General features: G+C 31.1%; 6 protein-coding genes and 1 long non-coding RNA gene across 10 annotated transcripts; 3 read left to right on the top strand and 4 right to left on the bottom strand.

Moving 5' to 3' along the window:
* The first annotated feature begins 3,371 nt into the window (after window positions 1–3,371).
* On the top strand, window positions 3,372–4,953 carry LOC114176537. Its single transcript, XR_003603018.1, has 3 exons — window positions 3,372–3,484; window positions 3,586–3,656; window positions 4,783–4,953. It is a non-coding gene; the product is annotated as an uncharacterized LOC114176537 (long non-coding RNA).
* A 358-nt stretch (window positions 4,954–5,311) lies between these two features.
* Window positions 5,312–8,912, top strand: LOC114176474 (protein STRICTOSIDINE SYNTHASE-LIKE 5-like). Its single transcript, XM_028061523.1, has 4 exons — window positions 5,312–5,905; window positions 7,382–7,689; window positions 8,125–8,254; window positions 8,503–8,912. Exons 1-4 carry the CDS (start codon window positions 5,507–5,509, stop codon window positions 8,776–8,778), a joined length of 1,113 nt encoding a protein of 370 aa, XP_027917324.1. The 5' UTR covers window positions 5,312–5,506; the 3' UTR covers window positions 8,779–8,912.
* On the bottom strand, window positions 8,911–11,956 carry LOC114176473 (probable acyl-activating enzyme 2). Its single transcript, XM_028061522.1, has 2 exons — window positions 11,373–11,956; window positions 8,911–10,432 (listed from the first exon to the last, which is right to left on the bottom strand). The coding sequence occupies exons 1-2, from the start codon at window positions 11,688–11,690 to the stop codon at window positions 8,969–8,971; spliced, it is 1,782 nt and encodes a 593-aa protein (XP_027917323.1). The 5' UTR covers window positions 11,691–11,956; the 3' UTR covers window positions 8,911–8,968.
* A 17,142-nt stretch (window positions 11,957–29,098) lies between these two features.
* Window positions 29,099–32,872, bottom strand: LOC114176236 (isocitrate dehydrogenase [NAD] regulatory subunit 1, mitochondrial-like). Of its 2 annotated transcripts, none has more exons than XM_028061201.1 (4): window positions 32,150–32,872; window positions 31,128–31,355; window positions 30,020–30,098; window positions 29,099–29,522 (listed from the first exon to the last, which is right to left on the bottom strand). In XM_028061201.1, exons 1-4 carry the CDS (start codon window positions 32,657–32,659, stop codon window positions 29,248–29,250), a joined length of 1,092 nt encoding a protein of 363 aa, XP_027917002.1. In that variant the 5' UTR covers window positions 32,660–32,872; the 3' UTR covers window positions 29,099–29,247. The 2 variants fall into 2 exon arrangements, with proteins under 2 accessions (XP_027917002.1, XP_027917001.1); XM_028061200.1 differs by having other exon boundaries at window positions 31,128–31,367; window positions 32,150–32,869.
* Window positions 32,873–35,481: 2,609 nt separating this feature from the next.
* On the top strand, window positions 35,482–37,859 carry LOC114175767 (serine acetyltransferase 4-like). Its single transcript, XM_028060560.1, has 8 exons — window positions 35,482–35,765; window positions 36,040–36,237; window positions 36,340–36,399; window positions 36,668–36,763; window positions 36,857–36,881; window positions 37,043–37,137; window positions 37,230–37,396; window positions 37,489–37,859. The coding sequence occupies exons 1-8, from the start codon at window positions 35,529–35,531 to the stop codon at window positions 37,538–37,540; spliced, it is 930 nt and encodes a 309-aa protein (XP_027916361.1). The 5' UTR covers window positions 35,482–35,528; the 3' UTR covers window positions 37,541–37,859.
* Window positions 37,860–38,591: 732 nt separating this feature from the next.
* Window positions 38,592–44,430, bottom strand: LOC114175766 (phosphoserine aminotransferase 2, chloroplastic-like). 2 transcript variants are annotated; one of them, XM_028060558.1, is made up of 2 exons: window positions 43,026–44,430; window positions 38,592–38,824 (listed from the first exon to the last, which is right to left on the bottom strand). In XM_028060558.1, exon 1 carries the CDS (start codon window positions 44,294–44,296, stop codon window positions 43,028–43,030), a length of 1,269 nt encoding a protein of 422 aa, XP_027916359.1. In that variant the 5' UTR covers window positions 44,297–44,430; the 3' UTR covers window positions 38,592–38,824; window positions 43,026–43,027. The 2 variants fall into 2 exon arrangements, with proteins under 2 accessions (XP_027916359.1, XP_027916360.1); XM_028060559.1 differs by lacking the exon at window positions 38,592–38,824 and adding an exon at window positions 42,574–42,788.
* A 7,014-nt stretch (window positions 44,431–51,444) lies between these two features.
* On the bottom strand, window positions 51,445–54,363 carry LOC114176420 (disease resistance-like protein DSC1). Of its 2 annotated transcripts, XM_028061462.1 has the most exons (4): window positions 54,288–54,363; window positions 53,619–54,212; window positions 52,413–53,508; window positions 51,445–52,302 (listed from the first exon to the last, which is right to left on the bottom strand). In XM_028061462.1, exons 2-4 carry the CDS (start codon window positions 54,122–54,124, stop codon window positions 51,472–51,474), a joined length of 2,433 nt encoding a protein of 810 aa, XP_027917263.1. In that variant the 5' UTR covers window positions 54,125–54,212; window positions 54,288–54,363; the 3' UTR covers window positions 51,445–51,471. The 2 variants fall into 2 exon arrangements, with proteins under 2 accessions (XP_027917263.1, XP_027917262.1); XM_028061461.1 differs by lacking the exon at window positions 54,288–54,363 and having other exon boundaries at window positions 53,619–54,255.
* Between the last annotated feature and the right edge of the window lie 17,567 nt (window positions 54,364–71,930).

Raw genomic sequence — 71,930 nt, 5'->3', positions numbered from 1 at the left:
TAAATAAATAACAGTGTTTGGAAGTTTGAAAAGGTGACACAGGATGAACTATAGTGAAAAATAATCCATTTGTTCATTTTCTATATCCATATAAACACAGGGAAGTTTCAACTTTATAGTGGAACGGGTGAGAGAGCATTTGAGAGAGAGGAAATGATGGTACAATGCTATCTTTTTAACTGTGTTGTTCTTTCCTCTTCTTTTCCAAGCATTAGCTCAAGCACTCAACTTTTTATTTGGTAAAAGTTGAGACTTTTTGGTAAAGTTCTTGAGACTCTTAGATGATAAAGTAGGCCACTTAATTTTATTTTGATTTATCTAATTCCTAATTCGAAAATAGTAATTAATGTTCAAGATATTTGTTAAACCTGTCCCATTATTGAACTCACATATCTTCCACAACTATATAGCATAAGGTGAAATATATCGACCATGGAATCTTTGGTCGGAAGTGCACTATGACCTGATCACCACAATTTCAGGGAATGGACTTTTCAAAATCCAAGCTATAAAGATAATTCAAATTTCTTAAACTTTAATATTTTTTTATATAGATAAAATAAAAAACAAAAATTTGCAATTAAAATAACTTAATTGGTGCTGATAAAGAGATAATTTGATGCAAACATTGAACAAAAATAAACAACACAATTCAACCTATAAAAACATACTTTCCAACTAGTCCTTCGTAGCATCAATCACTTTGAAAATAACCTTAATTTTTTAGGCTTCTTGAGAAGCTTAAACAAAGTAGGAGGGAAGAAACTTTCGACATATTGTCAAAGCCATCAGACCACAAGATGTCTTCACAACAATATAAATAACTTCAAGGTGCATGACAGGCATAACCATGTGGTGAGAACTTTGATCTGTTGTAATAGTTGTAGAAACATGTTTATCCTTCATTGATTTAACAGCTCTGACGAACAAGTTATATGAATTTTAAGTGGACCATGATTTGAGGAAGACTTAAACATAGATCATTGCAAATCTTCAAAATCTTTAAGAGAATAGTTGGATTCATCTAAGTTCTATGAAGAAATCTTTTGGTGAGAACTTTGATCTGTTGTAATAGTTGTAGAAACATGTTTATCCTTCATTGATTTAACAGCTCTGACGAACAAGTTATATGAATTTTAAGTGGACCATGATTTGAGGAAGACTTAAACATAGATCATTGCAAATCTTCAAAATCTTTAAGAGAATAGTTGGATTCATCTAAGTTCTATGAAGAAATCTTTTGTTAATAGAAAGAATTAGTTTATTCAACTAAGTTATCCTCTCTTGTTGAGTTTATTCTTACTTCGTTTATATTTAATGTTTTCTACTACAGATTTTGATTAGGGATGACAAAAATTATTTGTGCTTACGAGTATTTGCGAATAAAATTCATGACGGATAGTTCGTACTCTTGCGGGTATTTGTTATCGTGAGTGAGTATTTTAATATCCGCTTATAAACTAGTTGGGTGCGATATCACTATTCGTATTCGTGAGTATCCATTACTCGCAAAAAATTAAAATTAGAATTATGTTTTATTAAGTTAAATTTAATTAAAATTAAAATTATATTTATATTTTATTAAATTAAATTAAATTTATATTTTATTTTACTTTTTTTGTAATTTTAATTAAATTTATTTTAAAAATTTATAAAATATATTTCTTTAAATATTCGCGAGTATCCACAGGTACCCACAAGTTTTAAAATACTTACAGTACTTTTTAAACGGGTACCCGACAAGTAAACAAACAGGTTGCAGGTGAATTTTTTTGTTAGAAGTAACCACTATCCCTACTTAACCCGATCTGTTGTCATCTTAATCTTAATGTGTTGATAGATCTTTGAGAGATTCTCTTCAAGAAACATTTTTTTTTTTACAAAGTAAAATAAACATTTATTTATAATGTTAGAAACGTAGTGCTGAAATATAATTTTATCATTTATCTAAGTAAAAACTTATTAAACAAATATATATATATATATATATATATATATATATATATTGTGAAAACTATATGTATATTAGATAAAGTAGTTATGTCTATCGAAATTTTATAATTAAAAACTCATTTTTATACTTTGTTTTAAAACTCTTGATCAAAATAATTTGAAATTTGATGAGTTTTACTCTATCATAAATGTTTTCGAAATATATTTAGAAGCTAATGGGTATAACGGGAGTGTTTTACAAAAAAATTTGAACACATTTTAAATTTTAAATTTCATTTAATATAAAATTTTTTATCACAAAAAATCCAATATTTTTAAATTGTATCTAAAATGATTGGAAAAGTGAACACAAGACTGGATATAATTTGATATTTTAAGCAAATCTAAAATCTTTATAAATAAAACCAAAAATTAGTTTCCACCTATGGGTTGAATGAAATTCTATACATTAATCAATTAATAAAAGAATAGAAAAAGTTTTATTGTGTCACTTAAATTATATATAAATTATCGAAGTAAAGAGTTAATAATAAGTTCTTGATTACCAAAAATAGAATTACCGCTTAGAATTAAAAAACAAATTATATTTGTGGAGAAGTGTAAAATTGTATTCATATGATCTTCATTAAAATTAGGGATGACAAACAAATTCGTATCTACGAGTATCTGCGGATAAAATTCACTATGGATAGTTGAGTTGGCACTCGTGGATATCATGGAAAGAATAATTTAATACCCACTTATAAATGGATGGGTGCACATACCATACTACTCATACTTGCAGATATCCATTACCCGTAAAAAATTAAAATTAAAATTTAATTTATATTGTATTAGGTTTAATTTAATTAAAATTAAAATTTAATTTATATTTAATTTAATTTATATTATATTTTATATTCTTTTTGCAATTTTATTTAGATTGCATTTTAAAAATTCATAAATTAGTTTTTTTCTAAATATTCACGGGTATTTATTTATTGATATCCTTGAATTTTAAAAAATTCATAAATATTTTTTAAATAAATATTCAATAAATAATAAGACGGATAATAAATTAAATTTTTTATTACGAATCAGATAACGGTAAATAATTTCCGTGCATGACCTAATCCATAACTCGTTGTCACCCTTAGTTACAATGTAATATGTTTAATCTTTATCGACCTATCAACTTTTAATAATTCATCTCATTTAATATATTTGTATACTTATTTCTAAATCAAAACTGACTTTTCAATATTATTAACAATTAAGAGGAATATTATATGTGTGAGATCCCTTTTTATTTTTAATATCTGTCCTAATAGAGGGGTTGGGCTTGGCCTTTTCAAGGGCCCAAGACCAACCCATTATGGACCCTCAAGACCCCATCACAGACCCTTACTCTTCATTCTGTCTCACTTTGCAGAAAATAATTTCTCTCCCCTTCCTCAAATTCTAGAGCAGCAGCTTTGCTAGGGCACAAGTTTTTGTCTCCTCAAGTTAGCGAATCTTCTTTGTTTGGAGTTGCCTGAACTCGTATCTCCAAGTAAGTAGACCCCAACCTTCTTTTTCCAACTGCCTTGTGGTGGCTCTACCTAGGGTTCATCCTAATAACCCTCTTATGTTTTCGTGTGCCAATATTTGCAGCTCCTTAATCTGTTTCTGGAGTTGTGATGCTCTCTTTGGGGTCCTGTTTCGTTTGGCTAAGCTTGAGTAAGGTAAGAGAAACTAGGGTTTCTCGTTATTTCTATTTTATGCGATTAATGTTTTGTGAAATATGAGAAAAGATTGGGGGAAAACGTTAGTTTTTGGTATATTTCTGAGTTAGGGTTCAAATATTCATGAAACTGTGATATTTGACGTTATTTCTCGTATTCTGGATGCGTCGCGCAGTCGTTGGGCGACTGTGTATGTTTCTGATATGCGTAGTTTTAGTAAAATTGACTTTCCGGACTCATTAATCGATTGAGCTCAAATTTGGACATTTGGTTCATAACATGCTATTTTGTGGTTTGATCGGCTGGATCGTCAATTATATGTCTGTAGCTTGAGAAATGTGTCACGCATTATTGCAGTGATTTTGGTTTTGTGATAATAAATTTTCTTAGAAATTTTGGTGTAAGAATTATGGTTGTGTGTTGTGCTTGATTGTATGGAATTGCAGGTACTTAAATGTTGGCACTCATTTATTTGGGAGGGATGAATACTATTTTGTGATATATGTATGTCATAGTATGCATTTATAAAGTATGAGATTAAATGAAATCTTGTTATGTTGAGTATGAAATGGAAAACATGACTTGTTTGATTGGTGGTGGATTGGCATGAGACTTGAATGATTGAGATGGCATGTGGAAATTGTTGGTAAAAGAGTTTCAAGGGAAACTCTTGGTGATGGTGGTTAGTGTATACCTTGATATAGGAGATGTCTAGATAAAGGAAGGTATCCTGAATTCTAAAAATTATTCGCGTTCAGTGACAGGAGGTCCTAGTTTTGGGACATAATGGGCCCAAGACATTAGAAGATTAACTATGTCTGTGGTTGGGTGATAACCCCTTGTGTCTAGACTCTGCAGAGTTTAGAAGCCAGCACAGACGCATACTTCCTTTAGAATTCTATATCAAGAGTATGATCCGGATATTGAGTCATAGAGTCTTGAAATTGTTTGCTTTCACATGATTTGGGTGCCTACTGCTTTGTCTGTGCATAATATGGTCTAACTATTTATTTGCTCTATAACATGATTAAAACAATTTTTTCTCTAGCTTACCCTTTCTTTGGTGTATGTTTCTTTGCTTGGTTTCTCCTTTTTGCAATGATCACCAATTTATTAGTGTGAGCAGATGTGGAAACCCCTGGAGGTACTCAGGGTGGTGGAGATGCTGCTGTGTAGAGTGGTCCCCATGGTTTGGGTTGTGGCTTACATTTGAGACTTTTGAAGAACTCTTAGTTTGTTTTAAATTCCTTGCTCTCTAAACAATACTTTTGCAAAACAATAGTACTCTTGTGTTATGTTTGATGACATTGTGGTGTGCCTAAACTTTCATTCCAAGTATATTATGGATAACTGTAATGTACTCTTTTATATTATAATTATGTAATGCTTAATTTTAGTAGATTACTCTATTAGAAATGGGATGTCACAATATCAAAGTTAATAAAATAATTTATTTAAAATATAGTTCATAATTTCAAAATTACTATCATAAATATAGATTTTAATGATATAAAAATAATCGCTTATCTTCTGCAATGCAAGCTGATGGTACTAAATTTTAAATTAGTGAAATTATAGAATAAAAAGCATTATCTTTGTCATTTTCTTTTTATCTGGTTTGTGATCCATACCTCCCAAGTACACGCCTCACCAAAAACGAACACAGACGTAACTGTCTGCAGTGTATATAGTAATCTCGATTTCGACATTCAACGATCCTATCCTCAGTAACACATTCTCCCAGTTGTACCCAATTTTCTCATCAAGTCACATACAATATTCACAATCAACTCTTTCTCTCTTCCAACCCTAAAACCTTTCTCTTAACCATCGCCACTACCTCCTTTCCCATGTCTGACACAACCACCTCACGCTTTTATACGCCGTTGTTCGCTATCGTTCTCCCTGTGGTTGTGGCTGCGATTCTCTTCCGGCTTGAACCCTTCGAACCGGTTTTGTTGCCGGTTCAGCTGGGCCAGTCCGTCGTGGTGGTTCCCGCACGTAACGACCACGCGCGAGTTGGATCTGAAGCTGTGGGCAAGGGACAACTTCAGGGCCCCGAAGACTTGGCGTACGACGCCGCATCACGTGTTGTCTACACTGGGTGTGATGATGGGTGGATCAAGCGAGTCACGGTGAACGACTCGGTTGCTGACTCGGTAATTGAAGATTGGGTCAACACTGGAGGAAGGCCACTTGGGCTAACTTTGCTACACAACGGTGAACTCATTGTTGCTGACGCGGGAAAGGTATTGAATTGTTAAAGAAAAGAGTTTTGATTATAATTTTATGGGAAAAAAACAAGTATAGTTTCATTTTAATAATCTAGATGGAAAAACGGTTTGATTAAGAAAACATTATCATTTTTAAAATAAACCAATTGTAATTTAACAACAATAAAAAATAGTGTCTAAAATATTGTGTGTGGGTTTTCTACGTAAATAGAAAGATGCTTCTTCGTTTTGATCATTGCTATCATTTATTAACTTTTTTTATATATTTTTTTCATCATATTCGTCAACCAATAACCTGAAAATCGTGTTAAACTTTTAATATTCATTAAAGATTTAGGGTGTACTTTATTTATAATTAATTTTGAAAAGACTTCTAACTAGCAAAAATACCCGTTTATGATTTTGAATAATATATCAGAGACAGATCTGGTTTGATGAATGGGTGAACCACTTTTTAAGAATTTTATACGTATTAAAATGTATGTATACATTGTTCTGGTTTTGAGATCTATCCACAGACACATATGAATAAATAATTTGTTTAAGTTTATTAATTATTAAAGTAATTAAACATGTGTTTTATTTGGTAAGATTTTTATTAAGAAAAATTAATACTAAACGTAATTAACTTTAAATCGAGTTACTGAATATTTTTAATTAAAAAAAGGGTAGAAAATTATGTTTAAATGTATCAATACTTATTGTGCTAAGAAAATAAGAGTATGGAAAGGTATGTTTTCGTTTCTTGAAATACGAACTTTGAGAACAAGAAAAATAACTTCTGGAGAGAAAAAAGAAATATAATTTTTGATACATACTTTATTTTGAAATAAAACATTTCTTAATAAAATCTTATAATGATTTTTGTTCAATTTAAAATTTATTTTAATTCTAATTCATACTTTTAAACATTAATCTTTTATCAAGTTATTTTTTAAATATAGTAATATAAAAAAGAATTTTGTTCCAAAATATTTCGATTTCAATTTTAATTTCAATTTATTTTATTATTTTCTTTTCCTATTCCTACCTAATCATTAGTGAGCAAAAGGCAACCCACCCAATCATAAAAACAAGATAAGAAAAGAATATTTAAAAATTAATGTTTTTGTGATCACTCTTTTCGTTAACTTTTTTAATGAAATATTTCTGTTAACTTTTAGCTTGCTTAAATGAATAACTCAGAGAAACAGTGTGACTTCTTTATAATATAAGAAAGAAAAATTGTTTTTTAACGAATAAATTTTGGATAATTTTCTATTATAATTTATAATTTAGGATTTAATTGTTTAAAAAGTTATCAAAATTTAATTGTCAAAATATTATTATATTATTATATTATTTTATAAGGTCAAAGCAAAGAAAAAAGAAATTATAAATATAACGAAAAAACTTATTGGTAAAAAAAAAACAACGAAAAGCTTAAACTTGTTTTCAATTTGCTGTCGACACAAATATTATTGAAAGAAGGAAATCCAACTAATGATGCAGGGATTGCTGAAAATGACAAGTGAAAAGGAAGTTGAGGTATTGGTAGATGAGTTTGAGGGCCAAAAATTGAAGTTAACAGATGGTGTTGATGTAGCAGAAGATGGTACTATTTATTTCACAGATGCATCACACAAATACCCCGTGCATGATGCTGTTTTCGACATCTTGGAAGGGAAGCCTAATGCCAGATTCTTCAGCTATAATCCAGCAACAAAGAAGACAACCCTGCTTGCCCAAGACCTCTACTTTGCCAATGGTGTTGCAGTTTCACCTGATCAACAATTTGTGGTCTTCTGTGAATCCACCCTGTAAGTTTTCCTCCCTTCAATTTGTGGTCTATTTACAATTTGACGTGGGTTTTTTTGTTGCGCATCATATATAATTTCCCAGTATTGGAATAGTTCATAGAAAAAAATAGTGTGTTTGGGGTTTGTGTTAATTTGTAAATTGAGTAAAAGATGATTGATATAATCAAATTTTGTTGAGATTTAGATGTTACGCCCAATTTGATAACATTTAGGGAATAAAATGACTTAATAAGAAATATGGGGAGTGAAATTATACAAGGATCAAACTGCATTTATTCCAATGTAACATTATTGTGCACTACCATCTCTGTCAAATTATTAATGGCACTTATCTAATCAAACTGGTTTCGTCTGAATTGGATCTGATTAATCTCTAATCAAACTCCTTATATAGTTTGAAAAGTTTGTTTCCTTATTTCAATCGCTGTTGTGCAGGATGAGATGCAATAAATATTACTTACAGGGGCCAAAAAAGGGGACCATAGAGAAGTTTTGTGAAGTACTTGGTATGCCTGATAACATTCATTATGATGGAGAAGGGCATTATTTGATTGCAACGTTCACGGTACTGCATCCTCCGGCTTCGCAACTAATTTTGACAGCAATCACTTGCCCACCAACCCACCGTTCAATTTTTAAGGAAAATGAAACTAATTATATTCAAAATTCTAGTTTTTGAAAGGCATAGACATGGGAAATATGTCTTGTGACGTAACACTACAACAAAACTCATTTTCATAAAAAATACAAAATAGAAAAGATGGATACTTTTTGTCTTGTTTACTCATAAATGCTTTTGTGCTTTACTGGCAGGCCCTTTCTCCTGAACTGGATTTGGCATTTAGATATCCTTTCATTAGGAAGATTGCAGCAATTGTAACAAAGTATGTGTGTAATCTACCTATCTCGAAGAATGGAGGATTTGCAATCGTGGATTTAGAAGGAAAACTAACCGCACATTATTATGATCCCAAACTAGCATTGACCAGTGCGATTAGAATCGGGAATCATATATATGCTGGATCCATTTTCTACCCACATATAACACGTTTTGATATTGAGAAATATCCTGCTCTCCCCACAGTTTGAACAACAGTGAAAACTTTGTTTGTACAAGAAAAAAGTTTTCTGCAGAGACATGTTAGTGCCATAAAATGTGATTCACGTGAAAATTCCATTGATCTGTTATATGTTCTATAATAAAAATGGAATTTCTTGCAGAACCTCTTCCCAATTTATTATTATTGTTATTATTCGCTTCATTATCTTGAACGTTTAACTACAATTTATCACAGCCTTGGGATCTAGAAAGGCTGGCCAAAGCTTCGGCTTTCTTCCTCAGAACATACTTCTGTATCTTCCCAGTTGAAGTTTTTGGAATGTCTTCAAAAAGGACTGTTTTAGGAGCCATGTAATGGGGCAAATGGTCCCTGCAAAAGTTGATTATGGCTTGAGCATTTACATCAGAACCCTCCTTCAACTTCACAAAAGCACAAGGAGTTTGGCCCCAATGATCATCAGGCCTGGCAACAACTGCAGCTTCAAGAATTGCTGGATGGCTATACAAAACTGTCTCTACCTCAACTGAGCTGATATTCTCTCCCCCAGAGATTATTATGTCCTTCAACCTGTCCTTGACTTCTATGTAACCATCAGAGTGTTTCACAGCTAGATCCCCACTACGAAACCACCCATCTCTGAAAGCTTCTTCTGTTGCTTTCAAATCTCTAAAATATCCACTCATCACTGTGTTCCCTCTAAACATTACCTCTCCCATTGTTTTTCCATCAGATGGAACACTTTCCATTGAGGCAGGATCTTTCACATCAATTTCCTCCAAAGCCACATGGGGCACCCCCTGCCTGGCTTTCATCTTTGATCTATCTTCCTGGGGCAACAAGTCCCACTCAGGTCTCCAAGCACAGAAAATGCCTGGACCATACGTTTCTGTGAGGCCATACAGGTGACAGATGCTAAAGCCAATCTCCTCCATCTTGTCAAGGACCTGTGGCGGTGGTGGTGAACCTCCTGTCATCACCACCACCTTCTGATTGAGCGGCTTTCGGTCAGCCAGTGCAGAGTTCACGATCATGTTCAGAACTGTTGGTGCTCCTCCCATGTGTGTCACCTTATGCTGAGCTATATTGTCAAAAATGGATTTTGGAGAAACCTTCCTGACACAAATATTGATCCCAAGTTGTGATGCCACTCCCCAAGGGAGGCACCAGCCATTGCAGTGGAACATTGGAACATTCCAAAGATAAACAGGAAAAAGGTCCATTCTAGAGAGTAGAACAGTTGCTAGAGAATTAAGATAAGCACCCCTGTGACTATAGACAACTCCTTTAGGCCTAGATGTAGTGCCTGAGGTGTAGTTTATGCTTACAGGATCCCATTCACTATGGGGTCTCACTATGTCAAAACTACTATGCCCATCAGCCAGAAGCCTCTCATATTCATAACTCACTGATGTAATGTCAAATGTAGATGGACAATCAGAATCGGTAACTAGAACTAAAGTCGGCAATTCTCTAGCTTTTTTGCCTAGCAAGTTCAAAGCTCCCCTAGCAACTTCAAGAAGTTGGTAGTCTACAAAAAGGACCTTTGCTTGTGAATGCTCCAGAAGAACTGAAACCATGGCTGCGTCTAAGCGTGAGTTAAGGGTGCATAGAATCGCTCCAGCCATTGGAACAGCAAAATGTACCTCGTACATTGCAGGGACATTGGGTAATAAAGTGGCAACCTAGCATCACAAGTTTCATCAATGCAATGCAAATTAGAACTATTAAAAGTGCAGAACATTTTGCAGAAACATGTGAACATTGAAGTGCTGATGAAAGTTCAAGTAGCATTCACAAAGTGGTGATATCTGAACGATGCATATAGTAACTTAAAAAGAAAATTGTTCCATGTTAAATTCTAACAATGAAGCTTCACGTCTCAAGCAAGCCTATTTCTTCAGCTCCCAACACTTCAGTTATCCATTCTTCAAACAAATCCTTCATTTCAACTCAAAATTTTCAGGTGTCAGCTATCAAGTACTCTTCCAAATTTCCACCGTAGTCACTTAAGACGATCACCACCATCCAAATATGGCCTCATTATGTTTTTTATCCTTAAAAACATGACTTTTTGTAAACAAAATTAGTTTTTATTCAAATTTAATTTGTTTCAGCCCTTAATTTTTGACGAGTGACTAAAAATGCATTTATTTTTCCACTTACACAGAATTAAAAAAATCATAGATTTGGTCCCTGGATAATCAACTAAATACAAGTCCTAGCTTTTGAAATCATGAATTGATTTTGCAAAACAAGCACAGCTACATATCATCCTAGAACTAGAATCACATATCACAGCATAACATTCCTTAGTTATATTTGCTATTCATATTTCTAAAACACTTGTTTTGAAACTTTGTAATTAAAAAACTTAAACAGGTTCAAAAAATTCAAAGATCAGAATCCCTGTTCTAAAATAAAAGAACTCATCTTAGAGTTTATAGTTAAGAAAATATTTTTTTTTTTTTCATGAGAAAACAACTATTAATCTTAGCGTGTGTAGAAATCAAATTTATAATAGAATATCAACAGTTAACTTTCTCATGAAGCGATCCATTATCTTGTAAAAACTTCCCACAGTAAAAGCAGAAGAAAAACAGAGTGAGCAAAGACTAAACTAACCACATCCCCTCGAGAAATTCCCAAGTGGGTCAAAGCAGAAGCGAGTTTCAAGCAGCGTTGATGGGTTTCACCCCAGTTATACTCCAGAGATCCATACACCACCGAGGTTCTGTCTCTGCAGACCTTGGCTGCTCGCTCTAGGAAGGTGATGGGAGACAAAGGAGCAAAATTCGCAGGGCAACGAGAAAGACCCTCCATCGATTCCCACGAACCCGGATCATTGTCCTGCGAAAAGCTGCAAAATTTACGCCAATGACAGTGAGATAAGAAGACGCGATGTGGTGATCTGAAAAGTCTGAGAGAACGAACACAGAACATGGTGACTTCGTTTTAATTTAAGCGGTAATGAATGGCATAGTTAGATGCATTATCCGATGGATTATGGATAAGTGTGTCAACTCATTATGTTGGCGAAGAAGAAGAGTTTAGAACAAAATAAACATCACAGACAGTACTTTGTATACAGTTTCTTGTGTTTTGTGTTTTTATTTTTTTTCAGTTTTTCTGGAGATATAGACACCACGTGTAATTGTGATTGCTGCTACGCAATATAGAGTTGTTTATATGGAGGGTACTGAAAGCATTAACAACCATGGGTTAGCCAAAATACATGGCTAACAGGATAATTATCAAAAAGAAAAAAGATCATGTAATCCAAACGACAAATCTCTACTATATATATTGATGTTTGTTTATAAATTCACTTTTTTTTTGTGATAATTTATAACTGAAAAAATTATTTAATTTATTATAATAAAAAGTAATTACTAAATATAAAAGGTAAAATTATAATAAAATATTTATAACAAATATGTATTTATCTTTTTTTTTATTTCTCTGTAAAAGTTATTTATTTTTAAACTGTAATAAAATATGTCTTTTTTATTTATTTGTTTAACAGATACACGTATATAGTACTAGAGAAAATAATAATTTAATTTTCATTACTATTTGTAAAAATGAGTAAATTACTATTATTAATTGTTAGCTTGTATTTGTTGAGAACAGATTTAACGACTTTTTTTGAGAAAAAGTAATATAATTTTAGTTAACTTTGCTCAAATTTTAATTAGATTATTTTATTATCTTTTTTAGAAAGTTGAAGTTGATTGTCCAACACATAAAAATTAACTAAAATTATGTATTCTTTTTTGGGTAAAAAGTCATTGAATTTGTTCTGTATTTTTTTGGGTGCAGGCAGAACATTGATGTGACAGGGGAACTACCGCTCCCAAAAATTTTGAAATTTATTTTTATATATATGTATATATATTTTTAAATTATATTTTATATTATTATATTATTTATATTAAGTTTATATTATGGAAAATTATAATAAAAATAAAATAAAGATAAAATAAAAAATTTAATGAAGACATTAGTTTATAAGAGAGATTAAAGTTTCTTTTTTATTATAATTTTTTTTACCATGTAAGGTATTATGAAAGTATGTGAGAAGAAAGAAATACAAAGAGATCAATTGGAAAACAAAGATTGTAGAACATATAGAATAAAATTGAAGTACACATTCTTACATGATCTCTCAAGCATCAAAGTTAGTATCTTATTATGATCTAGGTATGTTAGATTTATGATTATTCTTAGGATGTTTCTTCCAAATTAAGTTTATCTCAAATTAGTATAAACCCTAAATATGATTTTAAGGATTTTGTTATGAAATTGGTATGTGTGATACCCCCTTTTCCACTACTCTTTTATCAGTTAAGAACACCAGCCACTCCCTCCATTTTCATTTTCTTCACTTCCTTTCATCCTTCTCCACCGCCCAAATTCTCTCCTAATCAATCTACTCTATGCTGCCATCTCACAGTCTTAGTTTTTCCCTGCTCAGATTCTGGAGAAGTGGTCACTGCCAATCCCCCTGCTGCCTCCACTCACAGCTTCTCTTCTCTTAGGTAAGTCTCTCTTGTGGCTCAATGTTCAAATCCGAAATTCAACTCAAATTTCCTGCTTCCGTTCAGATCCTAACCATGTGTTCGTCCTCTCCTTGTGACTGGATCATGAATTCTTCTCTTAGGTTCAGCTGAGGAATTTTGCCCCCTCTCCTAGGTTGCCTCCACTCAAACTTTAACTCAAGAATAGGTAAGGGAAGCTAATTCTGTAACTCATTTTGATGTAGATTGTATTCGTGAATGTTTTAATTTCATGATTGTTTGTGTAATTGATGATTGAAACTGTTGGTGTGTGAAATTGAGTGGTAGATGCCTTTGAGCGAGTTTGCATGTGCAGAATAGGGAGGATTTCTGGTAGTTTCGCCTAGGCGAGTCGATCTCGCCTGAGCGAAAATACTAGAAGCTCACCCCTGTTAATTGTGTGAAATCTCGCCTAGGCGAGCTGGAGTCGCTTGAGCGAGATAACTTCTCGTCTAGGCGAGCCAGTTTCGCCTGAGCGAGAGTTCGCCCAGGATTTGTAATTCGCCACTGTATGATGTCTCGCCCAGGCGAGATCAACTCGCCTAAGCGAGATTGACTCTCTAGCCTAGGCGAGACCATCTAGCCTAAGCGAAATTTCCTGCAGAATATTGGTTTTCCCACTGTTTTGATTTCTTGATGCTTGATTGGTTGCCTTAAGATAATGCTGGTTGATAATGCATGTGATCCCTATGCATGTTGGACTGTATGAAGGAATTGAGTATGAACTTGATGTGAATGGAAGTATGTTAGAGTTAGGATTTCAAGAGAAAATCCTAAGGAATGTGGTTTAGTAAGTGTAAGGGCATGAGGACTCAGATTGGTGATATCCTGACGCTTCCAGTAATCATTAAGACTCAAGTAGAGTACGATGGATTACGTTGGGGGAAGTAGCAGGAGGTCCTGGTCTATGAAACCGATCCATCATAGAGGTGATGGGATTTACCTTGAGAGTGGTTGGGTGAATACCCCTTGTGCCTAAAACTCTGCAGAGTTTAGGAACCATCTCAGGTGCAAGTCACCAAGAGCTCCAATGCCACTTACATAATCCGGATATCGAGTCTAGAGTGGTGTGTGGTATTATAGCTGGAATCAGCTGGATGATTTTGATAGACTGTTTAATGAATCCTGTTTTTCTGCATTAACATAAATTAAATTGCATGGTTACTCCTCATTCAAGTTAGCTTACCCTTCTAGTTTTTGTGGCGTGTTTGTGTTTGTCTTCTACTTTGCAATGATCTCCTCGATTGGATGGCGTGAGCAGATAATCGTGCAGGCGAGGATACACCCTCAGGGACGTGAGATGATTGCACTAGACGTACCAGTAGCATATGTGACCTTTTCTTTCTTTTGCTTAGCTGATCAGATGTTTTGTAACCTCCTAGTAATGTATGCGCGGTAGGCGTTGATCCGTATATGTATGGTTCATTTTGGGGATGACTGTATTATGTTATACGAGCCTATGTCATTATCTGCTTCTGAAATATTAAAATTTGAATGTTTTGTTCAATAGTTTTAAAAACTATCAAAAACGGGATGTTACAGTATGAATCCTAATTATAATTTTTTCCAAATTAATGTAACCCTCAATTATGAAATTTAGGAATTTTGTGTTTTCTTATGCATATGGTAAATTTTTTAAAGTTTTGAATTTATACAATGTTTGCTTATTTAAGTAAAGTGATATGAGTTTTGTTATGTTTTACAATGTGATAATTGTGATTTGTGAAGATAAATTTTATCCTTTTCTAAATAGGTGAAGGGTGATAAATTTATATTAGAAAGATTATGATAAAGAGTTAAATAATTGATTTTTTTTTAAATAGGAAGGTTTCTGATAAAGATGAAAAAAAATGCATCTAGGTTAACTGAACTTAAGAAATTTCATGATAACCAAGAATTCAAGACAATGAAAAATAAATTTCTAAAGTTCCTAAAGTTACATATAATGAATTTAAAAACTAATTACAACGTGATCGAGAAAAAACGTCTTCAAATTTGACAATACTGATCAAATCAAATTGATGAGGTATGGAGGGTTTATCCAAACTGGTATTCGTGGTTTGGTGTCATGATATAATGGTGAATGATAGTCATATCTTTTTGGATTCTACTATTATGTGTGCTTATTTTAAGTAGAATAAATGAAGAGTTTTGTTTTTTAACTAAAAAGAAATTTATATATAAAAAAATCTAATTTGGTATCCCTAAATTTTTTGTCCAATTTCCGCTACTAGGTGCATGTAATGTAGGAGCGAGGAAAGAATTGATTATTGTTTGTCTTTGCTTGGAGCTACCCTCAATTTATTTGCGTGTACATAAATGAGGGAGCGAGTGAATAAAGCTCCATGAAAGGGAGATGTCGAGCAATTATATTGTGTTCTTTTGGATGGATATACTATTCACAAGGAATGGAAAACGATGATTACGAAGTGAGTAGCGTGTTCTTTTGGAAGTGCTACAAGGTGATGGAAGGAGATGATTAGGGGGTTTCACTGAAAATTCAATCACACTTAGGCTTTGTTCACTTGGGTAGATGGGTTTGAGGGAGAGGGAGAGGATGAGTTTGAGTGAATTTGAGAGTGAAAGGTGTGTTTTTTTAAGGGATTTAGAGGTGATTATGAGTGAATTTAGAAGTAAAGTTTGTGAGAGTTAGTGAGTTATTTGATTAATATGATAGATAAAAAATGTTTTAATATATTTGAAAAAGAGATTACCATTTTGCCCTTGTGTAATAAGTCGTATAAATTTGTATTTGCATGAGTTTTAATCAATTTTTAAATTTTTTATTTAATGCTACATTTTAAATAAATAATTTACAAAAATTAATAACATAAATTATTTATCCCACTCGCCAAAACATTGCAGCGAAGTCCACCAAAGAGAGGAGATTTGTTCCAAAGCTTGAGGGGATCAGATCTGCAACTTTGGGATCGGTTCCAAGATTCAATGGATCCATTCTAAGCTTCAAATGCATAACATTTTGGATTGGTTCCAGGCCACCAAAGATCGATCCGCTGCACTGCAATTCACACTCCATTATGACCACTTTCTTCTCCATTACGATACACAGTGGCATGGTTCATGACAAGCACCAAGCACACATATAGATGAGGAGAAAGCAAGAAAACGTGACAAGGGTAAATGGGTCATTTGATGCGGCCATCCTTCAAATCTGACCTCCAGCAGCGGGATGAAAAAAATTCATTTATCCTTCAAATCATTAGTAACACTACACATATCATCGAAAACGAACAACTTCAATCCCTGTTGATCCATTTGTTCATTTACGCTGGAAGATAAAATACTCTAAAGCGAACAAGGCCTTAGGGATGACAAAAATATCCGTGTTCGTGGGTATCCGTAGATAGACTTCGTGACGAATAGTTGGTACTCATAGGTATTTGTTACTTATGGGTAGTGGATAACAGATATTTTAATACCCACTTATAAACGGGTCAGGTGCATGTATCATACTATCTGTACCCACAGGTACATGTTATCCATAAAAAAATTTAAATTTAAATTTAATTTAAATTTAATTTAAATTTATATTTTATTGAACTAAATTAAATTAAATTAAATTTATATTTAATTTATATTTATATTTAATTTTGCATTTTTTTTGTAATTCTATTTAAATTTAATTTTAAATATTTTTTTAAAATATTTGCAAGTATCCACGGGTACCCGCAGGTTTTAAAATACCCGTGAGTATTTTTTTAAATAGGTAGTGGAATGAGTAACATGTGGATTTTTTCGTTGCGGGTCGGTTTTAGGGGTAGGCACTTTCCGTGTCCAACCCGACCCGTTGTCATCCCTAATCCCACCATCCATAATGAGAATAGAGGGTGATATTCCCGAATTTATCAAATTAGCCATTCATTATTTAATTTTTGTTGCATGTGGTTTAGCTATTAAAACCAATCACGTGTCCAATTTACTTTTTTAATTCAATGTTAACTCTACTTTGTTCAAAAATAATATTTTAATGACTATTTCAATAACTTCACTTTTATTCATTCTCCTTGTTATGAAAAAAACAACATAATAAAAATTAGTAACACAAATAATAATTTATTATGGTTATGATAAAAATTTATTACTTCTAAAATTACTACTAAAAACAAAAAAAATTCATGTAAATAAATTATTTTCCACCTTATATATTAAATTTATTTTCATACAAAATATATTGTATTATTCATTTTTTTCATATTTTCAATCATTAAATAAAATTTATAAAAATAATTTTATATTACATATAACAAAAGAAACATTTTGATAATATAACTTTTTTTTTATTAAAAGTTTTTTTTTAATATATTACACCAGTCAATTCAATCACAAACTTCACTCTCTAACATACTTTAAAATCACCTAAGAATCTTTTAAAAAAAGCAACACCAACTCTACCTTCTAATCCTTCTAATTTCTTCCTCTCTTTCTCCCTCTAATCTTTCCTCTCTAAAGATTTTGATTACCAAAAGAATTGATGTCTAAATTAATCTTCAATTAATTAATGATTAATTTGGACATTAATTTATTTAGTGATCAAAACCTTAATAGTTAATATCAAATACTAATTTAAACCTTAATTCACATAGTAATTATAATTTTAAGCGTCACATATGATATGACCGAGATCTTCTCGGATGGCACCACAACCATTACAGCAAGGTTAGCAAAGATCCATTGTAATTAGTAAGAGGTTAAGACATAAATGTAATTATTTAGGTGATCCAATATAAATACGAAGAGTATTCTATTTCTTTTTTAATTTTATTTTTTAAGTGACGGTTTTCTTAATGGTTTTTTTTATTTAAATTTTTTTATACTTAACAATTTTATTATAAAGTAAATAAAACCTATTCATAATGAAGTTATAAAAATTATTTTAATTTTATAATTATAATAATAGTAGTTATTATTATTATTTTTTGTTATATATAATGTATGTGTTTTTTCTAATAATGTAAAAAGTAAGAATAATAATATAAGTAATAATAATAATTTATATTATCAAAAATAATTTAGTCATTTATAATTTTATTTATTTGAATAATGTTTTTACTATAAATTTTTTTAATTAAATTATTTATAATTTTTTTATAAACTTTATTCATATTTTTACTAATTTTCATTTATCTCAATCAATCGCACTCTCATCTCTTTATAAAATTCACTCATTTTCATTTTTCTAGATGGATCTTGCAAATCTTGAGAAAGAAAAAAATTGTCAATACATAGGAAAAAGACTAAAATTGTCCAAAGAGGATTAATCCTGTTTTCCACATGTTACTTAGCTTTGGACAAGGTTATCATTCATGAACCTATTATAAATAAAAAAAATCCAACCGTACATTTTAAAATTAAATTGATTAAAAGATTATACTGGATTAAATATATTGTAATAGAGTGTGTTTATTTTATTTTATTATCTAAATTAAGAGAATAAAATGATTTTTCGAATAATTAAATGACAAACTAGTAAAACAAATGTAGATACTAAACTAGTGTTTTTAACATAAAATTTAAGCAAAATCTTTAGTATTTACTTTTTTCTTTTCTAGAGTAAAATAAATAAATAAGCTACTAACACAACTTTTGAATTTGCTTTCAGAAATTTATGCTCATACGTAACACAATTATTCGGGTTTTTATTTTTGTCTGGTAGACGCAGTTTCAATCAGGTACATGTCCAATCTCTAATACTTGCTAATAATTTTAAAAGGTAAAATATTATATTTAATTTTTTTATATTTTATTAATGTTGTCAATGTAGTCACAATAATATATAATTTAATATAATTATAATTAATATATATATATATATATTTATTTTTGTCTTCATTTTATTTTACAATCTTTTTTCGATAATATTTATTATAAAACATGAATTTTGTCTTCTAGATACACAAACTAAAAGAGTAAAAATAAATTAAATTGAACAATCAATTAAAAAAAATGTATTTGACTTTCTTTTTCTTATTAAAGATCGATACAAACAAGAAGAGTTAAAATAAATTAAATTAAGCAATAAATTAAAAAAAAATGTATTTGATTTTCTTCTTTTTATTAAAGAGATATGTAATTTAATAACAATTCATAAATTCTTCAAATCTCATAAATAAGAACATAAACAATAAAATAATTAAATATATTTGTAATCTTTTAAAATAGATGAAAAATTAAAACTTTCTGTCTTAAACTTTCATATACTTCTAAAAATAAATATATAAATAAATATATAGTAATTTTAATCAATCGACGTAATTTTTTATATGTTAATCAATGTTTCAAATTTATATTTAAGTTAGAACATAATAAATAACTTAAACAACTCAAACATTATTTTAAAATATCGTTTGATAAGTTAAAAGGAAATTAATGGATTAGGAATACCGTATCTATTCATTAACAAAGTTAAAAAATAAAATTGTATTAAAAATATGAAATAAAGATAAATTTTAATTTTATAATAAAATTAAAAAATTAAAAATATATTTAGCCTAAAATAAAATGATAAATTTGAAATTTTAGACTGATATTTTTTAATGATATTGACTATATAAGTTTACAGAAAGGCATTTTATTAGAGTCAAATTTTGTATAGGAAGAATTCTCATAACTATTTAAAGTTTATTATGTTTTTATAATATATAATTGTTCATTTAGTTTCCTTTGTTAGTATCGATCCAACCGATCATTTAATTGTAATCAAACTTATTGATGCTTTCGATTATAATCATTTATTTTTCTAAAGCTCAAGGGCTTCCAAAAGAAAAATGAAATAGGAAAACCGAACTCTCAAAATAGGTTCAATAATGTAGGAAATGGAAGAGTTAGAGAAAGTTCTTGAGGGCTACACTACATAGACTAGACCCTACTAAATGCTTCTACTTTCTTGAATGAGCTTACTGTGTAACATGATGCTGATGCATATCGAAAATGTCGAAAGGACGATAGTATTTTGATTAATATTTCAACTTATTATTTTTATTCATCACTTTCAGAGGTGAATCTTAGTTGATCCAGAGGGATCACCGTCTCCCAAATTTTTTTTTTTTAACTTTAAATTATATGTAATATATTTTATTTATATAAATTAAATTATATATATTTTTTATTTTGATAAATTATAATATTTAATATTAATAAAATATAAAATTAAGAAATAAAGAAATAAAGAATAAAAAATTTTATTAAAAAATTTTATATGTTCTCACTCATTATAATTTGATCATATATTATATTTATTTTCTACTATACTATGTTTTCTTTTGTTTATGAAAGAAAAAAATATAAAATTAGACAGACACAAAATCATACTTCCTATTTTGATTTCTCATATGTTATAATAGAAAAAATAACTATCTTTTGTCTTTTGATAGGAAAATATTAATTTTATAAATAGTATTTTTTATGAGTTTTTTATGTATTTTTTTTATGAATATAGAATAGAAAGTGATATATTATATATTTTTTCATAACTGTTTTGTGACATGATTATCATATATTTTTTTTAATAATTACATCTCTCAATTTTGTATTAATTTTGATAAATAATTTTTTATTTTTTAAAAGTAAGTATATAGATGAACAATAAAATAATATATTATTGTTTATGAATGATAAGAAAATATACCCGTAGAGATGAAAACAAGATAGATTTTACTTCACTTTGAATTCTTCACACATTTTAAAAGATAATACTAAAGATTTTTTAGGATTCAAAGAATTATAGTTGTAAGAGAAGAGTTTTCTAGTAACCTAATAGAAGATATATGAATTTTAATTTTGAATTAGAGACCTTTTCTAGAATTCAAAGAATTATAATTGTAAAATAGTAGTTTTATATTAACTCTTTGAGCAATGTATAAATTTTAAATATATTATTTTTATATTAATTCTTTGAGAGATATGAATTTTAAAATATATTATTTTAGTCACTCCAAATATTAAAATTAAGATCCGGCACTGATTACTTCAATTATTTATTTTAACTTGTTGTTAATGACGTGATATAATGATTTAAGGATGATTAAAATGATAAATTAGAATTAGTAATAAAAAAGTAAATCAAAATATCATTATTTTTATTCAAATTTTGAAAGAAATTTTGAAAGAAGAGGTACGGAGCGGAGTATATAAGTGGACACGTTTTACATTATGTATATTTGTGTTATGCATATTGGCTATCCTCTGTATGTTAGCTTTATATGTAAATGGTTTGTAACCATATCATACAATCCTATGATTTCTAATCATTAAGTATCATTTACTCAACTATTATATCATATATTTTTTAAACATATATCTCGATAATTAATATTAAAAATTAATTTAAATTCTAATTTATAAATTAATTATACCTTTTATTAATAATATTTAGTTTATAAAATTATATTTAAATTAGTTAATTTAATAACTAATTATTTTTATTTCAAAATTTAGTTGTTATTTAATAATTTTTAGTAGCGATACTTTATAAAATGTCTCGAAATACAATAGAGGAAAATTTAAATAAAACTAATGTTTTTAAAAATTTAACTATTCAAATTGAGGATATTTTTGAATTTATAAAAAATTGTAAATTTATTATCCAAAATCAAAGTAAAAATGTGTAAGAATAGTTGGATCACCTATATCTATTTAAAACTTTGCATTTCTCATTTTGTTTTCATCATATAATATTACTTTTTAAATGTTAATATTTTTTTATTAGATATAGTTTTTAGTCTTTCAATTATAACAAAAAAAATTATAATTATTCTTGAAACTTTAATTATATTTGATACTCTTATTTTTAAAAGTAATGAATTTAGTCTTTCATTTTCATGGATATTAAATTTTATCTTACCTAACAAACGACCTTTCGCATACGCTTCACAACGTCTGTCACATAAATGTTATTTTTTTATTGATATTTTTTTTGGTAATGAAAACGAAATGTTTCAATGAAATGGAAGAAGCAGAAAATTGTTACTTTAATTATTTATAGAACCTTTGAAGGCTAAAAACAATAGTTCATTTTCAGGGTCATCACGTGGCCGTTGATTCCTAATTTATTTGCGATATTTGCCAATAGAAAACTTTCAGTGACGTATATTATGTATAGATCAATTTATAATTATCAATTTTTACATATACTTTTTATCTTTATCATTAATTAAATAAATTATTTTTTAATATATTTTGAATAAATATTTCATGAGATTCAACTGGACCAAACTTAAAAAGAGAATAAAGATATAGAAAAATAAATTTAAATTGTGAATACTTGAAAACATAATAAATATAGTTAAAAAATAAAAAGGCTAAAATCATGAATAAAAAAATCAAGAAAAATAACTTTTTCCTCAACTTAACATTTTATACGACAAAGAAAGAAAAAAAAAGAAAGTTTCCTTTTATACGCTGAAAAATAACTTTTAACATTTAAAGACATCTTTTTCCTCAACTTTTAACATCTTTGGTGGAAAGAATGGGTAACTTTGGCATGAAATAAGGAGTAATTGTACCCAACCCAATGTTTATAATGATGACTGCTTTTTGTGGGGGGAATGGATGATGGCTTATGCAAAAAAGTTGTGGAAGAAATGAGAAATGAGAAGATGGAGCCTGATGTTATTACTTATAATATTATTATTGGTTGGTTTTTTATAAAGATATTATATATTTTCTGTTTTTAATTATATTGATAGACATATTATATATTTGATTTTCTATTATTATTATTATTATTATTATTATTATCAATTGTGTTTTATTAGATTTTACTTCTTTCTCTATATGATGAGACATTATACTATATTGAATAAGTTTGTAACAAATCAGAAGATAAGCTCTCTTTGACATTGTACCCATTTTTGTATGCATGTTTCCTTCTCTCATGGCTTGTATATACTAACATGATATCAAATTTAAATCGTCTTTTCGCATTTTTTCCTTTCTTGTTGATTTCCTATCTTGGCAAATCCCATGTTATCCTTTGGTTCTCCTACAAATTCCGTGAACCCTAACCCATGTTCTGATAATCTCACAAACCCCACACATCCCCTATTTCTTAACCCCGGTGAGAATTTGCTCTTGTCTTAGTGTCTCCTTTTCTTTCTGATAACAACTATCCGCAATGGCGACATGACATGCTCGTTGCATTGGAAACCAAACACAAGGATTGTTTTGTTATCGGCACCCTTCCATGTCCACCTTCTAATGATGCTTTGAATGAAGCTTGCAAAAGTTGTAACAAGATGTGATTTTGTGGCTCACTCGCTTAATGACGCCTGACATTAAATAATTTGTTATGTGGAAGGAGTTTGCGTTTGATATATAGACCGATCTTCTTCAACGATTCTCTCATAGGGATAAGTTTCGCATTGCCGATTTATAGGACGAAATTCAGAGTTTTCGACAAGGTGATTCCACCATTTCTCAATATTACACACGACTTAGATCCTCTAGAAAGAACTCCTTTTATATCGCACGATTCTTGTATGTATTTGTGCTTCTCCTTGCACACGTGGCTTGATTTCCAAGATCCAAAAAGAGCGTGATAATGATTGTGTCATCAAATTTTTTCGTAGCTTGAATGATGAATTCTCTCAGGTTCGGTCCCAAATCATGCTTATGGAGCCTATGCCTACTCTGGTGAAAACTTTCTCTTTGATTTTTCAACAAGAATGTGAATTTAAGGCTACTTTTCATTCTAATTCTCAAGATTCTATTGCCAATCTTACATTTCACGAGGGACATGGTAAAAATTTTCGCGGTGATTTCTTTGGCACTTGTGGACGGGCACGCTTTCCTCGGTCTGGTGGCCGCAATCCCAAATATTGTAACTATTGTCACAACTGTTGTTCATCAATGTACTACCAAACACATAAGTTTTGTTTTTCCTTTTCTTTTTGGATTATAGATACTGGTGCTACTGACCATATTTGTCATTTTAAATCTTTATTTCAAAATTTCAAACCTATTTCTCTTATTTCTATACAATTACACAACCAAAACTCTGTCATTGCTAAATTCTCGGGTACCATTGTCATGGAAAATATTATCCTTCATAACATCCTTTTTGTTCTTCAATTTTCTGTTCAACTCATTTGTATTCCTAAATTGCTTAATTCTACTAATTGTTTTATGGTTTTCTCCCAAAATACTTGTTTTACTGTGCAGACAAATACCTTCCAGCCGATTGGAGCAACTAGGAAACGTTAAGGTCTGTTTTATCTCTTAGATAGTTCTCAAGACAAACGTAACTTGAGTATATTTGACACAAATATTTCCTTACCACATTCTACTCTCATTAATAATGTTAGTCCTTTTAACTTGTGGCATATGAAACTTGGTCATTCATCTAATAAAATTTTACAACTTCTTGTTTATGATCATTCTGATATTTTTTCTCCTTCTATTATTGCTTGTGATGCTTGTGCTTTTGCCAAACAAAAACATCTGAAATATTCTTCCAACACTAGTAAGTCTCTTTAATTTTTTTAACTTATTCATGTTGATATTTGAGGCTCGATTTTAGTCTCTCCCATTGATGGATACAAGTTTTTTTTTTTAAACTATAGTTTATGACTATAGCAGATTTACTTGGATTCTTTTTCTAAAATATAAAACCGAAGTAAGACATCTTCTTTAAGACTTTATTAATTTGACAAAAAAAACCAGGTTTCTTGCAAGCTTAAGGAAATATGTTCCGATAATGGTAAAAAGTTTCTTCTTAATAATTTTTATAATAACAAGGGTATTTTTCATGAAACTTCATATGTTGCAACTCCTCAACAAAACGGGATTGTTGAGAGGAAGCATCAACATCTTCTTAATGTGTGTGTGCTCTTCTTTTCCAGTAAAAATACTAAACATTTTCTGGTCCTATTCGCTTAAATTGGTTGTTTATCTCATTAATAGGTTACCTATTCCTTTTCTCAGTAATCAATCTCTTTATGAATTGGTCTATTCTACTAAACCCAAATTTTCTAATCTAATTTTTTTTGCGGTCTGGCTTACACCAGTTCTGCCACTACTGGAAGAACTAAATTAGATTTCCGAAGTTTAAAATGTGTTTTCCTTGGTTATAAATATGGAACAAAAGGGTATGTTTTGTATGATCTTTACTTCAAGTTTATTTTTGTGACTATGGATGTTATCTTTTTTGAAAATATTTTTCCTTACTCATCCTCTTTGCCATTTGATAACTCTATTGCTTTAATTGATGATTCTCATTACTGTGATATTAGCATGTATGATTTTTCAACTTTACCTATTTCACATGCCATTGACTTTACTATGGACCCTGCTACTAGTCTTGTGTTTGATAATGCTAAAGTTATTGATCCTGATCTTAAAACTTCTCATAGAGTGAAAAACAGGCCTCGATACTTATATCAATATTATTGTGGTGTTGCTTCCATTGCATGCTCTACTTTTTCCACACCTTATCCAATGCATTTATTTGTTTCTTATGATAATTGTTCTTCTAACCATACTGCTTTTTGTCATAATATTTCTGCCCAAGATGAACCTTTCTCATTCAAAAAAGCTGCTCAACATGACTGCTGGAAACAAGCTATGGATGTTAAGTTACATGATCTTGACAAAAACCAGACTTGGACTTTAGTTCCTCCTCCTTCTAGCATCAAGCCAATTGGTTGTCATTGGGTTTACAAACTCAAACATAAACCAGATGGCACAATTGATAGGTTTAAAACATGGTTGGTGGCTAGGGGTTTTACTCAAACCAAGGGGCTTGATTATTTCGAAACCTTCTCTCTTGTTGTCAAACTTACTACTGTTCGCATCCTTTTAGCCTTGGTCACTACTAGTGACTGGTTTATTCACCAGTTGGATGTTGACAATGTTTTCCTCCATGGAGACTTACATGAAGAGATCTATATGAAGCCTCCACCTGGTCTTTCTCTTCCCCAGCCAAATCTTTTTTGTAAGCTTAACAAGTCTTTATATGGTTTAAAACAAGCTAGTCATAATTGGAATAAAAAATTAACTTCAGAGCTACTTCTTATTGGTTACACACAAAGCTCTGTTGACCACTCTCTCTTTGTTATTACTGTTTTATAGGTTTATGTTGATGATGTGGTTCTCACTGATAATAACATTGTTCAAATTAATGTTGTGAAATGCTATCTTCATTCTAGATTTTATATTAAGGATCTTGGCCCTATCAAATGTTACTTGTTCTCTTGATGGATTAGTTTTGAATCAAAGGAAATATGGTTTGGACCTCGTGCATGGATGCTTTGATGTAAACCTGCACCAACGCCATTTGATCCTTCTATCAAACTTCATGTTGACCAGGGAACTCTTCTACCAGATCCTTCTTCCTTTCAGCGTCTGATTGGATGATTACTTCACTTGACTATCACCAGGCCTGATATTAGTTTTGTTGTCCAACAACTTAGCCAATTTGTTTCTTCTCCACGTGAACCACATATGCAGTAGGCTTTATAGATCATTCGGTACTTAAAACATGTTCCTAGATATGGCCTTTTGTATAAATCCAACACCTCTCTTAAAATCAGCCATTTTTTGATTCTGATTGGGCAACAAGTGCCACTTACTCGATGCTCTGTTTCTGGATATTGTGTTTTCTTAGGCACCTCTTTGGTTGCTTGAAAGTATAAGAAACAAACCATTGTTTCATGGTCTTCTTTTGAGGCTGAGTATCGTGCCTTGACATCCCTAACATGTGAACTACAATTTCGCTATTCACATTACCAAGAATCTAACTTTTCATGAGAGCACTAGGCATATAGAACTTGATTGTCACATTATTCGACAAAAGCTTGTTGATAGCGTTATCCACCTTCTCCATGTTCCTTCTACAAGTCAACTTGCTGGTATGTTTACTAAGTCATTGCATCCCTCTACTTTCCAGGTTGTTATTTCCAAGTTCGGACTTTACAATCTTCATGTCCACTTTGAGAAGAGGTAATAAAGATATAATATATCTTTTGCTTTTAATTATATTGATAGAGATATCAAATATTCTATTTTATTAGGTTTTACTTTTCCCCTTATATGATGAGACACTCTATATATTGAACAAGTTTCTAATAAATCATAAGGCAAACTCTCTTTGAGTTATTTACCAAATATTTCTTGTGTGTATTTGTACGCATTTTTGTAAGCATGTTTCCTTCTCCCATGGCTTGTACATACTAACAAGATTGGAGATGTTATTAGCGTTTAAGAGTTTTTCATGGAATGACATTGGCAAGTGTTGAGGCCACTGGTTCAACTTGTGAAGAGATATTTCAGTGTTGGGATGTTGATTCAATTGTTCTAGTTTTTGTAAGTCTAGGAGGGATTTAAGGCCTGATGCTTCAACCCTTGAGATGATGGTTAGGTTGCTTTGTGAGCAGGGTAGGCTTCAGGAAACTCTTGAGTTTGTGAGGTGCACAGTTAATAAATTTGATTTAATTCCAAGGGAAAAGAGTTATGACGAAGAAGGAGTAACGCTGACAGCTCCAGGTGGCGCGGACAAGAGCTCTAATCGGCTGGAGGCACGCAACGACGCGAATTGGGTGCCCTTCTTGGAGCTTTGTGTGATGAAGATGGAGAAACCGTTGGGGGTTTTCTATTTGAAGAAGAGACCAGGAATGACAATTTGTGTGTTTGGATTACCCCATTTGAAGGTCCAAATCATGTTTGTTACTTTTCCGGTGGATGAAGATTTATTTTAATTCAACTAAATTTATCTTTTTCAACGGTAATCCACACACACCTTCCATTTCATTGAGACATTTGATTTTCATTAAAAAAATCAATAAAAAATAAAATTTGCGTGGCAGAAATGTGTCAATATACATGTGATGTTTTGATGGAATGTCATTTGCCATTTGCGATAAAATTTAATGTCATTGGGAAGGATAACTAAATTCAATGTTTTTGAAAGTAAGAGAATTAAATAGAATCAAAAGGGACAAATTTTTATTATAATTGAAAGATAAAAATATATTTAATCCTTTTTCTTTATTTATATATGTGAGTTAGTTGAAGATATCTACGCTTATTTATCCTAAACTCTAAGCATGTTTGGGTTGAGTTAAATAAAATTTGAGTAAATTTATTGTCTAACTTAAAAAAATCATGTTGGGTTAAGTTTTTACATTTTCTATGTAAAGTTTAGTTCAACTTAATTTACTATTAAGTAGGTTAGATTGGGTTTGGTCTATTGGATCAATATTTTGAAATTTTTTTCTTTAAAGTTGTAGCCAAAATCAAAGGAAATAATTTTAAGATAAAGTTGAGCTTATTGCACAAACTTGCTTAAACTTTTCTTTTTCATCGGATCTAAAAGGAAGTTTATAAATCATTATCATTCTAGTAAATGTAAAAAAGAGTTTTCTATTGGTTGTAATCAACAAGTTTCAAATTCATGATATTGTGGTCATTGTCACATACTTTTCCAATACCTATTGCCCTTTGTTTCTTATTAACATCCTTATTAAGCTTCCTATTAATACAACTTGTCTAATGAATCTAAAACTTTGAAGGAGTCGTTTGGAGGCTTTATCGAGTCATTGGCATGGTTTGGATGACTTTGTGATAGAGGTACTCAGAATCAGGTTTAAACTTTTCAAATATTACACCAGTAAGATTGAGAGATTCACAGAACTAGACTGTACATGAAACAAAGACAACAATCATGAGAAACAATTTATGTTCTTCCCAAGCAGAGCTATAAAATAATTGCTAGGTCGTAAAATAGCGCCAAATCACGGCCTTTAAATAGGAGGGAAACAATTATCACTCTACAAATTCTTCAGGTAGAAAAAGAATTACATCGTTTTCTGTATGGCATAAACTTTATTGAGGACAAAAATTTGCTATTTCCCAGTTGATGGGAGCAAAACAATGATGGGAAAATTTGTCAGAAAAGAATATACGAGGCTGATTTCATTTTGGAAATCTCAATCTAAAGCATCTATGACTGCATCCACAACCTCTTGGGTGGTGCTTGAGCCTCCAAGATCCTTTGTTCGGTATTTTCCCTCCAGAATGACACGTGCCACTGCAGTCTCCAAACGGTCAGCAAAGGCAGGAAATTGAAGATGCCTAAGCATCATAGCTGACGAGAGAAGAAGTGCCACTGGATTCGCAATCTTTTGCTCTAATACTTTTTCACTACCAACATTTCCTGCTGAAGCACCTTGCTCAAACACAGCGTGCTCCGCTCCAACATTACCTGCAAAAAACACATCCATGGTTTGCTGTGTGATTGCCAAGCAAAAGTCATATTTGAGGACAGGAGAATGATTTTTCCCAGTAACTATTTACTCACTACAAAACTCAAAAGTGCAATCATCTCGACCTTACCTACCATCACACACACTAAATTCACCATTACCAAGTGTGTCTACCAAAGCTGTCATCTCTAATATTATTCCTTAAAAATCTACTTCCACATTGACACAAGTCCTATATGATCAAAGAATCTAATGCTTTAAGATGCACATTTATTTGCAAAGTTTTACAATGAGTAAAATCGCCCCCCAGATGCAGAATAATGATCTTGACACACACATATACACAAATAGACTCGGCCTAGTCTTTTCAAGTTCTAAGCATTATTCGAACAATTGATAATAACAGGTAGCAACAACAAGCAGGAGGAGGTATTTTAAAAGGAGAAAATCAGGCGAGAGCACTGAAGCTAAATGCAGTAGTAACTAACAACCGTACCTCCTGGCATAACTCCAGTACCTCCAGCAATGCCTGCTGCAGTATTTGCAATTAGATTTCCATAAAGATTTGGGGTCACCTATCAAGGAAATAGAACAAGAGAACTTCAGAAACACTTCTATTAAATATCAGAAACAAATTAAGATCAGTGTTCTGTAAGACAGAACCATCAAAACCTGAGGTTATTGAGCAACCGTTTGCAATTGTTCATTCTCACTTACACTAACACATCTACCCAGATATATGTTTGGATGGAGGTGTTTGGGAGAATGGGATTGGAGGATGGACACTTACACCCCTCATTTTCCTTAAAATTGTTACTATATATGTTTAACTTTTATTTTTCACACCAAAACTTATATATTGACTCCACTGTCAAGTTATATATTAATATAAAAAGTGTATAAATCTATATACTATATGATAATAATATTTATTATGTATTATTTTTTAAACTGTCCTGCCCCCTTTCCTGCAAAACTCATCATCTATCACATCACAGATTGTGAAACCATTTCTTATCCCCAATCCTTGCTTTTATGATGGCTAGTTTATCATACTAATCTTCTGACATAAACATGTTACCAAAGATGCTGTCTATATTTCCAAGATAATGTGGTGAGCAATAATGTTTCTCTCTTTTTTAACACTGCTAGCAATCTTGAAAGAAAACAACAGTACAATTTGGAAACGTCACAATCCTTGTTTTATTCCTTAATTGTTTATCCTTAAAATATTATTTTACTTGACCAACACCGAGAAGCCTGTAGCAAAAATGAAACATGATTTGTCTTCAACTATACTTTTGTTACAAAATTTCACCCTCTTTTGTGCAAATACTCATTTCTCAGCTAATTTCTCTTGTGCATTTAATTTATGCACACATAAACAAGGAAAACCCAACCAAATTACTAAAGAATATCTAAAGAGCCCAATGAGCTCAAAAACAAATAATTGGTTTTTCACCAATAATGTGATGACAGTAAAGTTTCAACAAACTTGCAAAACAAAACTGTACATATCTGCTTTCACTCCACAAATACATTAGACAAAAATTACAGAAGGGCATAATTAGCTGCAAAGCAGGATTTATTATAAATAGACATACCATGACATCAAACTGTTCAGGCTTTGAAACAAGCTGCATGCAGCAGTTATCCACAATAATTTCGTTATACTTGATTCCAGGGTAATTTGTGGCAACCTCTCGACAAGATTCCAAAAATAAACCATCTGCAAGCTTCATAATATTTGCTTTGTGTACAGCAGTCACCGTCTTTCTGTTGTTCAGATAAGCATACTCGAATGCATACTTAGCAATACGCTCTGAACAGAACTTCGTAATTACCTAGCAAAATATTAGGATTGGGTGAACCACAAACAAACCCACCATGCATCACAGGTCATAAGTTCAGAATTTGGTAAACTAATTCCAGAAAACAATATATATTTTTCTTTCTTTCCAAAGTTCACTAAATAAAAGTGATTATTGGTCTAAAACAAACAAACTGATTCATACGCACTAACTTTTATAGAATAATAGTTTCACATTAAAATAATATCTCAATAAACGGTATTAATAACAACTATTTCTCAAAAACAATAACAATCGTCCTAAAGCTAATCACTTAAATTTATCAATGACCTTTCCCTCAAAAGAAGTTAAAAGAAAATAATTTCCACATGATAAACACCTACTTAACTAATCATATCACAAGATATAATCCAGTACAGAGAATATGTCTCAGCTTAGATAGAAAAAAGGGGACAAAATTCTACCACAGAAAATTCTCTATATTTTTAGAAGAGCAATTCTCAAAAGCACTTCTAGCTTGTACCCCAATAGATTCTTAGTACTGCTTGAAAAAGTTTCTGCAAAAATTCTTATAGAAGACATGTCAAAAAATATATATTTTAGTTTATGTGTCAAATCTCTCCCGGCCTCCTCATTTTTTACTCTTGAGCAACAAACATCCAATTTTTCTTTAAAAAATATTACACCCATCTCTGTTTAAAAGACATTATAAAGAGTTCTCTATACAATAAAAAAACAGGATTGTCATGTCGTGTCGTGTAATTCATCCCAAAGAAATTACTGGATAACCCATGCAAAAGTGAGATGAGGCGAACCTTTAGGCTTTCGACGACGCCGGGAATGACCTCGTGTTCGAGGCCGGAGTACTCGCCTTCGGTGTTCTCCCTGATGACGACGATGTCGACGTTATTGTGGCGCATGGTCAAGCCTGGGAGGTTGAAGCAGTTGACGAGGGAGGCGTAGAGATCGAGCTCCTTCCTGAGCTGCACGTTGAGGGAACTGACGCCGCCACCCATGGGGGTGATCAGGCCTCCCTTGAGACACACCTGGTTCTTCCGAATCGACTCCAGCACCTCCTGCGGCACCGCCTTCATGTTCCCGTGGACCTCGAACTTCTCAAAGTAAACCGGCGCGTGCATCGCCTCCATCACCTGCTCCACCGCGCCCGTCACCATGGGCCCAATTCCGTCGCCCGGAATGAGCGTCACCGGCCTCGGCGTCCCGTCGCCCGGGCGGTGCATGTAGGTGACGGATCGGGTGGTGATCCGGCTGGGCGAGGAGCGCGAGAGGAGGTCCTTGAGAAACGGCAGTGATCTTCTGGCCATTGCGTTGCGTTTTGAAAAGAAAAAAATAAAATGGATTCTGTGTGGAAGGAACGTAAATGGAGAGAATATGAAATCTTGGTTTTCGAAGAATGACGAAAAGTCGAGTCGGAACAGAACACGGGATGATGGGAAGGACCGAAATTGTAGTGGCTGCCTACTGAGAATTTGACTTTACTTTTTCTTCATTTTCTTGTATTCCTTTTTTTCTAAATCTCCTACCAATAGTTAATAAATAAATGGAACTATATTTCACCTTGCCTTCTTTATTTCTCACCAATCTAATTAAATTGAAACACACTTTTATTTCATTTTAAAAACTAATTTAATTTAATTTAATCTTAATAGTTTATGTATACATATGAACTATTTATTGACAACTCTTATATATTTGTTAAATCAATTTAATAATCCTTATCCTATTAAATATTCACAAAAAATTATAATTAATAAGTCACCATCTTAATAATATTGTTTTGTTGCCCTAGAAACAACAATATTCATTGTTTTTGTACCTACAGTAATCATTTGTGATTCAGCAACTGTATGCTGTTTAGATTGATGTGTGCAGTCATGTGTCAAGTCAGCTTTCTAAATAGATTGCAACCTTTTGGTGTTGGGCCATCGAATTTGGTTGGTTTTAAAAAATAAATAGAAAACAAAGTAAAGTAGATACTTTTATAATTCAAGTTATATTAATTAAATAATATTAATTTTAGTATATTACTTTAGTCTGCTTTAAAAATATAAAAATAAATTATATATATAAAATTTAAGTCATATTAATCAAAGTAATATTAATTTAGATTAATAAATTGGTATATAAATTATAATAATATTTTAAAAATAACTTATTTTTAAAATATAAGTAATAGTTAATTAAATATTTTAATTGAATTTAAGTTTATTTAAGTTAAGTGGAGTAAAATATATGTAGTTGAATTAAAGTTATAAATTTTCTAATCTCACTTCACATGGATTAGGATTAGATGAGAGTAAAAGAAACGCAATGGTCGAATCTATTCGGAAAAAAAAAAATAAAAATTAAGATAGCATGGGCCATATGGTGATTATATAGAAGTCTAACTTAATCCTAAGTATGCTTTCAACATATTATAAAGTTCTAGAAACAATGAATCTTTTAATGAGATGGAGAACGATATCGGGGTGGAACAGTGATAATTGGGCCAAAATGATTGCTTGAAGTGGTTTTGGATACCAACTACTTTCATGACGTCAAAACAATATCATTTTTCCGAATTCTTCTACCTCGTAACTGTTTTTGGTTTCGTCTAAGTGTTATTTGTTTTTTTTTTCTCGAGTGAGTATAATTGTGGGAGATATTGAAAGAGGTAAAACCCATTTGGAAGGAGGGGTGAGTTGAAGAATGATTTTCTTTTTACCCATGGTTTATGCAGCATTGGAGCTTTAATTGAGAGATTGTGGAGATAATGGAAGGTACATTTTCAAAGTAGCATTTAAGACCCATGACAACCATGATGACACTCATATCATTTTCATGGTAAAGTGTTTCCTGTACCTTCCAAGTAATCATAGACCAACATTTCATGTCATTCCTCTCCACTCATTTGTAATTGTACTCTTCAATAATATACATCAAAACCATTAATTTTTGTTTTTGTTAAGTAAACCGTGTTTCTTTCTTCTTCTTTTTCATGGAGTCATAGAGTATAAGAAAACTAAAATTCAAATCTTGAAATTCAATTCATAATTATTTAAATCTATATATGGTCGGAGATGAATCCAATAGATTATACTTGAATTTAATATAAAGGGAATAATTTTTTAATTAAGAGAATTGAAAATCAAGTGAGATTAGCTCACTTAAAATTATACAAAGTTTGGTTGGAGTAGGTGCAAGAAAGGTAAAACCATAGTAGGTTCGACTTATTGAGCCAAAGTTAACTCATGCAATGTTGAGTTATACCAGGTCCAAAACAAATTTTAAGAATACAGCCTTTGAATTATACTATCCATCTAGAATTTTACTGAAGAGAACAACAATAATAGAATAATGTATATGTTAGTATATGTTAGAAAGTACATATTATGTGAATTGTGATTGGTATAACAATTATATTAAACAATTTTAGATTAATATAAAGTTTTACATACATGGTCTATCTAAATCAAATAAACGTTTGTTTTAGTAGTGAATTTTTAAAACAAACATTCCAATCGAAATGACTGATGTAATATTTAATAAAAAAGTTATATTTTTGTTTTTTAGCTGTTTTGTTCGTTGGTTGTTGGGGGTGACGTGTGACTATTCTCTATGGTAGCATTTTGGTTCTGTAGGAAATTTATGTCTCTGCACATATCATCACTCTGAAGGGACAAAGAAACAAAACAGCCACCTCGGAATGTAGAAGAGGCAGCGAAGCATCCAATGAAACAAGACTTGAAGATTAATTGTGGAAGACAAGTGTACATTATTCACTTCTTCTTTTCTTTACTGATTATTTGTTCGTTAAGTAATTGTTGAGTATGAAATTATAATGATTAGTTAATATGTTTTTAAATTCTTCTTTGAATTTAACTTATTTTGTATTGCCTAAACAACAAACATAAGGGTAAGATGCATAAACACACCAGACCCTCTTAAATATCTAAAGCAAAAAAATAAATATTGAAGCTAAAGGTGTCAATTTGAGTATTAATTTATGCATAAAGACTAAATTATTATTATATCCTATGTGATTGTACACAGTTGAGAATTTGTTTCTGACAGCAAACACAACTCCACTATTCTGCAGCTATAATAATAACGGCTGCATAGATAGCACACTTAGTAGCCACCTAAGAACACACCACTTTCCTTTTTCTCTTATCTCATTTTCTCTCAATAACTATGGCTCATCTGAGCCACAAGACCTTGAATTATCTTCCTGAAACTCTGTCTGAACATGAAGCTGAGGAAGGCCAACCTACCAGTGTTGGTTCCTTTTCGTTTTGGCCTCCTCATCTGGAGAAAGTTTTCCCCGTTTATGCCATGGGAATTCCCAACCCTGTCATGGATTCTTCACTTCAAAATTCAGATTGTTTTGATCCTATCTGGGATGATGTCAGAAGAGAAGCACAGTTAGAGGTACAAATCATTTTTTCCTTCTTTTTTTATCCATTATGTTCCCTCACCTTCTTTGGTTGCTGTTGTTGTTTGCATCTTGGTTGCTGAGCTGAGCATTGGTGTGGATACTTTAGAAGTTCATGGATTGTTTGTTCTGTTTTTTCCCACTAATCATAAAATGTGTTTAATTGTATGATGAAATATGAACCTAGATGCTTCATTTTCAATATTTGACGAGTGTTGGAGAACATTTACATGTTTGATAGCTTCATGATATACATTTATTTGGGTGCAGGCAGAAAGAGAACCTATTTTAAGTAGCTTCTTCTATGCCACTATTCTGTCTCATGATTGCTTGGAGCAAGCATTAGCTTTTGCTTTGGCCAACCGACTCCAAAAGCCTACTCTTTTGGCTACTCAGCTGATGGATATATTTTCTACTGTGATAAAGCATGATAAAGGTATCCAGCATTCGATTCGCTTGGATATTCAGGTAACTAATACTCTTTATGTGTAGGAGTAGTACATGAACTTCACTTTGTATAACTTTGGAATTTGCATTTTACTTTATTCATTTCGTAACTTTTTCTGATAGGCATTTAAAGATCGTGATCCTGCTTGTTTGTCATATTGCTCAGCGCTTTTATATATGAAGGTAAACCATTTAGTTTCCCACCAGAAAGATACATCAACTTGATTCACATCTCAATCATGTATTGATACTAACTTGTTCATTATGCATCTCAATCATGCTATTGGTTAATGTTTCTGAATCATGTATTGATACTAACATGTTCATTATGCTGAAGAATTTGATTGAATAATATGGTGCTTTTGTGTAACATACAGAGCTTTTTCTTCTATATTTTGTGCCCTTCCTCCAACATTTTTCCCTTTAGTTCATAGGATTTATTCTCTGACAGGGTTATCAGTCTTTGCAAGTACATCGAGTAGCTCATGCTTTGTGGGGCCAGGGTCGCAAAGTTTTAGCCTTAGCTTTGCAAAGTCGAGTTAGTGAGGTAGTGTCTGCACTTGGTAAAAAGAAAATGGAGAAAACTTCATAAGGGTGTTTCATATTCCTGTTGCTGATGATCCTATTTTCTTCACTGCAGGTTTTTGGAGTTGATATACATCCAGGTATGTTAGGTTGATGTTTGCATGCAAATGAGGAATACTTTACTATAGTAAGAATGATGTGAATAACGAATTTCCTTAATAGAATAACCAGATTCATCTTTATATTTTCCATCTGTTATATTCATTGTTCAAGTGGTTACTTCCAACTGTTTCATTTATAGCTGCGACAATTGGGAATGGAATTTTAGTAGATCATGGAACAGGTGTTGTCATTGGTGAAACTGCTATAATTGGAAACAGAGTTTCACTGATGCAAGTGAGTGATGGTTCACAAATCATGTCTTCTATGATATTTTTGGCTAATTATTTTCTCAAATTGAATTGAATTACAAATTCAGTTTTTGGCAGGGTGTAACTTTGGGTGGCACAGGAAAGGACACAGGTGATCGCCATCCCAAAGTTGCAGACGGAGTGCTAATTGGAGCTCATGCAACTATACTTGGGAATTTACAAGTTGGTGAGTGTGTTATGATAGCTGCAGGTTCCCTTGTGTTACAAGATGTTCCTCCTCACAGGTAAAGTTTAGATGAACTTTTGACAATGTTTTGCACTTGCAATTTCCACCAAGTTATGTTATGTAATAAAGGGAATGTTTCTTCTGTTGAAGCATTGTGGCTGGTGTACCAGCAAAGGTTATTGGAAAGTTTATAGTTCACTGAAAATTTCAAGCTTCAACAAGTGCTTGGTACATTTATAGTTTTGGAGAAGAACTCAGTCATGGGAAGTGTTATTTTTAGCGTTGGAGTCTCTGAGAAAGTAATTGTCTTTCAACCTCTGCGTTCTTGAAGGATACATCACCCTCTTAATAAATTTCAAGGAAGAAAAAAGTATATGAAGTTTGAACTCTCAAACTCACCAATAAGTAGGCTTACTTAAGCTCAAAACCAGAGAATAATTGATAGAATAATCGAATGATTTGTTTCATCAGTTGTAAACTAATATCTCACAAGTAAAAATGCCACCGGCACCATTGTTAAATGCACCGATTCATGCCATATCATAGCCTAATTCTTCCCATTTTAATTTTTTTAAATGCTTTTTTTTTTTCACTATAACAGTTCATTTTACGAAATATTTCAATTACCTTCAATAATAAAAAAATTATTAAACATTAATGATTCTTTTAGTTGATGAATGTTATTTTTTTATCAAAATTTATATAAAAAAAATCTATTACTATTAACAGTTTTTTTTTTTCCAATTGGTATTGTGCGACATTATTTTCTATTAATGGTGACTACAATTATTTAAACTAACATTATTTTAGGTTATTTTTACAATATTTTTTTATTGAAGTTTTCTTTTTACCAACTTTTCTATTTGTGTGACTTATTACCTACCGTTGTGCGGGAACAATAAGTCATTACATAAAGGAATTGAATTAGGAATGTGCATTCAAAAATCAATACAGTAAGGTATTAATCATGTGAAAGAAGTTTGTGGCACCATTGGTCTCCATAATGGTGCGTAGTTGTACAATTCATTAGGCTTTAAATTTCGTCTTGGGGAATCTTATTTTAACGCTTTGCCTTGCACACTTACCTCATATTATCATGTTGATTTATAGGTGTTTGTTGGTTGTAAGTGTTATATCATGGCCATCTTATTTTAAGTTATATCATATTAATCCTTAGTAATGTATCATACTTTTCAAACATTATAAAAAATATATATTTTCAACATTGCTACATGATCAAACATAGCACTACAAAATTAAGTAATTCAAGTTTCTTTTAATTATGGTGCTTTCTCCTCGCATACGTAAAACACGGAGTTCGTATGGTTTGGCTCTTGAAACGTTTTCTTAGTTGATCCTTCAATCGGTGATACAAATTACTATTTTGCGATTTGTTTATGTCTTCATGTTCAACAAGAAAGCCGCCACCAAGATGGCCAAACAGGTTGAGAGTTCCCATAACACGTTCTTTTTGCCAGTTCATTACCTATATAAAAAAATAGTTTTTATTGGAGCCAAATTAGATTCCACCTTGAGAACATGACTACAATTTCTATGGATTGAGATAATTTATGCTCAACTATAATTAACAGGGGTAACCAATGTGCAAATCATAGACCATGAGTTCGCAGTTATGAACTCTTAAGTAAGCACATATATGGATTTACAGTTTACTTAGTAAACCAATGAATGAATATCATCCTTGCTCAACAATAACTAACATGGATATCTAATGTGCAAATTAGAGCAAATTTTCACAGTAATTATATCTTAAGTGTGGATTTAAAGTTTACTCAATAAGTTAACAAATGCAAAATCACTCATGCTCCATTATCACTATCAAGGATATCTAATGTGCAAATCATATAGCATGGGTTCGCAGATATTAAGTCTTAAGTAAACACATATGTAGATTTACAATTTACTGAATTAATCCAAGAAAAATGTAAGCGGAAACATTTCAGAAACAACAACAACCAAAATAAGAATACAAAATCTTAACTCTAACCTCAACAATCCACATTCAAAACAAAAGCCCATCTTCGTTCTTGCTTTTTACACAAAAAATAATCACAAGCAATACGCAAAAATAAATACAACTTCCCGCCACACACCTTTCGAAGAAGCGGTCTCGATTAGATTTCACCACAAAGACGAAACCCACAAATTTACGCCACTACAACAATGACGACACTACAAACAACATAAAAAATCCCTCCTTTCCACTCCAATGGATACGAACGTCGAAGCTTTCGTCCAATGGGTAAACCCACATTGTTACGACGAATAAGAAGAAGATAGGTTTTTAGGAAAATAGGGTTTGAAGATGAAGAATGGTGGTTGAAGACGAACATCAATGGTTGAAGACGATGAACAAGATGCTTTTTAGTTCAACCATTTACACTTCCGTTTTCTATTTTTTCTCCTCCAATTTTCACTCCCGCTTTTTACTTTTTCTCCTCCCGCTCTCTTCCAAAAAACCAACGTAAAAATTGAAAAAATAGAAAACATATGCCACGTCACGTTGCAAGAAAAGTGATAAAAAAAGTAGATGTTAGTATATCATTTTCCTTTATCTTATGCTCTTACCTCCTAAATTCCTATATGTTTTTAGAATCTAAAAACCCCCTTATTAACTTCAATGTCCTACTTTATATTTAAAAATGATTATACTTCATTGCACTACTCACTTTATTACATTACTCCCCGCCTTTTATCATAATGCCTTAGAAGGTTAATGATTTAATCAAAATTAGACTTGCTGCCCACCATCACACTTATTTGATTGACACACATTTAGTTTTAAAAGGTGAGGGCTTCTCCCTGCACCCCCAAAGATTCTTCAGTACCCCAAAAATGACATAATTGACCCTAATTAATTTTTTACCTGTCTCGATGGTTGAGATAATTAAACCAAATTTACTGTGGCTGATTGGTATTTACAGGGTGCTGCACCCCCAATTCATGTATTTCTCCTTCCCCGTTCTCTTCCTTCTTCCTCCGCGTTCTTTCTTCTCCTTCCTCTGGTCTCATTATTATTCTTAGAGCAGTGGTCCCAACTTTCTCTCTTTCATTTTCATTTGAAAGTGCTTTTGCAGTGGTAGTGGTCCCTGGTTTCATTCTGTGTGAACTGGGTCCTGCTTCAGGTGCTCCAAACTCTGCAAGGTCATCCACACGTGGTTCAAATTTTTTAAAGCTTTCCTCGTTCTTTACACGTTCCAAGTTAGTATTCGTTTTTTGTTAATGGTCTTTTGGAATCTTTCTTGTTGCATGGAGTTATATTTCATTTTGTGATGATTACTGATATTCAATAAAATGCGAAACAAATTTGGTCGGGTTTTTCACTGAAACGGATGTTGAAATCCGTTTTAGAGAAGTGTGAAACAGATCTTGACATCCGTTTCATTAAATATTTTTGAAAATTTAATGAAACGGATTTCAATATCCGTTTCACACTTCTCTTAAACGGATTTCAACATCCGTTTTAGTGAAAACACACACTCATTAAATACAAAAAAATAACGAAACGGAAATTGAAATACGTTTCTGGTTTTTGTGAAACGGATTTGTAAAATCCGTTTGAAGAAAAAACGAAAAAAAAAAGCTAAAACGGATTTTGAGATCTGTTTCTCAATTTTGTGAAACTGAGGTTGAGCCCTTGGGTAGGTGAAATTCCTTCACTACTACTTAACACTCTTAGTGGTGTTAGCTTCTGCCCCTCCTTTCTTCACGTCGTGGCAACGCTGCTCGCCTCCCCCTCCTTTCTTCGCGTCGCGGTTACCCGGAGCAGCAGCAGCAACCACTCCTCGCCGTCAAAGTGGAGCTCGACGAGTATAGTGCTTTTGTGCTATTCTCAAATGGCTATTCGCTCATTTTTCTGACAGTTTTGGGTCTTTCACTTTCAGTTATTCTAGTAGCTGCTACTAGTACATTCCAAGATTTCTGTGTGGCAGACCCACAAGAGAAAGGTATATATAGCAGATACAAAAGTTATTTTTTTATGATTATTTTCTTTTATGATAGTTACATGTAATAATATTACTTTAAAGTTTATGTTCACCATGGTTTTTGATGAATATTATGGCAGTGTTGGTGAACGGGTTGGCATGCAAAGATCCAAAACTCGTTGAGGCCAATGACATCTTCTTCAGCGGTCTTCACATAGCAGGAAACACCGCGAACCCTGTTGGGTCTAAAATGACACCAGTTTTTGCTTCTCTGTCAATTTTGCTATGGCTCTCTGTATTTAAGTTGCACTTGTTTGAGATGTACAGAACAAAAGTATGCATATTTTTCATGTAAAAGTGATATCATAATTTTTCTGGTATTATCTGCTGCAGAGAGGCTATGAGCATTCTCTTCAACGGAAATAGTTGAAGAATTTCAACTAAATGGGTCAAGAACTGTTATCCTTGTTTCAGCTGGAAACAAAGAGATTGCTATGGCTTATTGGCATCATCGGCAGCAGAAGCACCAAGTTAAACAAATCAAGGTGATTAGGGTAGTTAAAATGGCATAAGGAAAAGCCATATCAAGAAAGAAGTGAAATTTATTCTCAATGTTGTTCTTGAGTTTCATATTTTCTCATGAAACACCAAACAGCTCTCCAATTTTCTCGCAAGATCCATCACAATTGAGATATGGAAGAAGAAAAAGTTCTCACATGTTACCCGAATAAAAGAAAAGAACGTTTGATCACACTACAAAAAGTCACTGAGCTAGTGAATGAACCATAATAACATGCTAAATTATTCGGTTTTGTTTGTCTTAAAATGATTCCTTTGTTATAAGACTCTGATCTGTGTGCCTGGGATACCCACCAACCCCACTGTCACTCACACACAGAACCATAATCATAGTTTTTTTTTTCTTCTCTTTAGCTTGAAGGGTTAACTTTTCTCTTTGGGTCTTATCCCTCTTTTGGGACCCCAAAAGTCAATCTTTTTAGTGTTCCTTTCTTCTGATCCTAAAGCATGCATTTGATTAGGGTAGGTGCAGGAGGTAGACTGCTGGAAAGTATAAAGAGAAAAGATGTTTAATATTTACTTTTTACTACAAGAATAAAATTGGAATTAAAAAGAATTTTGGGGTACAGGATAAATGATTGGAGGTCGAGGGAGAAGCCCTCTTAAAAGGTTTACATGCTGAAGACTATTTTGCATTAAAAAGTTAGCTTTATGTGTTCCTGTTTTAACTATAAAAAAGTTTAAGTATGAGTAAGTTTGACCCAATATATTACTTAAACTAATTTTTAAAAATAATACTTATTCGGAATCAAAGATTAAGCCAAATCGTTTCGTGCCGGACCACAAAACAAGAGTCAATCCAAACTAAAGACCGACGACTGACATGAGTTAAAATAGTCTAAACAGATAACCGAGAAAGGTCCGGTTGGGTCGAAGGCCGGCCGGCTCAAGACGACGGCCCACGCCGAGAGTTCATTCCATGCCCTGAACCCATACAATGACACAAGCTCACAACAGAGGATTATAATTTATTAATAAGTACGAACCTAAACCTAAACTCCTAGGCAAGGCATCCTTCTAGCCAGAACCAAAATTATCTCCTAGAAAATTTCAAAGTGCACATGAAAATCCTACAGAATAAAACACGACATAAAAAGAAGCGACAAACCAAAAATGCTAGAGATCTTCTTAGCCAGACGCATAGGAACAAAAAGCACCCACCTCTAATCATGCCTAGCTTGGAAGTCCTCCATGAAAGCCACCAATTTCTGAATTCCAGCCAAAGGCATAGCATTATAAATAGAAGCCCTCATGCCACCAACAGACCTATGTCCCTTGAGCTGAACCATGTTCTCTTTTGCAGCCTCCTTGATAAACTCTCCCTCAAGCTCTGACTTCTCCAACGTGAAGGGCACATTCATCAATGATCTCACAGGCTTCTCCACCGGACACTTATAAAACCCCTTGCTCCCATCAATTGCATTATACAAAATCTCAGCTTTCTTCTCGTTCTTCTTCTCAACCTCCTTCAACCCACCCTGCTCCAACAGCTCCTCAAACACCAACCCGCACATGTAAATGCCATAGCAAGGAGGAGTGTTGTAGAGTGACCCGTTCTCAACATGAATCTTGTAATCAAGCATCACAGGAGTAACACCCTGTGCACGCCCAATCAGATCATCCCTCACTATCACAATTGTGACACCAGAGGGCCCCACATTCTTCTGTGCACCGGCATAGATGACTCCAAACCTTGACACGTCAACAGGCTTGGAACAGAAATTTGAAGACATATCAGCAACAAGAACACCAGAGGGGTTCTCTGGAAATGGGTAGTCCTTGTACTCAACCCCATGAATAGTCTCATTTGCACAAATGTGCAAATATTTGGCATCTGGGTTCTGCTCAAAAGTCCCAACATGTGGAATCCCTGTGTATTTTCCAGATTTCCCAGACCAAATCACACTGGGTTTACAGTATTTTTGGGCCTCCTTGAATGCCTTATCGCTCCACGAGCCAGTGACAACGTAATCGACGGGGTCGTCAGGGGTGCAGAGGTTGAGCGGCACGGCTGCGAACTGGGTGGTGGCGCCGCCCTGGAGGAACAAGACGGAAAAGCCCGGTGGGATTTCCAGAAGGGTGCGTAGATGTTCCTCGGCCTTTTCTATTATGAACATGAAATCCTTGCCACGGTGGCTCATCTCCATGACGCTCATGCCGGATTCTCCCCAGAGGTAGAGCTCGGACTGGGCTCGTCGGAGTACGGTCTCGGGCAGGGTGGCGGGACCGGCGGCGAAGTTGAAGACGCGCTCTTGGGCCTGGGCCTGGACCGGGATGGGATCCTGTAGCTGGGCCGGCGTGGAGGCGCATTTGATGGGCCTGAAAGTGCGCGAAGAGGGGAGGGAAAAGGCGGTGGTGGTGGTGGCGGTGTGGATACGGTGGTTATGGTTTGGGTGAAGAAGGTGTGAGTGAGGTGAAGTTGAGATCGACATGGTGGCACAGTGTTTGTGCAGAAAAAGAAGGAAAAAGGAAATGAAATCAGAAGGGATGAACTTTTTGCTGAAAGTTTCTTTTTATATTTTGGAGGTGTTAGTTTTGGCAAAGATCCAGTCACATAGACGGAAAATTTTGCCCCCTTATTTCTTTACAAACAAGGAAGAAACCTTATTAAAAACCTTATAAAAGATAGTTATTTCATATATGTGGGTATATTTTATTTTTAATATAATAATCCAAAATAAATTTTTAATATGATCATGTTATGTTAATTTTATTTAAAAATTATTAATATATTTGATATTTAATAATTATAATGTATATTTTTGGAAGTGAAAATTAATGTTCCTATATCATTAAAAAATATTAAATATTTTATTGAATTTGTCAAGAGAAAAATAAAAGATATATTTTAAAAATTAATTACATATTGATATTAATATTTTTTTCCTTAAAACAGACGTAATTTAAATTCTACAATTTTTTTTCTCAGAAATGAAATATATCAATAATCAACCAAGTATTGATCAAATAATAAAGGCCTCAGAATAGGTCATTGCAATTCAATTCTAAATGCCGTTAGTGCGGTGGTTCAATGAAACACGTGGTTTTCACGGCGGAAGTGTTTGGTTCATATTTGTCTTGCTACTTTGGACTAACTGTCGCTCATTTAAACCTACTTGCAGCACATAAGTCTCCGAAAAAACATCCAAGGTTTGTAGAATAAAAGTGCACTAAATTAAAATTTTTATTTTATTTAAACAAATTTTGTTTCGTATTTCAAAAATCGATCATTTAATTTTAAATTTTAGTATGTCTGAGTTTTTAACTATTTAATGAATGAATTTTTATTCAACAACTGAAGTGAATATATTAGATTTATAATTTAAATAGTTCAAAATAAATAAATAAACAAACAAACGTACATAAAATCGAAAGTTTGACTAAGATTATGATTTTCTTAATATTAAAACTAAAATCCTTAAAAAATTGAAAGGTACCAAAACAATAATTTAATAAATGAACTATGGGAAACACGAAATGTAGTGATCTTATTTGCTTAACAAAGAAATTAATGATTAATTTAATTTAATTCACTTACAATAACAAAATTATATATTAATTTAATGAAATTGATTTTTTTTATGGTTAGCTGTATGATCAAAGACCTTTTTATTACAGGAACTAATATTATATGTACCTAGGGAGCGTGGTAGTTTGTGGTGACATTTTTTTCTTCTTCACGCTTACACATCATGGAAGTGTGCTGATAGGAAGACGTACTATGTTTAAGTAAACTTTTATCTAAAAGGGTATTTGTAAAGTTCACTTCTTGTCTTTTAAATCTTTTTGGGTCTTCTTTAATTAAAGGTCTAAGCAGCGGCGGATCTTGACTAATATTATTGGAGGAGTCAAAATAATACATTCAAAATTTATACATTTAATTATTGACATTAATACCGTAAAAATGAATACATAATTTAGTATAACAATAAGCTACATCATTAGCGGGAAATCAAACCACACTTAAAATTCAAAACAAAAATCGATGATAATCAAACTACACTTAAAATCCAATTATAAAAAACACAGAGTACAATCCATTTTCTTCTATATTCATAAAATAAAAAATCAATATACAATAGACTCATTAAATAAATTATTAAATTAATATTTCACTATCAAGTGAGACAAAAGATAATTACCTTTTTCTTTAATTCTTCGAGAATAGAAAAGAACAACTAAGATATGAGAGCAAAAATAATAAATTTTTTTTCTCTTGAGAAACAAAAGAAAATAGACATATAATGGAACCACAATTAAAATCTAATTATAAAAAATACACAGTACAATACTTTTTCTTCTATGTTCATAAAATAAAAAAATAATATAAAAGAGGTTCATTAAATAAATTATTAAACTAATATTTCACTATCAAGTGAGACGATTCTTCTTTTCTTCCTCGAGAATGGAAGAGAACAAAGGAGAAATAAGAGAAAAATAAAATATTTTTTTTTTCAGATACAAAAGAAAACGAAAACACGTAAGAATAAAAAATGAGAAAAATTTGTGAGAAACTCAAACTATAATAAAAAATAATAATAAAAATATCTTGATAAATCTTTTTATTCTTTATTATGTATGATTTTATATTTTATTATTTATTACCATTAACTATTATTTTTATAAAAGAAAAGAATATTTGATTTAATATTTATAATAAAAAAATCAAAATACATAATATCTATATAAAAAAAATTAAAATACCTATCATAAAAAAAATTCAAAATATTTGGGGGGGCCATGGCCCTCCCCTGCCACCATTATCCTCCGTCACTGGGTTCCAGGTAAGTCTATTTGTTTTTCCAAAACTTTTTGAGTCTACTCACTTCCATTCTGCCTCGTTTTTTCATTCATTTTCTTTCTTCTCTTTCTGAAATAGAATAGAAGTTGAGCTAGAGCAGTTACGAAATCCCCCTTTAAGTTAGCGGAACGTTCCTTCCTCTACGTAAATCAATCTCCAACCTCTGTCACATCTTCGTTTTTTCTGCTTTGGAGCTATAATTCCACTTCGATTCTTGTATGGAGATTTGCTTTCCCTTCCTGTGCCTTGTGTTTTCAGTTTTGTAGTTGTTTCTGGAGGTGTAGTACCTTTCCATTGGGGCTAATTTTTTTTGCTGAGTTAACTTCTGTCAAGGTAAGGTAAACTAGAGCTTTAAAATTTTGTTTAAGTGTCTTGCATATTTTGTTTTTGGTCTTGAATTGTGCTTAAAATGTTGTTTTGATGTTTATGGTTGTGTTTTTTTTATTTGTGTTGTTTGGGATTTTTGGCTTTTGCATGTTGAAACCAGTGAAAACATGTTATGCTAGCTTAAGCGAGAATTTTTAACTTAAGCGCTAGCTTAAGCGAGAATTTCTAGTTTAAGCGAGAACTTTAGGTTAAGCGACAATAACAGAATTTCACTTTGCTCTCTGTTCGAATTTTAGCTTAAGCGATATCAATCTAAATTAAGCGAGAATTTTTAGCTTAAGCGAGATCAGTCTAGCTTCAGCGAGAATTGCTACAGAATTTTAATTCCTTACTTTAACTTGTGATTGACTGAGTTAATGTTAACAATATGATGTATGAAGCTATGCATGAATGATGTGACATTATTATTTTTTACTTGTACTTGATGTGTTTAGCTTGAGATGATAATTATTCGGAGATAACATGTGAAATGTTGATAATAAAAGGGTTTCAAGGAAAATATTTGGTGATAGTGTGGTTAATGTATGCCTTGATTTAGGAGATGTCTAGATAAATAAGGTATTCTGAACTCTAATAATTACTCATGTAGAGTAGAGTGATTATGTGGTGAGAGTGGTAGAAGATCCTAGTCTTGGGAGGTGTTTAAGCCTAAGACATATTGGGATTTACCTTGTGATTGATTGTGTGATAACCCCTTGTGGCTAGACTCTGCAGAGTTTAGAAATCACTCACACTCACGTAGAGTAGAGTGATTATGTGGTGAGAGTGGCAGAAGATCCTAGTCTTGGGAGGTGTTTGAGCCTAAGACGTATTGTGATTTACCTTAAGATTGATTGGGTGATAACCCTTATGGCTAAACTCTTCTGAGTTTAGAAATCAACGCAGGTGCATACTTCCTTAGAATTCTATATCAAGCGCATATTCCAAATATCGAGTCTAAAGTCAGTTGGGTGTTTAATTGAGTGAAAACTTTGTGAGTTGATGTTTCTTTTCTCCATGTGTGTAGTCTTGGGTGATGTACTTATGTAACTATATTTATGTATGAATGCTTAAACACACTAGCTTACCCTTCTTTCTTTCTATGTTTGTTTCCTTGTTGTGTTTTCCTTTTTGCAATGATCACCAAATGTTGGTGTGAGCAGATGTGGAGACTCCTGATGATCATCAAGACGACGAATGTGTAGTTTAGGCTTGTTGGTTATTGCTCTTTTGAGCATCTTTTGTAAAATTGGTCATATGTAATTTCTTGCTCTATTGAGCAATCTTTTGCCAATCTGATTTATGTTTTAAGACATGTTTATGACATTGTTCTATGTCCATGGTACTTCTATTTTAAGTATATTTTGGGATGACTATAATGATTAAATTCTGATACTTTTTGTTTTTTGTTCTATTTTATTATACTATATAATTTTTATTCATTAGTTATTTTATTAAATGAGATGTCAAGCTTAAGACTAATATACACTGAAGGTCACAGTATAATGCACATATTAAAATTATAAATTATTAATGCTATAGTAATATTTTATTTTAAAAGTTTAAAAAGACTTTAATTTTACAATAAATCTAGATTTGCATATTTAGGATATTATCTTTATACAGAGTTATTATAAATCCTTTCTAGCCACTAAAAATTGGAGATGTTTTTCGCATTTGTCCTAGTAGCATTAAATATTTTCAAGTTGACAAACTCACAATGTAAAATACTTTTAAGTTGATAAACATTGAATATTATTTGAATCATAGTCACTCTAAATATACCGTATTGTTTGAATAATAATCTCTATTGTTTGAATAATAATCTCTCTTGACTAAGACTTAAGTATTCTTTAAACCTAACTACTCTTGGCTAAACAACTTTGTTTTGACAAAAGAGTGATCTAAAAGATCATAAGTTTATTAACTAAGAGAGGTTACATCATAAAAGATATGAGATGATAAATACTTTTTTAGGTTGTTAACAAACCCCAACAATGATCTTGTTCACAAGCTAAAGCTAAAAGATCGTCAAAGATTACAAAAACTTTGAGAGCAATGTAGTGTTTAATACTAGAGATGGCAAATAAGCACATCTCCAATATATTTTTCATCTTATTATATTCTTTATGTAATTATGTTAAAATGATGTATGTCAATTAAATCTTTTTTATGTTTCATAGTTGAATATTTCTATTATTTTTTAATATTTTTATTTATTGTATATTTTCCTTTCTCATAAGTATGTTTAATAGTATAAACCTTTCATTTACTAGGTAATATAAAAAAAATTCTTTACTTATTATTATTAATTTTTGTTTCATTTGTAGAACTTTTTTGTTTCGCTAAAACAATTTTCGTTATTTCTCAACCATTGAGTATATATGTTGATATTTGAAAAGTTTTCTTACATCCCTCTAAGGTATTTTTCATCTTATCATATCATTAATTATACATTCTTTTTCTTTTTACGATTTCTTTCAATAGCCTCTCAACTTATTTCTAAGACACACATTTATTAATTTTTTAATATTATTATTTGTTGTTTATTTTCATCATGTAGAACACTATTTCAATATATTTTATCTAATTATTTTTTATTTTCTAACACATTATCAATCATACTGTAATTTTTTTACTATAATTGTATAAATAACTTTTATTTACTACAATATAAAAATTTAATGTAATTGCCATGAATATTTTTTTATCACTATCCAACATATATTAGAGTTCAAAAGATACAAGATCTATGTCAAAAATTATATTATTATCTTTATTATTTGTTCTTTGTGTCATTTTGATCAAGTGATATATTATTATTTTTATTAGTGTATAAAAAGAGATTCATTAGAATTTAAAAAAAATGAAGTAAACAAACATTTAAAATAGTTTGCAAATTTAATAAATGTTTTGGTTCTCACGAAATTTTATTTGTTATTCTAATCTAAAATGTAAATAATTATAATTTATTTCAAAGTATTTGATATCCAAGAAACAACAATCCCTTAATATTGAATATTTGATAATATTATGTTTCCTTTATCGTAATTTTTTATTATTTTTTGAAAATTAATTAAAATTAATATTGAAGTATTTGATATTGAAGAAACAACCATCCTCCTAATATTGAATATTTGATAATATTATGTTTCCTTTACAGTAATTTTTTATTATTTTTTAAAAATTAATTAAAATTAATATTGAAGTAGTAAGAGAACGGATACATGTATGAGTACGGGATTATACCGTTATCTGGTGGGGATAAGGATGAGACAAAAGTTTGAATATGAAAATATGGATGAATTTTTTCTACAAACATGTGTATGAGATAACGAAACTCGTTCCTGTTCCGTTGTCATTCCTATCTAATACACACGTGCTTTAAGCTTGACATGTAATATGTCAAACAAAATCTTTTGTAATGTTTAATTAAAAAATCTCTTCTTCTAATATTAATTATAGTTAAATAATAACGTGCAATCTAAAAGATAAGAGAAAGAAGGAATTACAATATTGTATTGTTCGTTTGTTAACAAAGACAATATTTAGTTCTCAATCAAGTTTTACTAGATAGACCACTATCGCAAAGATACAAATAGGTATAATTTAAATCCCAGAAAAAGTCACTCCCAAAATAAACACAAGAACTATTTAAAACTTAAACTCTTGTCTAACACGAGTATTTTTTTGAAATTTAATCACTCATAATTTACATGAGTTCTTTGAAACTCAACGATTTTTTTACTAACATAATTATTATTTGTAATGCAATCACTCTCGGGAAAAAATGAGCACAGTCAATTCTAACTAGACTACCAGAGAACACGAACAATATTATTCTCACAACAACTATAAGGCTTGAAACTTTTTTATGTTATTTTATCATCGTTGTCGTTAATGGACCTTAATCTTTCTTTTCCAAAAAGGTCTTATAAATCTTGGAAGAAAAGAGATTGTGCACATTATTTATTGTCGTGTTGTGAGGATAATTTATTGCTACTACTTCTTTTTGTGTCTGTGCATGTTTCAAGGCTTCAATACGTATTAAATGTTCTTAACGTGGCATTGAATGTGTGTGGCCAAATGGTTGAAAGATTTTCGTTCTCAAACAAACATGTTGTCTACCATTAATGATGTGCTCAGCACTTCCAAATCTGGCTGACTGGATTTGGATCTCAATCAAAGTAGCTTTTTGCCAATGATTTTCTTAGCGCTTTCTAAACGGTTGAGCAGATTAATTAGGATCCCAACCACACTTTGCTCTACGCCTACTCTTGAATTCCATGTATAAACTCCATCGCTCTCCTAAAACACAAACCTATCAATGCATTTATATTTGCATAATGAACAAACTTTATCGTTATTTATTACGCTAAATGTCATTATACTATTCGTTTCTACCTCAACATATATATATATCGCAAATATATTATTCCATCAACAGTTGTCAAATGATTGTCCGAGATATCGGGATCGGGAGAAAAATGATAGTAAAATACAGAAGAAAAGAATGAATGAGCAAATTACAGTCTGAATAAGCAAGGTGATGGAAAAGGAAGAAGGAGATAGGAAGAAAAGGACGGTGTAAAGATGAAAGTAGAACGTGGCAACCACAAAACCTTTGACCTCCTTTTTAGCTCCTTTCACCCACATCTCTCCACGACTGCTCCGAGGAAACACGACAACCGTGTTATACAACTCGTCCATAGACACGCGTTGGTAATACCTTAAGCTATCAAATAGAATATTTAACTTGGGTTTTCCACTGTCTGGTCGCTTACCCTTAGAAATCTTAAGGTAATAGGTGTATCTTACATAAAGTAGCTCATTGGGCAAATTCCTGAACTGTTGATCAACCACATCGGAGCATTCCAAACTGCTAAGGTGTCCAATGGATGAGTTCAATATTATTTCCACTCCAGCGTCCTGTGCTGTGTTTTGCAGCATCTTCATTTCAGTTGATGTTAGTTCGTTCAGTCGTGAAGGATCTGAGCAATCCTCAATAACAAGGTAGTGAAGACATTTTATGTGAATCTCGCTCGCAACCCTCATCAGTTCCTTGCACCCTGCAGATAAAAGCAACTCATCTTGTTTCTCCGGACACCAAATGGGACCATCATGGCTTTGCAGCAGAGAGAGCTCAGCATGCAATGGGAGATAAAATTTGAGAAATCTTAAACAAGGCATCTTTTTAAAAGTGCCTAATCTCAAAGGAAAATCTTTAATTCCAGACACATCTATCTGCATCCCCTCCACCTTGTCAGTTCTCTGAAAATTTCACAATGCCAATGAAAAATTAACACTTATATGCTGATTGAAATATAGTTGCCACACAAAGACATTTTCATGGAATTAATTATGGTGTGTCTTTCTCTTACCAGGTTCTGTTTCAGTACATCAGATACTTCCATAGGATCCCTCAACCGGCTGCGTTTTCTGGGATATTTAGTAGATTCTTGACGAACTATTTCACAACCCATTTCTCGGATCAAGTCATGAATCTGTATCCTGTTATCTGATATTGTTATCAGAGCTTTTTGCTGAAGAGCCTCTATTCCACTAGCTCCATGAAATCCCCAAGCATCCAGTTGCTTGATCACGTAATCTTTGTCATCGTCTTTGAAAAAGAATGCAATGTCTAGAAATGCCTTTTTCTCTACTTCATCCAAACCATCGTAACTGAATCTTAACACACTTTGAATTTCCTCATTGGGATACTTCTTGATTTTACTTAATGCACACTCCCATGTGTCTATACCCCTGGAATGAAAATCTGAACCTAAAACTTTCAAGGCTAATGGATTGCCCTGGGCAATTTTAACCACCTCTTCAGATAGCTCTTTATAACCCTTTCTGGGTTGGTTTTCATTGAAGGCATTTAAGCAGAAAAGCTTGAGGGAATCTTGAGGATCCATTTCCTTGACCTCGTGAATCCGATTAACTCCTCCAGTGGTAAGCACACGCATATCTCTACTTGTAACGAGCACTCTACTCCCTGGGCCAAAGCAAATTGGCTTGCCAATAAGATATTTCAATTGTTTTGGAGTATTCACATCATCAAGCACAATCAGAACTTTTTTCCGAATCATCCTTCTCTCAACAGAATTTAAGATTGTTGCTTTGTTTGTGCCACTTGTATAAAGACCTTCTCCCTCCATTAGTTCAGATATAAGTTTCTCCTGTAAATTACTCAGTCCGTGTCGTTCCACTTCTTCTTTCACATTCAAGAAGCAACAACCTTCATATTCAGGAGAATATTTATCAAATATAGTACGAGCAATGGTTGTCTTACCTATGCCACCCATGCCCCAAATTCCAACAAAACGAACTTCACTTGATTCCTTTAGCAATAACGATTGAATCTGTGCAATGTTTTGATCAATTCCAACGAGGCCGTTAGACCCACTTGGGCTAAAGTTGGTCAACGTTCCAGAAATGCGTTCTACGATTTCATCGACAAGATCAGATTCATCACTAGATAAAAAAAAAAGAATAGATAAGACAGGAGAAAAGAACTAACACATAATAGTAACACATTAGAAGTGTGCATCGGGAAAAAGAAAATGAAAGAAAAGAAGGCTCACTCAAAATTTTTTGGATAATGAAACCCTGCTACATGACTAGCCTTTTCCAAAGCTGATCTCCAACTTTGTACCATGAGCATGTTTTCCTTGAACATGAGCATGTTTTCCTTGAACCTTTCTTCATGTTTAGCCAAAGCAACTGCATAATTCCCTCGCTTCGACCGCACATCTGATGGATCTACATTGTAGAAAACAGGTAGAAGAATCTGTTTGTTTTTTTCATTGCATTCAACCATTTTGGCAAGCTCTTCCAAGCACCAGGGTGATGAAGCATAGTCTTCTGAGAATATGACCAATAAAATCTGTGACCCTTCAATTGCTCTCAGAAGTGCGGATGATATTTCATCTCCCCTTTCAATTCTCTTGTCCACGTAAACATCAATCTTTCTGCGACATAATTCCTTATTCAAATGGCTAAGCAGACCATTCCGTACATCGGGCCCTCTAAAGCTGATGAAAACATCATGCTTTAATCCAGTGGCAAGACAAGAGTATGGAGGTTCCATTTGGACAAAACAAGAGCAAATCAAAAACCGTCTTAGTGGATCTGGCAACCTTTAACGCAAACAGCTTATGTTCCAAACTGTAACGTATCTGTAAAAGACAAACTGGTAGAAAAAATTAGCGTATTGACGAGGACAAGCAAGAAAGTTAATGATTAGTACAAACCTGTCAAATAATCAAACTTGTTGAAATTGAAACAATTTTTTTGTAATGTGGAAAGTGAAGACATTGGATGAAGATGTTTGTGATATAAAGATTGAGAAATTTAAACCAAGTCAAAAGGCGTGTTGCGCCTTCCAATAGTATATTTACTTAAAATTCCGACTAGTTTACCTTATCCGGATATATTATAAAGAAAATGAAGATGTAGCTGTACACGTATTTCTACGTAATTATTGTGGATTTTTTATTCGTAAGTTGTGTTGGTCAAAATATTATGGTTTTTAAATGAAAAAAAAAATGAAAAACTCGACTTGAGACACAAGATACCGACGAGGAAATAGAAGGTGTTGCACCTACCGACGCTAACAGATGTCAATCCCTGCCCACTATTAATTACAAGATGCTCTACTTTGAATTCTACCAAAGAAGAAGGACAATGGTAAATTTATTTTGATACATCTATTCAACACTTAAAAAAAAAAAAAAATATATATATATATATATATATATATATATATCAGATTTAATCAATATTTTATATGTTTTTAAGTTATTTTTAAAAGAAAATACAAGAATAGAGGTATAAACAAATCCAACAAAAACAACAATTTGAATTCAATTCACTACTAGGTAAACAATCACAGTATTATCTACAAGGCAGACGCTTTTGTTAGCATACACCAATCTTTTTAGTTTATTTATTTCTGACTCTTGGGGTTAGCATGTGTATAATCATATCTTTTCTAATATTTTATATACAGTCAATAATATATAATCTTCTTCTTCCTATATTTTTTTTATTTTTTATGTGATATTAGAACCCCAAACAATTTATGATTAAGAAGAGATTCTTGTATTATTTCCTTTTTCCTAAGCCATAAATTTTAAGTCTCTTTCGCAAATTAATTTTTATGATTAAGAAGGGGATTATATATTATTAAGTGTATATAAAATGTTATAAGAGGTGTGATATATATACACACAAAGCTAACACTAAGAGCAAAAAATAAATGAGCATAAAACATGAGTCTATGCAACTTTTCAGGTTTCACTTGATCACAAGTTTGTTTTCTGCTTGGAAAATTTTTCATGTTTTTTTATGTCATTTTAAGGTATTTGCAATCCTCTAATATTGGATTTGTATTTTATTTTGTTTGTTGCTTTTGTTGTGTTTTTTTATTCAATTTGTTATGGCAACTTGTAAAGATGATTCTCTTCCATCTATTATGTGCAATTAGATGGTAAAAATTATTCCCATTGGAGTTATGTGATGAAAAACTTTTTTCGTGGGTTATATTGCAGGTGCTAAGGCAAAATCAATTGACACCAAAACCAATGATTATGTTATTGCTTTAGAGGTATGAGAAGTTGATAACTTTAAAATTATCACTTGGGTCAATAATTCTTTCACTCACTCGATTGACGCTCAATTGATATTGTAAAGGAGGTATGAAATCATTTATTATTAGTAGAGGTGTCGCAACCGAAATGACGACAAGATGACGAACAAGAAATAAAATTTGAAAAATATAGAGTTTGGAATCATCATCATAGTTTATTCTGAAAACTCACGAAAAAACCAAAAAGATAAGACAAAGGTTTGTAAAAAATCAGATTTTGGGTCTGGGAATCGGGTACGTGTGAGCAAGGTATTAACACCTCACAACGTTCGTCCTAAGATAGTACCTTTAATTAAATGTACAAAAGGATGTGCTTTTTAAAATTGTTTATTTTCCCCAAAAATAAAAATAATAAAAGAAAGTACAAAAGAAACAAAAATTATTTTTTTAATTTTTTGGACCCGATAAGGATAATGCTCGCACCTACATATCTTCATTCACAATGGAGAACCAAGGTTACGAGTAGAGAACCTTGTAGAGACTATTGATTTGATTTTTTATTTTATTATATTTTTGAAACCTTTTGTTTGTTTTTTGGTATTTTTAATTATTTAGAAATAAGTGTCATGCGACATGAGCGGTTCGATAAACACTAAATTAAACAAAGAACTTTTTTTTTTAATTTTTAGTTTGATATATTTTTTTTATATTTTCTAAAAAAAATTTAAAAATTAGTGTCACACGGCGCGAGCGGCCGCCGAGTAGACACTAAAGAAATGGGGGAAATATATTTTATGATTAAAACAAAAGGGTTAAATATGTTTTTGATCCCTTAACTTTCAGTAAAATTTGGAATTAGTCCATTTCGAAACTTTGGACCAATTTAGTCATTCATCTTTCGAAATACGTGGAGTTAGTCCTTTTAACTAAATTTTGTTAAGTTTATTTGATGTTTCAAACGTATTTCAGGATTGTATTTGAGTTGTTTATACTGTTTGACACATTTTCACTTTAATGTTAAGTCAAATATTATTATAAAACGCGCTTATTGGGCAGAGGTTGTATTTCATGTTTTATCTGCTGTATAAAAAATTACTCAGCATCGATTGGGTAGAGATGTCCAAAAAATTCGTACAAGCGGGTATCTACAGATAAAACTTGCAACGGGTAGGAAATGAATATTATAAATGTATACTCGCAAATAACGGGTACAAGTATTTTTTGTACCTGCAAGTTAACAGGACGGGGTACGATATTATAGTATCCGTACTTGTGCATCTCCGTACCGATATACTCTAATTTAAATTAAAAAAAAATTAAAAAAACATGATTGAAACATTAACACATTAATTTTGAATGAGTTATTTTTTATCAATTGGTTTTAAAAATTCTCAATTTCTTTTTAAACTATCATTCAACACTAATTAAATGGTTATTTGGACTTTGTTTGAAATTTATGTATTGTATTTTATTTGAATTTATAGTTAGAATGAGTTGTTAATTTTTTTTTATAAATACTCACGGATATTCGTGAATATTAAAAAAATATATGGGTACCTGCATAACAAATACCAGCACAAATAAAAACATACATATATATATGACAAATCCGGTAGGTAAGATACTAAGGATGTACTATCCGTAACCTATTCACCGGTTGACATTTTTACTGTGTATCAATCAAACGACATTGTTTTACTGTTTGCAAATTAATAAAATAATTTTATTTTTAATATTATATTTAAACCATTGTGTTTTATGTGATATCGTTTGGATCATGTGTAATTTAGCCAACTCTTGAAATGAAGTGAGAAAAAAAAAAGTTAAGTGGTGGATTTCAGCAATGCGAACCGTCGGTCGTTGACTGGCGGGACTCCTTCATCTTCACGGATTAAAGTATTGCTTCTCTTTTCCACCACCGCGCCTCCTCCGAAACTGTCGCCCTCTCCCCCACCGGCGCCTCATCTTTTTGTTTTTGGTTTTTGGGGACTGCCACCAGACTTTTCCAATTTTGCATCACATGTTTTTCTCTTGTTTTATGGTTTATGGAAGTTTTAATCAACTGTGGTGTAAAGTTAAATCTCTTGTTGCATTTTGATGTGTTCAATTTTGTTCCTTTGCTTAATTCTTCCTTTCTTTAGCCATGGAACAAATTAACATACTATTTGGTCAACTTTTTTAATTGTCGAATTTTTACTAACTTATATTCATCTTGGCCGTTTTTGGTGTGCTTTTTCTTGTGGTTTGATGTGATAATCGTTATTTTCATGTTATAAAGCTTGAATTTTCCCGTTTTTCTTCCATAGTTGTTGTGTTATGAAAAATAATTGGTTGATTAAAATTTAGTCTAGTTTTACAGAATCAAGTAAGTGAGTTCACATTATAACAAACAACTACCGAAGGGGAGGCATATAATACTGCAGCAATAAAGTTTACCGGTGTAATCACAGTAACCAATAATATATATTTAAATATATTGAAGAAAAAAAAAACACAAAAAAAATGTTTAAGAAATAAATGAAAAATACAATACTAAGAAGTTAACCTCATAAACTTTGAAGAGAAGAAGCACCTGCAACATATTTTAAGGGGTAATCTGGTTGACCAGGTTTCTGACTGCCATAAGATGGGTCTCAGCTTCTCCGGTGCTCCGTCACTAAAAAAGAGATAATTATAAGTTTTGGAAGGAGAAAGTTTTTCTCCATTTAGGTTGGATCCACATTGATCTTTATGAAAAGTGGGAGAGGTTAAATTGTCTCTATGTGGCACTAATAAAGACTAACTTTTCTACTAGTATTTGGGGTTCTATTGATCAACATGATAATGTGAGAGATTTGTTAAAGGTTATTGATGAACAATTCATCATATTTGATAAATCTCCTACCAACACTATTATCATGTATTTTTCATCCTTAAAGCTCATCGGGACTAAGGGAGTGCATGATCAATCATACACATAGGGGGCATTGTGACTCTACTAAAGACCTTAGAGGTTACCATGTCTTATTCCTTTATGGTACATTATATTTTGTATATTTTGACTCATCAATATGCTCCTTTTAAAAGTGCTCATAACACACATAAGGATAAGTGATCTATTAATGAATTAGTGACCATGTGTGTTCAAGAGGAGGAAAGGTTGCTAATGGAGGAAGGTCATATTGTGAACTTTCTCTTAAGAACAAAATCAAGTTAATCAGAAGGGAAAGATTTTTGTTAAGCCAGTTATAAAGAATGAGTCCAAGTGTTTCTTTTGTAAAAAAAAAGGGAATACATGAAGAAGGATTGCGCTAAGTTTAAGAATTGGCTAGTGAAGAGAGATAATTATTTTACTTTTGTTTGTTATGAATCTAATATGACTAGTATTAATAATCACCTATGGTGGATTAATTCTGGAACTACAATCCATGTTTGTAATACCATATAGGGTATGCAAAGCCTAAGGGGACAAATGGGAAGTGAACATTGCATCTATTCAGGAAGCAAAATGAGTTGGTTTTTAGTAGTGGTTTTATTTCGTCTTTAGAAAATGCCTTTTGTGTTCCTAGTTTGGGTAAAAACTTAATTTCTATTTTGAAATTTGCACATATGGGTGTTTCTTATAATTTTATGGAATATGGTTTTACTTTGTTGAATAAATTGAAAGTTGTTGACTTTTGTGAACTATGTGATGGTCTTTACTCCATTAAATTACAAATTACACTACTTATAGTTCAATGCATGTTTCTGTTGGGTTAAACAGTGTGTTATGAATGAGAATCCCTCTATGTTATGACAACAGAGATTGGAACATATCTCCATTAAGAGAATCAAGCAATTAATAAATGATGAAGTACTTAGTACTTTATATTTTGCTGATTTTGAAACTTGTGTAGATTGCATTAAGGTTAAGCAAACTAACAAGTCCAAAATAGGTGCTAAAAGGAGTTCAAACTTACTATAAATTATTCATACAAATATTTGTTGTCCAAATATTGATGCAAGTAACCTGAGATACTTCATCACCTTTATAGATGATTACTCACGATACATGTATCTTTACTTACTTCATTCTAAGGATGAAACTTTAGATGCCTTTGATGTTTTTAAAGCTACAATAGAGTTACAATGCGAAAAACAACTTAAGATTGTGAGATCAAATAGAGGTGGAGAGTACAATGGTAGATACACTATGGGATTGTTGCCCAATATACTTTGTCTAGTTCTCCGGATCATAATGGTCTGGCAGAAAGAAGAAATCGAACTTTAATGGATATGGTGAGAAGCATGAGGAGTCATGCAAAGCTTCCTAAATTCTTGTGGATTGAAGCACTTAAGATGATAGTGTATAAAGTGAATTGAGTTCGAACCAAGGTTGTTTTAAGAACACCTTTTAAGTTATTCAAAGGTTGGAAACCTAATTTATGACACATATGCCTTTGGAAATGTCATTTAAAGTGACATTTTATAACCCACAAGAGAATAAACTATAACCTAATACTATTAGTCGATATTTCATTGGATATGGTGAAAAGTCCAAATGTTATAGTGTTTTATTGTCCATCTCATAACACTAGAATTGTAGAATCAAGGAATGTAAAATTTCTTATAAATGACTTGATTAGTGGGAGCGATTTAATTCAAAATAATCATAATGAAATACAACCCTCTAAATCAAATGATAAATTAGTAGTCATTCATGCTCCTTTGGTTCAAGAGCGTATTAGACAACTAGTTATTCAAGTTCTACAAATTATTGGAAACAGATGAAGTTGTTAAGGAATCAATTGAGCAACTAGTTTCTCATCAAGGTAGTAAAGCAACATTAATAAGTGTATTTATAATAATTAGATTACAACATTGGAGCCGAAAATGATCTTGAAAAGGAACAAATGAAGAATGTTTCATATGCTTCATGTTTGCCCTAAACCTAACATTTCACAATTGAAGTTCTGGGAAGATATTAGAGTAGTCTAGGTGTTGACCACTAGAAAACTGCAAAGAAGATAATCAAATATCTTCAAGGATTAAAGGGTTTCATGCTCATATACAGACAAACTGATAGTTTGGAGGTGATAGGCTACTTTTATTTAGATTTTGTTGGTTGCATTAATACCAAAAAATCAACATATGATTATGTTTTTATGCTAACTAGTGAAGCTATATTTTGAAGCTGCAAAAAGCAGACCTTAACTGCTACTTCCAATATCTAGTATGAAGGTTGGGTTTGTTCCTTATTTTGAGGCTACCTCACATGATGTATGGTTGAAGAGTTTTATATATGAATTTAGAGTTGTGGAATCAATTGCTAAGACATTGAAGTTGTATTGTGATAACTCTGTTGCGTTATTTATGACTAAGAATAATATAAGTGAAAGTCAAATTAAGCACATTGACATTAAATGTCTAGCCATAAGAAAGCGTGTTAAGTGGTCATTGAGTACGTTAGCAGTGAGTTGATGATTGTCGATCCTTTAACTAAAGGCATGCCATTCAAGAATTTTAAGGATCATTTAGTGCAAATGGAAATTGGTTCCATGTTATGACAATTATTATTTTTACTATGATAAAATTCTTAGTCAATTTTTTTCATTTTGTTGTACACATATTTGTTTATTTTGAGAAATTTTGTTTGACCCCGATTAAACATGTGGTTTATTCATTATAGGTAAGAATCACTACAACAATTTATAGTTTAGACCACACTAAAATAGATAATGGCTAAATAAATGTAGTCTAAACATATAATAAACAACATTTTTATAAATGATGTATAAATATCATGAAAGTCCATGATTATATAATTGTTGCTTTAAACTATGTGGGCAAAACTAGTAAAAATGTGGTCTAAAAACATAAGTAATGTATAAAATCAACATGTAAAATTGTTGTCTATTGTGAGAATTTTAAACAACGGTTTTAAAAATATTGTCATACTAAAAATCGTTGTCTATTATCTATAGCTACACTCACCTATACAACGCCTAAAAAATTGTGGTCTAATCTTTAGACCACGGTTCTTATAATTAATATCATAATTTTATGCCGTTGTCTAAAGTGATTTTTGTTGTAGTGAATATTTGATGAGAGACTTGATATATTGTGATACATGAGAGATAATACTCACTTTTGGAGGACATGTCACCATGATCCTTGTATTTAGTTTCTTGTATTGATCGATAATGGGATAAATAGACCAAGTGGGAGAATGTAGGAAATTTTTCAAATATGTGATATGTTAGATAATATGAGATATTCACATGGTCAATTATTTTCATAGATGTGGTCCATTTGTCAATCAATTTATAATTATTGCATAATTTTTTATACTGTAATCCCATGTAAGTGACAACAATTTATTATGGCAACTACTCTGTAATGGACAGAGAGCGATAAGTTTCACATGTGCTCTATGTTTTTGGGTTATCAAATGTGTTCTTGTATACAATATATTATTAAAGTTTAGAGACCGAATGTTTGAAACAAAAAAACACATTAAAGGATTCTCATGACAGTCGCAATGGTTGAATGTTTACCCTTAACCTTTTTTCGCATCAGTTTTACGGGTTAATGATTAGTACAAACCTATCAAATAATTAGTGACAAATCTTGAAAAAGAAATCTTCAAGGCACACAAAATAATATATTCAAAATTTATATATTTAATTGTTGTCACTAATATAATAAAAGTATATATAACTTAAGATTGAAATCTTCTTTTATGTTTCTCCTTAGAAAAATGATAGTTTTGAAGTTGTATTTACCTATTTTAAATCAATTTTTCTAATTTCATTTCTTTCATTGAGTATTCTCATATTTGAGAACGTTTATTTAGAATAAATTTCAAAGAATTAATATGAATCTTCACACCTCTAATTATTTGAATCTTAAGAAATGATTCTTCTAATTCAACAATATCCTTAGTATCATGCTTGAAAATATGCAGGGTCGTCTCAAGGGTAAAGCGAGTAAAGCACTTGCTTTAGGCCTCAATTATAAGAAGGCCTAAAAAAAATTTACTACTAATATTTCTCTATTAAACTAATTATAAAATTATGTTTAAGATAAAAAAGACCTCAAAAATATTTTATTTCTAATATAGTTCTATTAAATTTATTATAAGTTTATGTTTGAGAATAAAATTTAATTAAATTATTATTAGTGTATTTTAATTTTTATTGGTAGTAAAAAGGATAATTAATGAGTTAAAACATTTTTTTAGTAAATTATAATTTTTTTTACAAGAAAAAGAATGATTAACTATCTTTATTCTCTTATAATCAATATGAATTCTATTTTCTTCTTTTATCTCTCTATGACTTCTCTTATCTCTCCTTATTTTATTTTCTTCTAATAGTCTTTTTTCTAGGGTTTTGGCAGATTAAATCCCTTAAATCTCTTGAATCTCATGTTGTCCATGTGTACTAATTTTTTCATCCTCAATTCTGGTTAGTATATTTTTTATTTTTATTTGTGTTGTTGTTATTTTTATTCTGTTTTGGATTTGTATTAGAATTATAAATGTGTTTCTTTAGTTTTGCTTTTCGGTACTTTTAGATTTACGGATTTCAAGAGTTTTTTTTTTTTGCATATATATTGAGGAGAAACTGAATATTTTACAAAACTATTAATTAGATTATGGTTTAGTCTTTTGGTGAATAATAGATTAATTTGAGCATAATTCAAATTTGAGTTTTCTGTAGAAAGATAATTCAAGTTTAGAAAACAAAAAGACTTACTATCGAGTTTAGAAGAACAATACTTTTTAATTATTTTTATTAATGATTAATCTTATTAAAAGTTGAGACTTAAAAACGAAAAAGAGACTTCAGACTTCAAGATACTGCAAGTCTACTATCGAGTTTATTTTCTTGATAACCAGAACCAAAGTTTTATTGTTTTAATTCATTCGTTTTATATATTTATCATTATTAATGTTTTTCATATTATCATTTTTTATTTCATATAAAAATATATAAACTAGAAAATTTGAATCAAGCTATTCAAAAATTCAAAATAAAAGAAGAATTTAGACTTTAATTGCATAACAAAAAGGAGCTATGAACAAAAAATAGCAAATGTCTTGTGTATTATGGTGTGTAGATCTTTCATTTTTGAAAGATAAATGTTTGAACCTTGAAAAATCTTTAAAACATGATAATTTGTTGGATATTGATAGATTTGATATAATTTCAGAATTAAATATCTGAATTATAGGTTTGGAAAATGATAAACCAATTAAAATTTTTAAATATATAAAAATAATAAATTATTTTCCAAATGCATATATAATTTATAAAATAATGTTAACAATTCTAGTGTTAGTTGTTTCGATCGAAAGGAGTTTCTCAAATATAAAGATAATAAAAACTTATTTAAGATCAACAATGTCTCAAGGAAGATTAAACGGATTAATCCGATTATCTATTGAAAAATAAATATTAAATGAAATTAATTATAATAATTTAATAAATAATTTTTCATAAAAAAAATCGAAAAATAAATTTTAAATAAAACGTCTCATTTTTTAAGTTTGCTTTAGGCCTCCTGAACCGTTGAGCCGCCCCCTGAAAATTTTAAGTATATATTTGTCTTGTTTTAATTTCTTAACAAATCTATTATTTTAAAATGTTGGTTGAAAAATAAAGTTTAAGACTAAAAAATAATTTATTAAGAAAAAACGTAATTACTACAAAAAAAAAAACTATGATAATCAGGGGCGGAACAAGGTTAGGACACAAGAGAGCCACGGCTCCCCAACCATTTTTTTTTCTTTTTTTCTATTTATTTAAAAAATAATATTTATATATTATTATTTTATTTATATTAATTGATTTTTATTTTATTTTATGTTTTATATATTTTAAATAAATATATTTATATATTTTTACTTTATTTATATATTATTACTTTATTTATATATCATTACCTTATTTATATTAATTTAGTTTGAATTATTTTTCTTAAATTTAAAAATCATGTTTTTTTTTCTATTATAATTTTTTATATATTTTTTATTTAGTTTTTCTCTTCTGTGCTTCCATCTTTTCTCTCATTTTATTTTCATCTCAATTTTCACCATCATTTCCTTATTATTTTCAAAATCAAATTGCACTACGACAAAATTTTGAAGAGTTAATAAACATTTTGGACTGAACAATTTCTTCTTTTGAGTAAGTTCATTTTTCCCTTCTTTTTTTAAAGCAATTTGTTTTCCTTTTGTATGTGGTTTTTCTATGCTCTAGGCATATCTCTATCTGTTAGAGATCATAAAATCATGCTTTAATTGTTTATCAAACTCTTCTTTGTGTAGATAGAACTATTTTAGGCTTTGAAGTTGTGTAAAGGAAGAGCAAGATTAAGAATCTACTCTAAGGTAAGGGAAGTTAATCATTTAGAAGTTATTAGTTTTCTTAAAATATTGAGTCTTGCTTTTAAGATTTAATTTGGGGTATTCATAATTTTATTTTTTTGTAAAAGAATTGACAAATTTATATTAGAAAAATTATGATAAAGAGTAATAGAATTGATTCTTTTTTCAAGAGGAAGACTTGTGATGAAGATGAAAAAAATGCATCTATGTCATCTAAAATTGAGAAACTTCATGATAATTCAAATATTGAAGAAAACGAAAAACAACTCTCTAAGATTCCTAAAGTTACATATAATGAATTTGAAAATACTTTAGAACGTGATCCGAGGAAGCGTCTTCAACTCTGGCAATACTCACCAAATCAAATTGATAAGGTACGAAAGACTTATCTAAAATGGGGTCCATATCAAATGCATCTAGAAAATTATCTGTTGTCTGGTAAAAATGATCATCCAAGAAGATTTCAGTACACATGGTTTAGCTTATTTTCGTCATTAAAAGATGCTACATATTGCTTACCGTGCTATATTTTTAGTAAAAAACAAGCGGAGGACTTGACTCATGTTTTCATTCTTACATGTAATTGAGTTTATTTTCATTGAATTCTAATTTGCATAAGTTGATTGTCATTAACATGTTTTAACTTTTTGAATGTTGTTTTATAGGTTTTAAAAGTTGGAGGACCATTTTGACTAAAAGTAACTTTTGTTTTTTTTATATATTATTGTTAATGATAAACTTTATGTTACTCTTTCATATATATTATTGTTATATTGTTTGGATTATATTGTCATGAGTACTTATTTTGAATAAAAAATGATGTAAAAAATTATTATTTTTTAGTTAAAAAATAATTTATATATAACAAATATAATTTGGCCCCCCTAAATTTTTTGGTCAAGTTCCGCCAGTGATGATAATCAAGTTACAATTAAAAAATATAGTACATGATTTTTTCTTCTATATTCATAACAAATATACAAAAAAACTCATGAGATGAGAAAATACTAACTATTAAACTGATATTTCACTATGAAGAGAGAGTTGCGTTTTTTATCTTAAAAAATGGAAGAGGACATATGAAAAATGAGAGCAGAAAGAATAAATTTGTATATGACTTTTTATTTTTTATTTTTTCAAACAAATGAAAACACAACAAAAATGAAAGATGAATACAATATATGTTAAACTTAAAAGATGATAAGGGAGTACAAAAAAATCTCAATAAATTTTATTAATCTATATTATATTTAATTTTTTATTTTTTATTTATTAATAATAAATATTATATTTTATAAAAAATAAAAATTTATCTTATTTTATTTTATTAATATAATATATTATATATTTAAAAAAATTAAAAATTTTGGGGACCATGAACCTTAATAAATAACAAAGGTCTGTCCGTGCAAATAATCAAACTTGTTGAAATTGAAACAAATTCTCTCTAATGTGGAAAATGAAGACATTGGAAGAAGATGTTAGTGCTACAAAGACGAGAAATTTTAATCAAGTCAAAAGGCGTGTTGCACCTACCAATACTATATTTAATTAAGATTCAGACCAGTTATTGTGTTTTCTTATTGGTAAGCTGTGTTTGTCAAAATATTATTAGGGATGGCAATTAGGGTCTGGCCTGCGGGTTCGGTCTGCAGGCTCGCAGAAAAAATGCGGGGCAGGCCATGATAGTGAGCTCGCAGGCCCGCATAAAATTAAAAAAAAAAAAACTTGCATTTGCGTATATTAATTACTTCTTTTATGGACTCTTGCATTAATATTTCAAATTTTTGTATATCTGAAAAAGACAAGTATTATATAATTTTTAATGTACTAAAATTTAAAGAATACATTGTATATGTCATATGATGAAAATGTTGAATTATCAATTTATCATCTAATTCCCCAAAGTCTTTACTTAATTTTGTGAACTTCTTAAAGTTTCCCAATTTTTAAACATTGAAAGTTTTATCATAAAAATTATAAAAAAAAAAAAGCGGGCCGACCTGCGGGCCCGCAGGCCAAGAAGTATGCGGGACGGGCCAGTGTTTTCAGCCCTATAAAGTATGTGGGGCGGGCCAGCCCGCATTTTGCGGGCCTTATGCGAGTCGGGCCTAAACGGTCGGGCCAGCTCGCATTGCCACCCCTAAATATTATGGATAAAATTTTTTTTATTAATATATAAAGGATCATGTTAACAAGTATTTGTAAAACACCATTTATTTAAAGAATAATTCATAAGTTTTGAATTTTGTAAAAATTTATAAATAATTTAAATATTAAATAAATTCTGATCCAAATAATTTTTTGTGTATTTTTATTATATATTTATAATTGATAATTTATTCATTATAAAAAAATTTTAAAAAAAATTAAATAATAACATACTTATATTTTAATGTTATTAAAAATTTAAAATATAATTAAATATAAATTATTTTTACATTAACAGAAAATAAAATATTATTTATTTTTTTAATACAAAATAATGGACATAATATTATTTGTATTAAAAAACAAACAATATTTATTTTTAATTATATTTATTTTTTAATAATATTAAAATATAATAATTTTATTACTTTTTAACCTTTTTTATGAAATAAATTATCAATAAGAAAAATATAATTTTTGTGAATATATTTGTCCTCTCCTCTAAATAAAAAAATATATACTAATAATTATTAAAATTATAAATTATTTAATATTATAGTTATCTATCAATTTTTATAAAATTCAATATTCATTTATTACCATTTAAATAGTGTTATAATAGATAATTAACCTTCTCTATAAATGAATAAGAGACACAAGATACCTCTAAAAAACGGGAAACAATCCATTGATCGGTATTTCATGGTTTATAAAAAAAAACAATCCACAATTACTTTATGTGGTATTATAAAAAGGTGACTTTACTGCGGGTATAACCTTTTTTTTATGAAGCTATGTGATTCACGAAAGTTTTTGAAGAAGATTAAGACTTTTTTTGCAAAAGAAATGGCGCAGCCGATTTCTTCATTACGGAAATGAACAATTTTTAAAAAAGTTATAAAGTTGGAAAAGTCTTCAGGAAGAAGAGATAGTACCAGTTGATCACAATTTCTGGTAAAATGGTAAAGTCATGTTAATCAATGACAACTTTCATTAATTATTGAGTGATTAGAGAGATTAATTTATATTTTTTATTTTCTAAATTGAAGTCATGAGTGCTGTACAAGTTTTACAGAGTACCACTTCATATTTTACCAGTAATATTTCATCACTTCTAAGTTATAATAACACAACACAATAATCAATTACTTTTTTGACATAGCACATATTCCTTCTAAATTTATATATTTAATTGCTGGCAATCTAAAACACTCTATTTTAAGGGGTAATCTGGTTGACCAGAACAGAGGTTTCTGACTGCCATAACCACTCTTCACTCAACAGCCCTAACTATACAGGCTATGGAATGATAGTTGCCTTAATAAAACTGAACCCCAAAGTTTTTCAAGGGTTTCAACAGTGGCAGGTCGCTTTATTTTCAAACGGAAGCTTCGATCGTCATCTCTTCAAAAATATGAACTGATGAATATTAAAACAGGTTGAAGAAAACATCTCCTGACTGTGTTTAATTCATATTATTTCTCTTGTTTCTGAGCAGGAACTCAGCCACTTCCATGGAACACCATGCTTAAAATACTTATGGGTGCAGCTCGGGGATTAGCTTTCTTTCATGCCAACCAAAATAAAGTTATATTCAAATATTTCAAGGCCTCAAATATACTTCTCGACAAATTTAGAAAAGTAACTAGTTTATATGATGTTCAACTTTAATGATATTCGATGTGAGATTTAGCTTCGGACTCGAATTCCCAAGAGCGGCGTAACCACGGGTGCCATGATCCTGGTAGTTTCATAGGATTTATTTCCGTGAGGCAACAATTTAGCCGAGGTAAAATCTGATATTTTTGCATTGTAATTCTGTACGATACAAAGCAATCGCTTATCAAAATTATATGAGGAATTTAACACTTAAATTTAAAAATATTATCCACTCATAACATCACCGGGTCTATAGAATTGAAAACACTAGAAAAAGACAATGAGAACCAAGATATTGCCTCTTTAAAGTTAAATGTTAACACATGGAGAAAATTTTTCAAAAAAGTTTAACTAATAAAACAAATGATGGGGTCGAAGTTAGAAACTCCCCATTCATCCCAACTTGATACTGTATTTGATTTGGATTCCAATACGACAAACAACATACGAACAAAAGCTAACTGACCCCGTCGAGAAGTACATTTGAGGCCTTGAAATATTTGAATATAACTTTGTTTTGGTTGGCGTGCAAGACCCAACACGAATATATGGCAACAGGTAACTATATCTGCACATAATTGATAATTCTGTGTTTTTAATTTATTAATTGTACCACACTTAGCCGATCCAACCAAATAATAATAATAATAAACAATCACCATATATATGCGGAACAAATAAAGTAACCGGGCTAAGCCGATCTAAGTCTAACCAGCCTAAGTCGACAGAAGAATAATAGCGGCCTAAGCCGCTAAAAGAGTAGCCAGTCTAGATCGGTCACTCTGAAAAACTTAACGAAATCAAAGCACTTCTAAGATTCATCAAGCCCACAATAATCAAACTAAGGGTCTGGGCTAAGGCTCAGGCCCACCTACAGCCCAAACAAGGGTCCAACCCATGACATGGCCATACATAATTAATAATCTATAGATATTCATGGACCCCACGAATTAAAGGTATGCATTCATTACTTCCCTAATCACAGATTTGACTTTCTTAGAGATTTTGCCGATTTGAGCTTCGGAGGTCCTTCTGCAGGTAACCTCTCTTGGGTCCAAACCGACCATACCGAGATACCCATAAACGATATGTATCAATCGGGAAGAAGCCTACTGAAGAAATGACGGACCATGATAAGGTAATACTTATATCTAACATATCTTATTTGTTCTCTACAAGAACATTAATGTTTCGCAAAGCATAATATGAACCAAGATTTACATGCTATGCAAGAAGCAAACGGAAGAAAAATGTAGGGCTTTTTTGCAGGTTTATTGGGTTTGAGGAAGTATTATTTGTTTTTATTTCACATGGAAGACACTTAACAGAAAAAGAAAATTTAAAGCATTGTTTTGTGAAAGTGAGTCAAAGACAAGAAAACAGAAAGTTTCCTTAAAACAAGCAGCAATGAACGTTTTTCTGGAAGATGAAATTGGGAAGGTAGACTAAAAATAAGGAATAATGAAGTCTAATGCTTTGACCCAAACCGACCAAGAAGGCAGCGTAGCTTGGTTAAATGGACCAAGCCTTTTCTCTCTCCCAGAAAAAGTTGAAAACAGTTATGGATGCTAAGATAGAGGGTCAATTTACCCAAAGCTGCATTACAAGCAGCACAACTTACTCTAAAATACCTACAGCCATGATCCTAAACAACGTCCTTCAATGAAAGAAGTTCTTGAGGGATTGGAAGCTATTGAAACCATCCATGAAAAATCCAAGGAATCCAAAACCCGCAATTCTCACCACAAAACACTTCCAATTTAGTTGTTGGCTCCCAATAATACCAAATTTGAGGTACAAATAATCATCACTGTATACTTTGATCCTCTTAAAACTTTGAGAACCTATACTATAAAGAAAATAAGACCACTTGAGTTCATAATAAAGAATTTAGAAAAAAAATTTGATAAACACGATCAGTGTCATCATTAGAAAATTGTGTTGGTCTTAGAATAATATTTCATTGGATATCCTCATGTACAATAGGGATTGTAATATAGCTTTGTGCTTTTCAGATAGCTTTCTTTTCAACAGAAGTAAAAAAAATCATGGCTTAGGCGTTTAGTTTGTGTTTGTATGAAATATTTTAAAAATTGAAATGCATTCTATTTGAATGATTTCAAGTTAATTTATTTTCATTTTCTAAATAACTTGTTTAGAATAATTAAGATATTTTACATTTTAATTTTATATTTGGATAAAACAATTAAACTTCTTGTGTGATAAAGTTTTATTTTAAGAATATTTATTTTTGGCTTAATTATATTTTGAGTACTTATTAAATTTGAACACTTCCACTTAAGTGTCTAATAAATTTGTGCGCTTTAATGGTCCTTAACATTTTAAAACTTTTGGATTGAGACCCTACACTTAATTAAGTGTTGTTGTTAACTTTGTGATGTGACACTTACACGTTACTTTCTATAAATATTGTCACATAATATTTCGTTGTTATAAGAGACTTCTGATTACGAGATCTTTTCCAAATATTTACTGCATATAAGGAAAATTGTTTTTAAATTTAATTAAAATTATAAATTATAACATTAAAAAAATAAAAAAAAATACAAATTTACAAAAATATAAAACTTGTAAAATTATGAAAACAAAATTATAACATTAAAAATTTAAAAATATTAAATTACAACAATTAACAAATTATAAAATTATAAAAATATATAATTTCATAATTACGAAATTATAAAAATATATAATTTTGTAATTTGTTATTTTTGGTAATTTTATATTTTTTAATTTTTAATTTTGATTTTATAATTTTTCAGTTACATGTTTTATATTTTTGTAATCTTTTATTTCTTTTAAATTTTTAAATTTTAATTAAATTTAAAAACTATTTAAATACAGTAAATAAATTTTAAAAGATCTCGTTATCACCATCTTTTTAACAAGTGGCGACATTCATGGAAGGTGACAGTGCAAGATAATTATCGTATCAGTCCTATACCAAATTTAACATTCGCACCGTAGGGACTTAATTGAAAAGTTTTAAAATTTTAAGGAAAGATCGACAAAAATTTATTAGAGACTCAATTGAAAGTTCCAAATTGATCAGAAAGGAACTTAAAACATAATCAAGCTTTTATTTTAAAATATAAATAATTTATACTGTTTAAGGTCTAGAGG

The sequence above is a fragment of the Vigna unguiculata genome, chromosome 3, assembly GCF_004118075.2.
Source record: "Vigna unguiculata cultivar IT97K-499-35 chromosome 3, ASM411807v1, whole genome shotgun sequence".
Taxonomy (NCBI): Eukaryota; Viridiplantae; Streptophyta; class Magnoliopsida; order Fabales; family Fabaceae; genus Vigna; species Vigna unguiculata.
Note: the sequence above shows the minus strand (reverse complement) of the source record. Positions and strands in the feature narration are given on the sequence as shown.

Bases quoted from the DNA above. Each gene is read 5' to 3' on its own strand.
- LOC114175767 (XM_028060560.1), top strand. From the start codon at position 35,529: ATGGCTCATCTGAGCCACAAGACCTTGAATTATCTTCCTGAAACTCTG. The intron at 36,400-36,667 runs GTAAACCATTTA...ATTCTCTGACAG, and splicing joins CAGCGCTTTTATATATGAAG to GGTTATCAGTCTTTGCAAGT. The intron at 37,138-37,229 runs GTGAGTGATGGT...AGTTTTTGGCAG, and splicing joins ACAGAGTTTCACTGATGCAA to GGTGTAACTTTGGGTGGCAC.
- LOC114176474 (XM_028061523.1), top strand. From the start codon at position 5,507: ATGTCTGACACAACCACCTCACGCTTTTATACGCCGTTGTTCGCTATC. The intron at 7,690-8,124 runs GTAAGTTTTCCT...GCTGTTGTGCAG, and splicing joins GTCTTCTGTGAATCCACCCT to GATGAGATGCAATAAATATT. The intron at 8,255-8,502 runs GTACTGCATCCT...CTTTACTGGCAG, and splicing joins ATTTGATTGCAACGTTCACG to GCCCTTTCTCCTGAACTGGA.
- LOC114176236 (XM_028061200.1), bottom strand. From the start codon at position 32,659: ATGGCCAGAAGATCACTGCCGTTTCTCAAGGACCTCCTCTCGCGCTCC. The intron at 30,099-31,127 runs GTATGTCTATTT...TTTCCTTGATAG, and splicing joins CTGAACAGTTTGATGTCATG to GTGACCCCAAATCTTTATGG. The intron at 29,523-30,019 runs GTACGGTTGTTA...TGTTTTTTGCAG, and splicing joins TACTGGAGTTATGCCAGGAG to GTAATGTTGGAGCGGAGCAC.
- LOC114176420 (XM_028061462.1), bottom strand. From the start codon at position 54,124: ATGGAACCTCCATACTCTTGTCTTGCCACTGGATTAAAGCATGATGTT. The intron at 53,509-53,618 runs GTGAGCCTTCTT...TTTTTTATCTAG, and splicing joins CATTATCCAAAAAATTTTGA to TGATGAATCTGATCTTGTCG. The intron at 52,303-52,412 runs GTAAGAGAAAGA...TGAAATTTTCAG, and splicing joins ATGTACTGAAACAGAACCTG to AGAACTGACAAGGTGGAGGG.
- LOC114176473 (XM_028061522.1), bottom strand. From the start codon at position 11,690: ATGTTCTGTGTTCGTTCTCTCAGACTTTTCAGATCACCACATCGCGTC. The intron at 10,433-11,372 runs GTTAGTTTAGTC...TTGTGATGCTAG, and splicing joins GAATTTCTCGAGGGGATGTG to GTTGCCACTTTATTACCCAA.
- LOC114175766 (XM_028060558.1), bottom strand. From the start codon at position 44,296: ATGTCGATCTCAACTTCACCTCACTCACACCTTCTTCACCCAAACCAT.